This window comes from Ylistrum balloti, unplaced genomic scaffold (genome assembly GCF_031769215.1).
Source record: "Ylistrum balloti isolate Yb309-2 unplaced genomic scaffold, AGI_CSIRO_Ybal_v1 Utg370100, whole genome shotgun sequence".
Classification (NCBI taxonomy): Eukaryota; Metazoa; Mollusca; class Bivalvia; order Pectinida; family Pectinidae; genus Ylistrum; species Ylistrum balloti.
In genome coordinates this window covers 517,341-583,730 of record NW_026782127.1, presented here as the reverse complement: position 1 = coordinate 583,730, position 66,390 = coordinate 517,341, and the positions used below count along the sequence as shown (strand labels likewise).

The 66,390-nt window shown below is 35.7% G+C and overlaps 4 protein-coding genes across 4 annotated transcripts; 2 read left to right on the top strand and 2 right to left on the bottom strand.

Annotated features, from left to right (window-relative positions):
* Positions 1-1,023: 1,023 nt before the first annotated feature.
* LOC132550015 (large ribosomal subunit protein P1-like) lies at positions 1,024-5,623 on the bottom strand. The gene is made up of 5 exons (XM_060214012.1): positions 5,443-5,623; positions 4,987-5,047; positions 3,059-3,190; positions 1,477-1,536; positions 1,024-1,100 (listed from the first exon to the last, which is right to left on the bottom strand). Exons 1-5 carry the CDS (start codon positions 5,512-5,514, stop codon positions 1,087-1,089), a joined length of 339 nt encoding a protein of 112 aa, XP_060069995.1. The 5' UTR covers positions 5,515-5,623; the 3' UTR covers positions 1,024-1,086.
* A 224-nt stretch (positions 5,624-5,847) lies between these two features.
* LOC132550008 (thioredoxin domain-containing protein 5-like) lies at positions 5,848-19,785 on the top strand. Its single transcript, XM_060214002.1, has 9 exons — positions 5,848-6,036; positions 7,562-7,655; positions 7,957-8,121; positions 9,126-9,350; positions 9,845-9,928; positions 11,129-11,272; positions 12,381-12,463; positions 12,703-12,829; positions 15,496-19,785. The coding sequence occupies exons 1-9, from the start codon at positions 5,888-5,890 to the stop codon at positions 15,628-15,630; spliced, it is 1,206 nt and encodes a 401-aa protein (XP_060069985.1). The 5' UTR covers positions 5,848-5,887; the 3' UTR covers positions 15,631-19,785.
* Positions 19,786-27,614: 7,829 nt separating this feature from the next.
* Positions 27,615-55,882, bottom strand: LOC132550007 (WD repeat-containing protein 35-like). Its single transcript, XM_060214001.1, has 32 exons — positions 55,793-55,882; positions 55,318-55,435; positions 54,049-54,123; positions 53,490-53,582; positions 52,910-53,011; positions 52,375-52,454; positions 51,376-51,456; positions 50,863-51,028; positions 49,647-49,792; positions 49,256-49,381; positions 48,871-48,963; positions 48,490-48,582; positions 46,963-47,159; positions 46,227-46,299; positions 44,767-44,776; positions 42,855-43,011; positions 42,793-42,808; positions 41,648-41,716; positions 40,423-40,551; positions 38,045-38,133; positions 37,365-37,482; positions 36,478-36,563; positions 36,212-36,355; positions 35,671-35,803; positions 35,027-35,089; positions 33,798-34,010; positions 32,142-32,285; positions 30,922-31,054; positions 30,085-30,171; positions 29,765-29,894; positions 29,243-29,311; positions 27,615-28,986 (listed from the first exon to the last, which is right to left on the bottom strand). The coding sequence occupies exons 1-32, from the start codon at positions 55,814-55,816 to the stop codon at positions 28,821-28,823; spliced, it is 3,423 nt and encodes a 1,140-aa protein (XP_060069984.1). The 5' UTR covers positions 55,817-55,882; the 3' UTR covers positions 27,615-28,820.
* Positions 55,883-56,115: 233 nt separating this feature from the next.
* LOC132550014 (large ribosomal subunit protein eL30) lies at positions 56,116-58,706 on the top strand. Its single transcript, XM_060214011.1, has 4 exons — positions 56,116-56,161; positions 57,074-57,219; positions 57,892-58,022; positions 58,603-58,706. Exons 1-4 carry the CDS (start codon positions 56,141-56,143, stop codon positions 58,647-58,649), a joined length of 345 nt encoding a protein of 114 aa, XP_060069994.1. The 5' UTR covers positions 56,116-56,140; the 3' UTR covers positions 58,650-58,706.
* The last annotated feature ends 7,684 nt before the right edge of the window (positions 58,707-66,390 follow it).

The following is a 66,390-nucleotide window of genomic DNA, read 5'->3' as shown; positions in this document are numbered from 1 at the left end:
GTCTGTACCAAGTTTGAACATGACCCACCCAATGGTTCTTGAGAGAAGTCCATAATGTCTTAGCCAAACAGAGGCCAGGGTGGCCATCTTGGATTTTGAATTGCCCCAAATGGTTAAAACACTTGCCAGGACCATGTGTAGAGCATTCGTACAAAGTTTCCCCTTTTTCCCCTCCTGGGGCCCCTATTGGGGCCACACCCTTTTTCTTCGCAAACATGAAGCGACTTCCCGCCAAGTTTGGTCAAAATCCATCCACTGGTTCTTGAGTAGTCGTCATTTAATGAAGGTTTTTACATATGGCCCCTTTTACACCCCTTATGGGCCCCAAAGGGGACATTATCAATTTCTTCAACATACTTTCATATGTCCTTCACTAAGGGATGCTGTCTACCAAATTTGGTTGAAATCAGTCAAAGTTGAATTTTTGACCCTTTTGAGCACCTTTTTTGATCTGATTTTTTTTTCATTCGCAAACATTGTAGACTTTGCCATAAGGACCCTAAATATCAAATATGAATTTAATCTGACTGTTGGTTCATGAGAAGAAGATTTTTAAATATTTGCCTAATTTTACCCCCCTCCTGCGGCCCCTATTGGGGCCACACCCTTTTTCTTCGCAATCTTGAAGCAACTTCCCATAGGGATGCTTTGTGCCAAGTTTGGTAAAAATCCATTTAGTGGTTCTTGAGAAGAAGTCGAATATGTGAAAAGCTAACGACCACAGACAAACCATGATGGCAATAGGTCACCATGAGCCTTTGACTCAGGGGACCTAAAAACCACATGTAATTGGTCTACAGATCATTAACTATAATGTATGTACAGTCAAGAGAACTCTGAAGTTGTCATTCAGAAACCAAATTTCTATTTTTACAACTAGTGACCTTTGGTTTTCATACCAGTTGGAAAACATTTTCAACCTAGCAGGTTTACTTTCATCAGTCTGTTGGAGTTAGAGCAGACAAAGTGAATTTGTAGGTCATGGAAAGCTGGTGATATAATGAAAACCATCAAAGTCAAAGGTAGATGGCTCTTGCATTTTAATGTAACAGTAAAAGTACAAAATAAAACCGAAGTTCCATCTTCTTAGTCAAACAGACCTGAAAAAAACAAATGGACAAAATAAGTTTTAATTGTATTGCTGACAATGTTTCTTCCTTCAAGATGTATACCTACTTCTAATTTCCATGTAAAGTTTCCAATTTCACTTTGCATCCATTTCCCAAAATTTGAATCATTTTGGGAAGAAATTTGGGGAATTCAGAATCAAATTTCTACCAGTAAATTGTGAATTCTGAAAATAATTTCAATTGAGAATGGGGACGATAATCAGCACTCCAAAAAAAGCCTTTAAAAAGGTCTGGATTACAGTAATATGAGTGGGCCCGTGTAAACCAGACAGGGGCTTATTACGGGAAAAGGAGATTTTACAGGAACCTGTTGTTGGTTCAGGAGTTAGTTGAATAACCAACTTACCGAAGCCCATATCGTCATCTGACTCTTCTGATTCTTCCTTCTTTTCCTCTTTCTTTTCCTCTGTAAAAGCAAGATCACATTTTTAATCTTCCTCTCACAACCAATCATTAACCCAGACAGAGTTTAATTTTTGAATAAACTTACAAATTGTTACATGTTATGTTGATCTCACATTTACATTTCATGTGTCTCAAGAACAGTTATCCTGAGGAATGCCAATACCCTTGCAGATGCATAGACCAATAAATATTTATATAGAAACACACATGTGCACGCACTAAATTTGGTCAAAAATCCATGATAAGTCAATATAGTTGAAAATTAACTTCAGCATTCCCAAATACCTCTATATACAAAGTTAGGTAAAAACAGCAAAATATCTAAATTTCCACTGAATTTCAGAGGCTACCATTAGTCTTAGCATGGTTGCCATGACCATGAAACACACTGATGTTTGGCATCCCTTTATACCCCTACATACAGATTTGGTCATAATGATATATGAAAAATTTTAACATATCAGAGGCCAGGATTGTGTTGCCATAGCAACTGTTTCTGAAACACCTTAAATGTTTTAATTAATTCTACCATTAAACCAAAGTCAAGTAAGAAAATTAAAACCTGTTGGCAGCCATAATTTAGGGGGAAACAAATTGCATGCACATCTACACACGATTCTTTGTATTGATAGAAGTTTCTTCAGAATCTGTTCACCAGTTAAGAAAAGTTCTCTGGACAAAATTTGCAAATGATATCCAGATAGGGCGATTCCAGTAGATGCCAACTTCATTGTTGGGGTATAATAAACTTGTATTACAAGTTAATTTGCTTTGGTTATACATGGGGAACAAGAAAAACTTAACTGGTGAGAACAGTGGTTTCATAACATTGTTCAATAGGAGAATTAATACATTAAAGTAACACAACAACCTACGCAATTTGTGCAGGTTCTTTCTGAGGGTGAAAATGGTATAAAATGCTTCTACTTGCCACTTTGGACATTTATTTTCTAATAAAGGAACTGCACATATTATGTGGATTTTTACAGTACACATAACCATTGCTCAAGGTCTATTTGCTTTGTTATATTGGCCCATGAATAATTGTAGCGATTTTGGGACAGGTTTTCCATGCAGCAACTTGGAGTTTCCTCACTGAATAGCAAATGAAATATACTATCTAGAGGCAGGGCTCTCACACCCCATTTTGGGACTGGGGCCCGGGGCCCTTAGAATTGGGAAAAATAGCAGCGTTTTTCTTAGAATTGGGAAAACTTGGGGTCTAAATTGGGAAAAAAAAGGATACTATTTTGCACAGCCCCAAATTTGGCAGATTGAGAGCCCCAAGAGCTGTAATGTGCATTGGACATGAATACAACCAACCTAGCAAGAAATGGTCCATGATCACAAGCTTCCTGAGGAACACTAACCAATCTTGGTCAAGATTAAATTATACAACCTTTGACAAGGACCATGTCAACGGCTACACTATCATACTCCCATAAAAGAAGAGTAGAATCTGTTCAATTACTTTAAACCCGTACACATCAGATTTGGGTTTAAGCTTCCCTTCACTGACTCACCCTTCTTCTCCTCGGCAGCTGGGGCAGCACCACCACCACCAGCCCCAGCAGCAGGAGCTGATCCTGCGGAGTTTGAAATGTTGGTGATGAGATCACGCACATTCACACCATCCAGGGCCTTGGCAAAGAGGCCTACAACAAAAACACTATAAATGATATGTCCTGATAAGCAATCTTTTTTAATTTTCCTTATTGACAAGCAAAAATCTTTCAAATGTCTGTCCTGGTATCAAGCTATGAATAATGTTACCAAAAAATCCAAAAACCAAATTGTTTAGAGCAATCCTTTTTGAGAACAGACAGAGAACTCTGTCCTCAGCCTCCCACACTAGTATGAAGGGTTCGGACTATCCGAGACTTTATTTTTGTCTACGTGATTATCTACCACTGCTGTCAACTTTTTTTGTAAGTTTACAGTCACAAGTCTTGATCATGCAAGATTTTGCATGGTGGAAGCCATTGTAAATATGCTGAAGAGTAAAAATTTTTGGAAAAATGAGTGGAAATACATGGTTTACGACACTTCCTTGCATTAACACATGCATGTTAGTAGAAAAATGACTGATCTTTTAAACTGTTATATGATTTCTATCTATCATGTTCTTGCAAACTATATAAAACAATGCCTGAAAGTTGAATCTTACTGGGGTTGCTAGAATTAGGTGTTTTCATATAGGAAAGAAACTATTGACTGCAATCAAGACAATAATAAACTTATGGATATTCAGAACCGTTTGGACCAGCTCCCACACAAAATATTTTGACAGATTTCTCATGCTAAACAATGCATGTTAATAAGATGAAGTTGATGGCTTTTTAAAATTTTTAACAAGATTTCTCCTGACTACATTTGCAGTCTAAACCAGAAACTTTGTATACTTTCATAGCAGAGGGTAAGGCGCACATCCCAAGGATAAACACCACCAGGTATGGGAAGAATTCCTTAAGGTACAAGGCGTCCCACATATGGAACAGTCTCCCGAATGATCTGCGTAAGGTAGAGAACTACAAAGAATTCAGGAGACTGCTCCGTATGTGGGATGGGCCAGACTGTAAGTGTTCTGTGTGTGCTCATATGCGAGTTTCCTCCCTTTGTTCAGTGATGTTGCTACCTGTGTGCTTTTATTGTCTATTTTCATTTTAGTCTTTTTACTCTAAGTGCTTTTGCTTCTTTTGTTTGTCTTCTTGCTTTGGTTTATAATCTGCTGTCTTATTTACTTACTATTTATAATCTTGACATTGACAAAATGTTCTCTTTTAATTGGCACTATATTAGTAGCATAGTCTGTCAATTTTTATTTTTTCGCTATATTAACATATATGTATATTACACTTTCATTAAAGTGCTTTACTTCTTTTGCATCTAGAAATACCAGTGTATATCAGATATGCAGGTGTTCAATCTTAGCCTATTTAGTCTCATCTGATTACTTAATTTCTGTGATATATAAAATGTGATAACTAGTTTTAGTTTATAATCTGTGTATAAATTGCTATTGACCGTGATACATATCCTCTGCTGCTTGTTGCTAATATTATGTTGCATGTTATTTTGGTTCGTATCATGTTATGTCTAAGAACAAGCTCACCAGAGCTTATATTTATTGTTTGAAATATTCAACGTGAAATAAAGTTTCTTGTATCTTGCCTATGTGAAATTCTGTAATGGTGTTGATAATATGATGACATTACCTTTTTGGGAACCTTCCTATATCAATATTGTCATTACACTTATGTGACATTTGTTCATAAAACCAATCTGAATCACTTTGTCCCAAATTGTTCTGCTTTGTCGGTGCAGACCATAACTGTCACAGTTCAAAATTGCCAGTCAGTTATTCAATATAAAAGCAACAGCCTTTATAACAACTTAAAAATCACCGACATTATATATAAGCAATATACTATACTACAATTTCTGTACTCACCTGGCCAATAAGGTTCAACTGACACCTTGGCAGTCTTCAGAATGGTTGAAAGTTTGTCATCCTGTAACAAAACAATGTTCATATAGATATTTCGTTTTTTTTAAATGTTATGGCACAAACCATCACTAAAGATCTGGGACCTCATTAATCTAACAACTTTACAACATGTTACATATGAACGAAGGACTTCAATCTCAGATAATCGAAAGATTTTAACGTTATGATGTAGTTGCACAACGCATACCATAGAACACTAATATGTATACATTCATTCAATCTTAATATATCGTGATGCTCTTAAATTATTAAGAGAAACTCTTACAGAATACACATGAAACACTATCATCGCGTCGTGATGACTACATATAGACAACTGTCACTGCATTTTGATGACAGCTCTATTACGATGTCGGACAACCTCCCGACCACGTTTGTTTGGGATAATGAGAAGCTTACTGTGATGGCTACTTGATCGTCAGCGAGGATAAGGGCGGCATATACACATGCAAGTTCATCTTTGGAAGCCATCTTAAGGTTCTGGTAAGTTTATTTTCTTTCGATGTCCGAAATTCACAGCACACGTCGCCGGATTGGCCTTAGCTCTCTTGAGAACAGTGTACTACTTCAGACGATGATGGCGGAAGAGGAAGTTGGAAAGGCTGTACTTAGTTTCGTATAAAATTGACCAATTGATATAAAACAAAATATGTACCACGGTTTATTAAAAATTGGAGGTAAAAATGAACTACAATATCTTCATATTAATTCTATGACATATATTTTGTTTTTTTGTGGTAGTTTTGAAACAAAGAATGAGGTGTAAGTTACGATAATTCTGTTTCCGGATCCGGTGATTAGGTGATCGTCAGCACTGCCAACAGCTGCAGATAGAAATAGAAAGATGAAGTTCATGGGAGTATTTGTGTTCCTGCTTATTTGGGGCGTTGTCACGTGTGACGATCATGCTCCTAACGCAGTCAGCTATTCCGCGAAGACATTTGCAACTGAAGTAGACAAAATGCGACATTTTGTAATGTTTTATGCGCCGTGGTAAGTTTTACTACTGTACTAGTAGTCTGTACTATCAAAGTTTGAAAGTAAGTTATTGTTAACCAAAAAAGAGCATCATCCCGATTGCAAAGGTAACTTGAACACAGTTGTGGAGGAGTTGTACGTAAAACAAATAACGACTGTCGTAAAATTTAGGGAATACATAAGATAATCAACTATTTTTATATTAATTATTTCTAAACACTAAATACCAGGTTGAAAAAGAAAGAAAAATTCAGTTGTTCAGAATTGATTGAAAAAATAATTCCTTATCTTATAAAGAAGAGATTAGGATTTTCCTACATGTAAGTAGTCACTTAACATTATGATTTAACATAGATGCCACAGGCACACAGTTTACTCTGATTTAACACAGTTACCACAACATGATGTTAGGGCATGATTATATATGCATAAATCCATGTTGGTTATTTGCTAGGCATACTTCTAGCAAGACGCTGATGGGAACTCAACTTTAACACATTGCTCTCATTGGCTATAGTGAAGCCTTATATATATATATGTATGGTATATATTTGCCGCAATATACTGCTTGGCTAGAGAAAACTCCTTTTTAGTTCAATTTGTTGAGTGTCAGACTAGAAGGCCAGGGGTCCTGGGTTCAATCCTACATATACATACTTGACAAAAATATGTCCCAAAATGGTAGTCTATCAAAATGTTAATACCAATAACAGCATAATAAATGTGAATATTAATATTAAACTATCATTTTAGAGACAGAAATTTTCTGATTTCAGTCAAGAAATTTGAGAAAACGAAATCAGTTTTACAAGTCTGCTGATTTTCCTGAACTTGGGAGTATTTCTTAAAATGGATTTGGTTATCTGTGTTCTGGTACAGGTGATATTATAAAAGTTTTCATGATTTATTTTGGCAAAGTTTGCACCCTATAGCAGAACAAAGTTGGCACCCTAGAACAAAGTGTGTACTCAGGCCTTTTTGCCTGTCTTTAAGATAGAACCATTTTTATCTTATTTTTTTTTTGATAAACCTGACCATGAGAATTATGGGAATATGCTTAAATACTAGATTAATTAGATTTGTATTTGGCCATATGATTGGCTTTGAGAATAACACAGAAAAAGTATTGGTATTTGTTTAATAGTGAACACCACAATATGTGCCTTAGGATAATGTTATAGCTGGGGACCTATTAGCCAAACACCAAACAGATACATGGGAGCCAAGACAGCTTCAGAGTCTTGACATGAAAGTTCCAAGTATTCACTACCATAGTTGTTCTACAGTCCAAGACTCTGACTTTTGAGTTCACATTTTGTAAATAGAAATTGTGTTTGTTATATGATTGTCTGGAGGATTATTTTGTTTTGGAGTTAGAAGTACCACATGGTAAGTCATACAAGGAAAAATCTTTTCAGATAATGTGGAGGTGTTCTTTAATAGTATAAATATGGTATTTACCATATCTCATGTGTTTACTGATGAGTGTGTGCCTATATTTACTGCTCATACTGCCACATCTCCAATCTGCTTATTTTAGGTGTGGCCATTGTAAAAGACTTTCTCCAGTCTGGGATGAATTGGCTCAGTTTTTTAACAAAGACTTTGCAATGTCCAAACTTGTCATTGGAAAGGTGAGCAGTCTATTAAGATGTAGAATATATCAGGGCTAACGTACAACATGGTAGTTGATCATAAGTATATCTGTGATAGAATTCCAGTTCTTACAGAAATCAAATTATGAAGATTATTAGATTTTGTTCTAAATATCATTGATGATAGTTACAACAATATCAATATTTCACATTGAAACCTGTATACTATTTAAAGAAATAACAAAACCAAACAGTCAGATATCAGCATAAATGTAAGGAATATCTCCTTCATGTTTCCTTGTGTAATCAAGGGGAGATAACTTTGTTGATTTATTTCCAGGTGGACTGTACTGTGGAGACAGCTCTGTGTGCAGATCAGGACGTAACTGGGTATCCAACTCTAAAATATTTTAAGAAAGGAGCTTCCAGCTTAGAGTCAGTGCGATTCCGTGGTAACAGAGGTCTGCGAGAATTCCAGGATTTTATAGAAGAACAGTTCATACTGGTATATTCATATGATAGATATAACTAATTCATATAACATGTAATCTTCATTTATAACTGTAAAGATGAATTTACAAATATTTCAGATATGTCAGGATTTTAAGTTTTTTTTTATAAAGATTAAATGGAGCCTATGATTTGCTGTACTTTTAGAAATCAGGAAATTCGTGCACATGCTGTGGTCCTAAAGGGAGTTAAAATGTTCGCTGTTATGAAATTTTCATAGAGGTATTCTGATAAAATGTATACATGTATTCAGAAGTTATTTTGGTTGTTTTGATTGTTTTGTGGTATTCATTTTAATGTACTGTAAAATTAGCTGAACTATTTTTTTTTTCTATTGAAGGCATTTTGATAAGCTTTTAGAATCTCGTGCTAATGGTCTACACTTTATTCCTATAGGGACAAAGCTGACAACAATTTCTTGTAAAACCACTGACTAGGTGACATAATAGTGTAAGGGGTAGTATGTGATATACCTGGGCCCTGAAACACTTGTGTTCTTCTATTTATTACATGATTGCCTTGTTATTCAGTGCCATATTTTTGTGTATTACAGTTCTGTAATATAACTTATTATGACATCAGGCTTAGATTACAAAATAACAAAATTTTGACGTAACAACAGTACTATTGATATAAAATGGTTTAAAGCTTGACGTTGAAATGTCTGTTCTCTACAATAACTGCCTGAATACATACAAGTTACTTAATTTGTTGCAAGCAAATTTCAATGCATAATCACTTTTTGGTAAATTAGTGCACTGATCAATTTACATACCTAAAATAATAACTATATAAGCAGCATATTGAAACTACAATTAGTGCAATCATATTTTAGGGCAATACTTTTAGTGTGAAAAGCACTAACAGAAAATTTCCTCTAAATTACTAACTTCTCATTTAAAACATTTTGGATTCTTATTCCATTATCAAATCACGTTAAATGGAAATTCACATCTGTACATTAAATATATTGTATTTTCCATGATTTTCTATTATCAGGAGGAAGACAGTACGCAGATGGAAAAGCAGAAACCGATTGAACCTGAAAAGGCCCTAGGTCCTCTCGTGGAACTTACAGACGAAACTTTTGAGAAGGAAATTGCTACTGGAAACACTTTTGTGAAGTTTTATGCACCTTGGTGTGGTCACTGCAAATCACTTGCTCCAACATGGGAATTGCTGGCTCAGGAGTTTGAACATGAGAGTTCTGTAACAATAGCAAAGGTCTGGTTTACTAGCCCCCCCCCCCCCACCATTGGGAACTGGGAGGTTTAGAAAGGGCTATAGGTAGGGGCTATAGACTTGCATAATTGGGCTATGGGTTCACTTTAGTGAAGCTGTATATCATGTATCCAAATTTTACTGATATTTCCCAGCTTGATTATTTTCTTAATTTAATTTGTTTTTTGGAAAAGAGATTTATAACAGCAGGCTACATATATGTTCATTGTGGTATTTATCATAATAAGGCTTGGGTGAAGGTAGGGTGGGGGCAACATCTAACATTTAGTTCAGGAATATTTGTTTACTGTGGCACTATGTTATAGAATTTAGACTGAAATTTCAGCTTACTGAGGGTTGTTACCAAGCATGGGCTTAATGTCAGTTAGAGTAAGATTTATTTGCTAAATTATTGGCTTTTGTATCTAGCACACATGTTGAAATTTTAGTATTTTCATTGGAAAAATAGTCCAAGTATTTGACCTTTGACATTTCAGGTTGACTGCACACTTCACAAAACAACATGTAACAAGCAGAATATCCACGGATATCCAACACTTGTGTTTTTCAGGAATGGAGAGGTAACCATTTATCCTTATCTGTGGTAGTGATGTTCACTACCTGTATCCCTATATAATGCTATATACTTCTTTAGAAGAGAAGATATACTGAGGAATCAAAGGCTCATGGATCAGTTAGGAGTTTACCACATAATTGATTATAAATTGCTAAATCTTTTTACAAATTAAGTAAATTATGTATGATATTTAGTTAAACTTACAGCAATGGTGCTTATCTTTAAATTATTTTTCATTTCAAATTGAACTCTCAAAAATCTTTCAAATGTTTTCAAATAATGGTCAAACCATAATCCATTCAGCAAAACTAGATTAGTGAATATATTTGAACAATTATGTTATTTTTAGAAACTGCTAATGCATATATTTTAGGGGTCATGTTATTTAAACATTTTTCATGCTGAAAGTATGAAGTATTGCCCTAAAATACGATTGCACTGACTGCAGTTTCTATGTATTGTTAATACATTGTGAATGTAAAAATTCACCAATAAGGGATAAACTACTAAAATTTTATTTTGCCAAATTAAGTATTGAATTACAGAAACACTAATCCACTAAAACAAAGAGAGGCTAAAAAACATTGAATACAAAGGTGTACTTAAGTTGTCAAAGATCTTTCTTGCCAGCTTGTTTTTAATAAATCTGTATGAGCTGTTATCAGTAGGTAATGTCAGGATCACCAGCATCACTTGTTATTACAATGAAGACAAATGATATTGATATGGTACATGTTCCCCTGCAGACATTGGTTGCAATAGGGAGAAATTAGAACTTTAAAGGTATTTTTTCGATGGTACAGTATTTATCAAAAGATGAAGTCGATTTAACAGCTTGAAACTTTTATTACTTTGGCAATTTTATTCTCTCTTTAAAATAGAACTCTCCATGGTAACAACTTTTTTAGTCAAACCTGTCTATTAAAGTCACTCAAGGGAGCAGGGAATTTTGGGTTTTTTATATAGAGGTACAACTTTTATGAATTGAAATACATTCGGACCCTAAACCAGTGGCCTTTACAGTGTTAAATCCACCTGCAAATCCAGTGACAAATGACACATAATTTTCTAAATTGTTTCATTAAAACTGGACAATTTAACATGCTATATATATGTAACATCTCATTATTTGCTTGTTTTTTTTTTCGGTAGAAAATGTCTGAATAATTTATGTTATACATATTATTCTTTTTTCGATCAACAGAGAGATCAGGAGTATTCAAAAAGAGATTTAGACAGTTTGAAAAAATTTGTAATCAGCATGGTTGGGAAAGAAATTAAAAGCGGTGATGAAACAGAAGGGAAAATACCAGAGGATATTCCTAAAGACCAGGAGGATGAAATTGTGGTAGGTCATACCTTACTTGTTTAAATAGTTTGACTGTTGGACCAGGGTTGTTTGTTATTAAATAAGGACAGACCTATTTAGATAGTTTGACTGGTTGGACCAGGGTTGTTTATTGTTAAATAAGGACAGACCTATTTAGATAGTTTGACTGGTTGGACCAGGGTTGTTTATTGTTAAATAAGGACAGACCTATTTAGATAGTTTGACTGGTTGGACCAGGGTTGTTTATTGTTAAATAAGGACAGACCTATTTAAATAGTTTGACTGTTGGACCAGGTTCGTTATTAAATAAGGACAGACCTATTTAAATAGTTTGACTGTTGGACCAGGGTTGTTTATTGTTAAATAAGGACAGACCTATTTAAATAGTTTGACTGTTGGACCAGGTTCGTTATTAAATAAGGACAGACCTATTTAAATAGTTTGACTGTTGGACCAGGGTTGTTTATTGTTAAATAAGGACAGACCTATTTAAATAGTTTGACTGTTGGACCAGGTTCGTTATTAAATAAGGACAGACCTATTTAAATAGTTTGACTGTTGGACCAGGGTTGTTTATTGTTAAATAAGGACAGACCTATTTAAATAGTTTGACTGTTGGACCAGGTTCGTTATTAAATAAGGACAGACCTATTTAAATAGTTTGACTGTTGGACCAGGGTTGTTTATTGTTAAATAAGGACAGACCTATTTAAATAGTTTGACTGTTGGACCAGGTTCGTTATTAAATAAGGACAGACCTATTTAAATAGTTTGACTGTTGGACCAGGTTCGTTATTAAATAAGGACAGACCTATTTAAATAGTTTGACTGTTGGACCAGGTTTGTTTATTATTACTACTATTATTATCTACTGATTCTTATTTACTCTCTAAATAACTCTGAAAAAGATTTCCAAATCTTTAGAAAGAATATGTGTAAGTTTATCATAACTTGTACCTGATATATCACATTGAAATATTCTCATACTGGTTCATCAACATGATTTAAACATTTTTTTTTTCATCTTTCATAATTTGCTTACAGTTTTTATGCTCTGTTTGTTGTTGTAAACATTGTTTGGTTTTTATGTTGTTGTAAACATTGTTTGGTTTTTATTTTGTTGCAGCCAACTGTTTTCCCTCTTGATCAGGAAACATTCCCAGAAGTTGTTGCTGATGGAGTCACTTTTGTGAAATTCTACGCACCATGGTAAGTAAAATAAGAGTGACACACTCTCCCTCTCAACATACATGCACTTCATCTAGCATGGAGTGAAGGATTCAAAAGAAAAGTCTAGAAAATCAGAAAATAAGTTTATAAATAAACCTTATCGCATCACAGAAAATACAGGATGTTTTGAAAATTGATGTCATTGGAAAGTTTGCTTTATTAATTACACGAGTGCCAATACTATACATATTTTGTATCTGTATGAAATTGTTTCACAGGTGTGGACATTGTAAAAGACTAGCCCCTGTCTGGGATGACCTCTCAACCAAATTTATTGGCAGCAGTTTTATTAGACTGGGAAAGGTGGATTGTACAGTAGAAAAACTGCTATGTAAACTTCATAAGGTAAATTTTTATCCAGTTTTATGTAACTTCAGAGTTCTCTGGTTCATTGATTTTTCTGTTGATATTTCTGACTAGAAAAATAATATAAACACAAGTGATGTTTGAAAAATATGATCACAGCTTACCTACCCAATTTCATATGATCACCGCTTACCTACTCAATCTCATATGATCACATCTTGTCTCCCAATTTCATATGATCACAGCTTACCTACCCAATCTCATATGATCACAGCTTACCTACCCAATCTCATATGATCACAGCTTACCTACCCAATCTCATATGATCACAGCTTACCTACCCAATCTCATATGATCACAGCTTACCTACCCAATCTCATATGATCACAGCTTACCTACCCAATCTCATATGATCACAGCTTACCTACCCAATCTCATATGATCACAGCTTACCTACCCAATCTCATATGATCACAGCTTACCTACCCAATCTCATATGATCACAGCTTACCTACCCAATCTCATATGATCACAGCTTACCTACCCAATCTCATATGATCACAGCTTACCTACCCAATTTCATATGATCACCGCTTACCTACTCAATCTCATATGATCACATCTTGTCTCCCAATCTCATATGATCACAGCTTATCTCCCCTATTTCCTATGATCACAGCTTACCTCCCGTATATCATATGATCACAGCTTATCTCCCCTATCTCATATGATCACAGCTTATCTCCCCTATCTCATGATCACAGCTTATCTCCCCTATCTCATATGATCACAGCTTATCTCCCCTATCTCATATGATCACAGTTTATCTCCCCTATCTCATATGATCACAGCTTATCTCCAGCTTTCTCAACAGCTTTCTCTCACTGTTTTGTCACATAAAATGATTGTCCTTCCCTATTTATCCCTTATATGTCCTTTTATTTTGCATTCCTTAGTCTCTTCTCCCTGGAACATTTCATTTGACATGAACTTTTGAAACAAATATAATTCTTCAGTTTTATTTGAAATGAGATGCTTGATCACATTTTTGTCTTTTTCCAAATTATTGCAAATAATCTGTTTTTATGCTAAGAGCATTTTCAATGCTCTTCAGCATGTTGCTGTCGCCCCTGGCCCTGAGTATCAGTACTTCGTTTTCATTGGTTCATAAATCGAAAGTTTACTCCTACTCCATCTGCCGGACATTACCGTAATCATTGGATTATCGCCCCTACAAGTTGCTGATGCTAGTCATTAAATGAAACAACCTTATTGACATTTTCTTCATTACTTGTACATCAAGAAAACGTTTTGTGTTGTGTATTAATGATAATCAGACATCGAAATTTGTAAATACAATGACAAAGACTCACGTTTTATGGTGGTAAAAGATATTCACATCTTGCAAATTTCAAGGTTCAAGGTCACTGTAAGGATGTTAAAAAATGATAATACAAGAGGAATAAAATATCTTGTGACAAGTTTTAGAGAACAAAGAATATATAAACATGTCAACAGAATTGTAGAACCAGCAAAACAAGTGTGAAATTGAAACAAAGACAATATCTACTTGAAGATTCCCTGAAAAAGTACAAGGAGAATAAGACCAGGTGTTCCAGAAGAATAGGCATCTTCTATTTTAAGTTATGGTGACAAATCATGTTTGTTTTAGAAAATTGGCACTCTTATGCAGTCATTTACAAACAATCTGGAAAATGAAGCTGCCCAATATTTGTATGTAGCATGTTATTTGCATGATGGTCTAGCTAATGATCTTAAACCAATAAGATACGCAGTCCTTAAAGTGATAATATGGTGTCCAAGATCAACATTCCCTACAATGTATCCAAAGAAATGGACAACATCCCTATCATCTTGGAGCCTACTTGGGACATTTATTACATAAGTTATATTACTATGCTTGTTATTTCTGATACCTGCTAGTCATTTTTTATGGGCTGCAATGATGTACTGCTTGCATATAGTTTTTTTCAGTATATAGCAAGCTAATAACAAAGAATTTATTGTTTTAATGGTCTTAGCATACCAGTACTTTCAGTACTTTGATTTTTACTATGTTGTTCTTGGAGCTATTTTGGTTTAATCGTCTCCATGGTGATGGTATGAATTTGTTAATGTGTGATATCATTTACTACATATTGCACCAGGTAGTCTACACATACTTATCCCAGAATATAGAAACCTTAGAGACAGCCAAGTAAAACCATTCTGTCAACTTCATTTATAGAAGGAATTGAGAAGTTGTATTAGAAAAATCAACAAAAACAATGATTTGGTTTAGGTTGTAGATGAGGGTTCCAAAGTCAAGGTCAGGTTCACTGTTACTAATTATAGAAAATCATTAAACGATTCAAAAATATTACACTTACAGCTTCATTCCTTAACAAAATGGTTTCATGGTTTCACAATCAAGATCTTAAAAACTTATACAGAAGTTTGCCAAGCAATGATACATTTCTCATGATGGAGAAAATTTTGTATATTATTGCCACAGAGGACATATTTAATGTTTTCAAATATAAGACGACATGCAATGCACAGTTTATAACAGAAAGGAATTTATTGTCACAGTAGGTTATATTACTGGTATATCACTTCATACACAAAATTATGACAAGTGTATTCACATAGTAACACGTTGTTCATGTGCTTATAAATGACATGTGGTTACTTTCTCCTGTTAGGTTCGTGGTTACCCAACATTACTACTGTTTAGAGACGGCGAGATGGTGGCAGAGTACAGTGGAGCCCGCGATGTCGGATCTTTGGAAGCTTTTGTCAACAATAATATTGAAGCTAAGAATCGGGATGAACTTTGAAATTTTGATTTCAGGTGTTCAAAACGTTGAAGGAACTTGAATGCTTGGGTGCATATGAGAAGGATGTTGATGCAGACATGTAGTTAAGTGTGTATCGTTGAATGTGAATTTATCCTTTATCCATAACTGTTGATGTATATGATGGTTATATGTAGTGCAAAGTTTACAGTCTGTACAGGGAAACACTCACCAGGGGTTATTTTCGTCTTTCCATCAAAATATTTCAAATGTTTCAAATATTTGTCTTTGTCCAGTGTTAAATTTGCTCTAACAGCATAATAGCTTATATTTCAGCTTTGATTTAAAACTCTATTCGCCATGTTATTTTTACTTATCGACAAAAGGGGGATATTTGTCGAAATTATATTGTAGGTGAGGTTTCCCTGTATATAGTTAAACCTGGTGTATGTGAGACCTGACGTTCAACAGTATTATTTTTGTGTGTAATATAAGATTGTATTGTGGGAGATATATGGCGGTGTTGATAAGTGCTAGATTTGTTATAACTCTGGGAGGGAATTACCCCCCTGGTAGATTGTAATTAAACAAGCTGTATGCAGCTGTAGATTTTTATAGTGATAGGTTCATATTAATTGGTTACTAGGTATATGTGTGAGGACTTGCGGGACTATATATTTTTCTGTAGGATAAATGTCAATAGGTTGAAAATTACTATTTTGAACGGGTGAAGATTTTTTGTAGGATGTAAACAAATACTTTTGTGTGTACATGTAATTATAAGTTCAAATTAGAAGATATGACTTTCTGTAGGAAGGTTAAGCAAGGTTAAGATAACCAGTTTAGTTTGTTTTGTTTATTGTTGCTTGATGTCCTATTAACATCTGGGCTGGTTTATGGACGTGCCACTTTTGAGAGGTGGAGGAAAGCCATAATTTCAGAGAAAAAACACTGACATGTATACAGCCAATACCTAGCAAGTGCCCCATGTAGGCCTTACACCCACAAACCCAGAGGTGGAGGACTAGTGATAAAGACAGCCAGACATCTTAAGCGCTCAGGCAAACCCAGAGGTGGAGGGCTAGTGATAAAGACAGCCACACATCTTAACCTCTCAGGCAAACCCAGGGGTTGAGGGCTAGTGATAAAGACAGCCAGATATCTTAACCACTCAGGCAAACCCAGAGGTGGAGGGCTAGTGATAAAGACAGCCAGATATCTTAACCACTCAGGCACTGCAGCCCCATTAGGATAATCAGTGCCAGTATCAGACTTTGGTTAAGGATATGTGCTAATGTGTAGTGGGGTGAAGGAAATTAGCATATGTCAAAAATGGACTTTAAGTAAAAAATTGCTATTTTTTATTTATTTACATTTGCTCTCCAATACATAGCTTATGCAATATATGTTGTGGACTTACATCACCATTGATCATGTGACCACCAGTTGATCATGTGACCGTAAGTTGATCGTGTGATCAAATATTGTGAAATTATAGGTCTTCGTTTTACAACATGGACATAGCTTTTCCCAGAACTTTACATAATGACATTAGGAGACTAATAAGCTAAGCATAATAACAATATTAAAACAGTATCTAGATAAAATGAAAAATTTAGTAAACATTGTTATTGTCTTAATATGACATTACTATCTGACATAGTATACTACAAATTGTAAACATTGGTGTACCTGTCAAAGTTGAAAGTGCATCTGAAATATGACTTATATGAGTGTTTTATAAAAATATTTCTGAAAATTGTGCTTACGAGTGAATGAACAATGTGCCCATTATAGTTTTTTTTCCATCCTTATATGGGTATTTTTGTACATGCATGTCCTTATAAGGAATGTTGATAAAGCCATAATTTTTGTGCTATATATCTATGTATAGATATATGGACTCCAAAAGAACCGTTCTTTTTATTGTTCTACATGTATTTACAGATTTACCCTTATGAGGACATGTATATATATATATATATATATACATGACCATATCAGAACTATAACAAAACCATCTTTGTATTGACTGATTTATGGATATGCCCTTATAAGGACTTGTCCATATTTGAATGCAATTTAATTTTGTTTCCCATTAATGTCTTTGCTATAATATTTTCTTTTCTTCATTTCTTTTTCTTTATTTTTGTTTTTGCTTGTTCTTTTTCAAAAATTGCTGCATTTTCATCATAACTATTAGTTATGGTTACTTTTTTGTGTTTATCATTAAAATTACTTTTCTCCTATTTAATTATTTTTGTGTGGATGTGATCAGGTAATAATGCTGTTTAATGTTCAACTTGAGAAATATCAGATATGTCATACATAATGTACTGATAACAACAACAAACAGATCACAATTGCTGACAGGGAAATCAGTTCCGTCTACATACCATAGGACAAGGAGCCAAACTGCTACATCTAGCACTGTAGAAGTCAAATCTGCTATTCTTATTTTCCAGAGTTTTGTGAAAGATATATAATCATAATGAGATAAGGTATTTTTCCCATCAAACAATTAGTCTGATGGTAGAGCTGGAATATTTTACTACTGTACAAAGTAAATACACTGTATCAAGATCTATAGGATGAAGTTACAAAATGGCAAAAATTGTTCAGTTTAGTGTTGACTACTCCATTTGTCCAGAGACAGTGTGTTAACTCTTGAGAGACAGTGTATTAACAGGTCTGTCTAGATAACTCTAGAGAGACTGTGTATTAACAGGTCTGTCTAGATAACTCTAGAGAGACTGTGTATTAACAGGTCTGTCTAGATAACTCTAGAAAGACAGTCTGTTAGCTGGTCTGTCTAGATAACTCTAGAGAGACTGTGTGTTAGCTGGTCTGTCTAGATAACTCTAGAGAGACAGTGTGTTAGCAGGTCTGTCTAGATAACTCTAGAAAGACTGTGTGTTAGCAGGTCTGTCTAGATAACTCTAGAGAGACAGTGTGTTAGCAGGTCTGTCTAGATAACTCTAGAAAGACTGTGTGTTAGCTGGTCTGTCTAGATAACTCAAGAGAGACTGTGTATTAACAGGTCTGTCTAGATAACTCTAGAGAGACTGTGTATTAACAGGTCTGTCTAGATAACTCTAGAAAGACAGTCTGTTAGCTGGTCTGTCTAGATAACTCTAGAGAGACTGTGTGTTAGCTGGTCTGTCTAGATAACTCTAGAGAGACAGTGTATTAACAGGTCTGTCTAGATAACTCTAGAAAGACAGTCTGTTAGCTGGTCTGTCTAGATAACTCTAGAGAGACTGTGTGTTAGCTGGTCTGTCTAGATAACTCTAGAGAGACAGTGTGTTAGCAAGTCTGTCTAGATAACTCTAGAAAGACTGTGTGTTAGCAGGTCTGTCTAGATAACTCTAGAGAGACAGTGTGTTAGCAAGTCTGTCTAGATAACTCTAGAAAGACTGTGTGTTAGCAGGTCTGTCTAGATAACTCTAGAGAGACTGTGTGTTAGCTGGTCTGTCTAGATAACTCTAGAGAGACAGTGTGTTAGCAGGTCTGTCTAGATAACTCTAGAGAGACTGTGTGGTAGCTGGTCTGTCTAGATAACTCTAGAGAGACAGTGTGTTAGCAGGTCTGTCTAGATAACTCTAGAGAGACTGTGTGTTATCTGGTCTGTCTAATTAACTCTGGTGAGATAGTGTGTTAGGTGTTCTACATAAATAACTCTAGAGGAACTGTGTGTCTGGAGCTGATCTTCTTTGAAGTTTGCCTTGAAAAACAATGGAGAAATGTATTCCTATACAAAGAGAGATCAAATTCAGCATTCTCTAAGTGTGTTTGAGGGGTACAAAAATATCTGCATGAACATTCCCATTACAATGTGTTCACCTGATGTACTTATCCATAAATCTTTTTACAACATACATTACTTAATGTGATATGAAATTATTTGATATTGATTTGTGTCATATTGGATTTGAGGGTCTTTGACGAAAATATTGTTTATAAAATCTCAAAATTTATATAAGTTTGATCATCAAATCAAAAGTAATCAGAGATAAATTTGTGATCCTTGTCTTTATTTAAGTTTGCTCAGTTATCAGTAGTCATGTTTATCAATTACCTGGTGATATCTTGCTACTAATGTAACACCTATTTTTATTATGGGAGTTAGATATTTTGATAAGAAAGAATCAGTATAAAATGAGGATTAATTTCTAAATAAACAATATAAATACACTTGCCAATTTTTTGCAACTGTACTACAGACTTTTTGTTTGAGACCCTACTGATACCAGCCACAACTTCTGTATCTGTACTACCGGCTTTTTGTTTGAGATCTGTACTACAGACTTTTTGTTTGAGACCCTACTGATACCAGCCACAACTTCTGTATCTGTACTACAGACTTTTTGTTTGAGTCCCTACTGATACCAGTCACAACTTCTGTATCTGTACTACAGACTTTTTGTTTGTGTCCCTACTGATACCAGCCACAACTTCTGTATCTGTACTACAGACTTTTTGTTTGAGTCCAGGACCCTACTGATACCAGCCACAACTTCTGTATCTGTACTACAGACTTTTTGTTTGAGACCCTACTGATACCAGCCACAACTTCTGTATCTGTACTACAGACTTTTTGTTTGAGATACCAGCCACAACTTCTGTATCTACTACAGATACCAGCCACACACTTCTGTATCTGTACTACAGACTTTTTGTTTGAGACCCTACTGATACCAGCCACAACTTCTGTATCTGTACTACAGACTTTTTGTTTGAGTCCCTACTGATACCAGCCACAACTTCTGTATCTGTACTACAGACTTTTTGTTTGAGTCCCTACTGATACCAGTCACAACTTCTGTATCTGTACTACAGACTTTTTGTTTGAGACCCTACTGATACCAGCCACAACTTCTGTATCTGTACTACAGACTTTTTGTTTGAGTCCAGGACCCTACTGATACCAGCCACAACTTCTGTATCTGTACTACAGACTTTTTGTTTGAGACCCTACTGATACCAGCCACAACTTCTGTATCTGTACTACAGACTTTTTGTTTGAGTCCAGGACCCTACTGATACCAGCCACAACTTCTGTATCTGTACTACAGAACTTCTGTACAACTTCTCTGTACTACAGACTTTTTGTTTGAGATACCAGCCACAACTTCTGTATCTGTACTACAGACTTTTTGTTTGAGATACCAGCCACAACTTCTGTATCTGTACTACAGACTTTTTGTTTGACTTTACCAGCCACAACTTCTGTATCTGTTTGAGACCCTACTGATACCAGCCACAACTTCTGTATCTGTACTACAGACTTTTTGTTTGAGTCCAGGACCCTACTGATACCAGCCACAACTTCTGTATCTGTACTACAGACTTTTTGTTTGAGACCCTACTGATACCAGCCACAACTTCTGTATCTGTACTACAGACTTTTTGTTTGAGTCCAGGACCCTACTGATACCAGCCACAACTTCTGTATCTGTACTACAGACTTTTTGTTTGAGACCCTACTGATACCAGCCACAACTTCTGTATCTGTACTACAGACTTTTTGTTTGAGACCCTACTGATACCAGCCACAACTTCTGTATCTGTACTACAGACTTTTTGTTTGTGTCCCTACTGAGTCACAACTTCTGTATCCAGACTTTTTGTTTGACAACTTCTGTATCTGTATACCTTTTTGTTTGAGCCACAACTTCTGTATCTGTACTACAGACTTTTTGTTTGAGACCCTACTGATACCAGCCACAACTTCTGTATCTGTACTACAGACTTTTTGTTTGAGACCCTACTGATACCAGTCACAACTTCTGTATCTGTACTACAGACTTTTTGTTTGAGACCCTACTGATACCAGCCACAACTTCTGTATCTGTACTACAGACTTTTTGTTTGAGTCCCTACTGATACCAGCCACAACTTCTGTATCTATACTACAGACTTTTTGTTTGAGACCCTACTGATACCAGCCACAACTTCTGTATCTGTACTACAGACTTTTTGTTTGAGACCCTACTGATACCAGCCACAACTTCTGTATCTGTACTACAGACTTTTTGTTTGAGACCCTACTGATACCAGCCACAACTTCTGTATCTGTACTACAGACTTTTTGTTTGAGACCCTACTGATACCAGCCACAACTTCTGTATCTGTACTACAGACTTTTTGTTTGAGTCCAGGACCCTACTGATACCAGCCACAACTTCTGTATCTGTACTACAGACTTTTTGTTTGAGACCCTACTGATACCAGTCACAACTTCTGTATCTGTACTACAGACTTTTTGTTTGAGACCCTACTGATACCAGCCACAACTTCTGTATCTGTACTACAGACTTTTTGTTTGAGTCCAGGACCCTACTGATACCAGCCACAACTTCTGTATCTGTACTACAGACTTTTTGTTTGAGACCCTACTGATACCAGTCACAACTTCTGTATCTGTACTACAGACTTTTTGTTTGAGACCCTACTGATACCAGCCACAACTTCTGTATCTGTACTACAGACTTTTTGTTTGAGTCCCTACTGATACCTACTGATACCAGACACAACTTCTGTATCTGTACTACAGAGTTTTGTTTGTGTCCCTACTGATACCAGTCACAACTTCTGTATCTGTACTACAGACTTTTTGTTTGAGTCCAGGACCCTACTGATACCAGCCACAACTTCTGTATCTGTACTACAGACTTTTTGTTTGAGTCCAGGACCCTACTGATACCAGCCACAACTTCTGTATCTGTACTACAGACTTTTTGTTTGAGACCCTACTGATACCAGCCACAACTTCTGTATCTGTACTACAGACTTTTTGTTTGAGACCCTACTGATACCAGCCACAACTTCTGTATCTGTACTACAGACTTTTTGTTTGAGTCCAGGACCCTACTGATACCAGCCACAACTTCTGTATCTGTACTACAGACTTTTTGTTTGAGACCCTACTGATACCAGCCACAACTTCTGTATCTGTACTACAGACTTTTTGTTTGAGACCCTACTGATACCAGCCACAACTTCTGTATCTGTACTACAGACTTTTTGTTCGAGTCCCTACTGATACCAGCCACAACTTCTGTATCTGTACTACAGACTTTTTGTTTGAGTCCAGGACCCTACTGATACCAGCCACAACTTCTGTATCTGTACTACAGACGTTTTGTTTGAGTCCCTACTGATACCAGTCACAACTTCTGTATCTGTACTACAGACTTTTTGTTTGAGTCCAGGACCCTACTGATACCAGCCACAACTTCTGTATCTGTATCTGATACTACAACTTTTTGTTTGAGACTTTTTGTTTGAGACCCTACTGATACCAGCCACAACTTCTGTATCTGTACTACAGACTTTTTGTTTGAGACCCTACTGATACCAGCCACAACTTCTGTATCTGTACTACAGACTTTTTGTTTGAGACCCTACTGATACCAGCCACAACTTCTGTATCTGTACTACAGACTTTTTGTTTGAGACCAGGACCCTACTGATACCAGCCACAACTTCTGTATCTGTACTACAGACTTTTTGTTTGTGTCCCTACTGATACCAGTCACAACTTCTGTATCTGTACTACAGACTTTTTGTTTGAGACCCTACTGATACCAGCCACAACTTCTGTATCTGTACTACAGACTTTTTGTTTGAGTCCAGGACCCTACTGATACCAGCCACAACTTCTGTATCTGTACTACAGACTTTTTGTTTGAGACCCTACTGATACCAGTCACAACTTCTGTATCTGTACTACAGACTTTTTGTTTGAGACCCTACTGATACCAGTCACAACTTCTGTATCTATACTACAGACTTTTTGTTTGAGACCCTACTGATACCAGTCACAACTTCTGTATCTGTACTACAGACTTTTTGTTTGAGACCCTACTGATACCAGCCACAACTTCTGTATCTGTACTACAGACTTTTTGTTTGAGACCCTACTGATACCAGCCACAACTTCTGTATCTGTACTACAGACTTTTTGTTTGAGTCCAGGACCCTACTGATACCAGCCACAACTTCTGTATCTGTACTACAGACTTTTTGTTTGAGACCCTACTGATACCAGTCACAACTTCTGTATCTGTACTACAGACTTTTTGTTTGAGTCCAGGACCCTACTGATACCAGCCACAACTTCTGTATCTGTACTACAGACTTTTTGTTTGAGACCCTACTGATACCAGCCACAACTTCTGTATCTGTACTACAGACTTTTTGTTTGAGTTACTGATACCAGCCACAACTTCTGTATCTGTACTACAGACTTTTTGTTTGAGACCCTACTGATACCAGCCACAACTTATGTATCTATACTACAGACTTTTTGTTTGAGACCCTACTGATACCAGCTACAACTTCTGTATCTGTACTACAGACTTTTTGTTTGAGTCCAGGACCCTACTGATACCAGCCACAACTTATGTATCTATACTACAGACTTTTTGTTTGTGTCCCTACTGATACCAGCCACAACTTCTGTATCTGTACTACAGACTTTTTGTTTGAGTCCAGGACCCTACTGATACCAGCCACAACTTCTGTATCTGTACTACAGACTTTTTGTTTGAGTCCAGGACCCTACTGATACCAGCCACAACTTCTGTATCTGTACTACAGACTTTTTGTTTGAGTCCCTACTGATACCAGCCACAACTTCTGTATCTGTACTACAGACTTTTTGTTTGAGTCCAGGACCCTACTGATACCAGCCACAACTTCTGTATCTATACTACAGACTTTTTGTTTGAGTCCCTACTGATACCAGCCACAACTTCTGTATCTGTACTACAGACTTTTTGTTTGAGTCCAGGACCCTACTGATACCAGCCACAACTTCTGTATCTGTACTACAGACTTTTTGTTTGAGACCCTACATACCAGCCACAACTTCTGTATCTGTACTACAGACTTTTTGTTTGAGTCCAGATACCAGACAACTACTGATACCAGACTTTTTGTTTGAGTCACAACTTCTGTATCTGTACTACAGACTTTTTGTTTGAGTCCCTACTGATACCAGACAACTTTTTCTGCTACAGACTTTTTGTTTGAGTCCCTACTGATACAAGTCACAACTTCTGTATCTGTACTACCGGCTTTTTGTTTGAGACCAGGACCCTACTGATACCAGCCACAACTTCTGTATCTGTACTACAGACTTTTTGTTTGAGTCCAGGACCCTACTGATACCAGCCACAACTTCTGTATCTGTACTACAGACTTTTTGTTTGAGACCCTACTGATACCAGCCACAACTTCTGTATCTGTACTACAGACTTTTTGTTTGAGTCCCTACCAGCCACAACTTCTGTATCTGATACCAGCCACAACTTCTGTATCTATACTACTGATACCAGTCACAACTTCTGTATCTGTACTACAGACTTTTTGTTTGAGTCCAGGACCCTACTGATACCAGTCACAACTTCTGTATCTATACTACAGACTTTTTGTTTGTGTCCCTACTGATACCAGCCACAACTTCTGTATCTGTACTACAGACTTTTTGTTTGAGACCCTACTGATACCAGCCACAACTTCTGTATCTATACTACAGACTTTTTGTTTGAGACCCTACTGATACCAGTCACAACTTCTGTATCTGTACTACAGACTTTTTGTTTGAGTCCCTACTGATACCAGCCACAACTTCTGTATCTGTACTACAGACTTTTTGTTTGAGACCCTACTGATACCAGCCACAACTTCTGTATCTGTACTACAGACTTTTTGTTTGAGACCCTACTGATACCAGCCACAACTTCTGTATCTGTACTACCGGCTTTTTGTTTGAGTCCCTACTGATACCAGCCACAACTTCTGTATCTATACTACAGACTTTTTGTTTGCCTCCATTGTACCATGGTGCTATGATCATTTCAGAATTTGCCGGTCATGTTCGTGTCATTTAAATACATTTTTTCAGATTTTTTTTGTGCTCAAAAACTGTAATGGTGTCAGTTATTTATTTTCATCAAAATAAATATTTTTCTTGAAATTCTCCATGGCATTTTCTGGCGTCTTTTTGTCTGTTACAACAATAGGGACTTGATAGGTCAGTCGATAGAGTAGGCCACTGTGACATTCGCCTCGAGGTCAAATGTCAAATAAGGACATAATGTTTTCAAACCTATTTCTCTTAAACCAGTTCAGATATATGTTAATACACTGTACTTGTACATTACTACCAGTCATTTTCATTACACTGTAGTTAATGTCACCTGTGATCTAGCTTTTACTGAAGGTTCTGGCTTCTTGAAATAAAAATCTACACAATATTTCTTCTGACAAATTTTATCACATTATGGGAAGAATTGACTAAAATCCATTAACAAGTCACCCATTACATGTCAGCTTGGTCAAGTCAAGGGTCAAGGTCAAATTTTAATCGTTACTATTACCCGGATGGGTATATATGAGGACTGATTGATAAGTTGTGAGCCTCATATTTAAGGGTTTTGAAGTTTGGTGGACATTTTGCATTATTTTTCAACATAATCTCCTTCAGTATCTATAAACTTTTGTCCATGATGATTAAGGGCCTCATTGCCACTTTTAAAGAATTTTCTTGACCGTTCAGAAAATCCTCCACTGCATGTATGACTTCATCATATGACTAAAAATGGGTACTGGGCTTTTTCAATTTTGGAAATAGATGAAAGTCTGATCGAGCGAGATCAGGTGAATGAGGATGCTCTGTCAATTCACAGCCACAATCATTAATGGCAACCATGGGATTGCTGGAGTTTATTATTTTCTCTTAACTGCCTAAGAAGTGATACATAATATTTGCCATTGATGGTTTTTGCAGATAATCTACCATCAGAATAAAAAAAACTAAGGCCATAACCTTTCACAGTGATGGAACAGTCTTTGGAGGGGCTGAACCAGGGTGCTTCCATTGTTTTGACTGTTGTTTGGCCTCTGGGGTGAAATGGTGAAGCCATATTTCATTTATAGTCACAAACCTCTACAGAAAGTTCGTAGGATTCAGGTTCAGATGAGCACTTGACAAAATCGACCTGGTGTGCTTCTGATCAACTGTCAGAAGTCTTGGTACCCAACAGGCTGAAAACTTTCTCATTGCAAGACCTTCTGTAAGAATGGAATGTACTCAGAAAAAGGACACCCCTTCTTCATTTCTTTAATACAAGGCTCGTAACTTATCAATCAGCCTTGGTATTTCTTCATAATTTTATGAATCAAAGTTGATCAAAAACACTTGACAAAAAAATAATGAAAAATTAAATTAACCTACCCCAGTATCAACATCACTATTAAAGGCCTTTTTCTTACTGATAAATATTTTGTTCTAGCATCATGAAGAAGAAAGGTGACAGAACAAGATAAAGGGTCAGATGTAAAATTCATGTTATCTCTTGACTGGTATGTAAATATTTTAGAAATAAATGTTTCTGTATGGGAGATGGTATTGTTTACAAGAACAGTTATCTTTCTAATTTTATTACACTAATCTGCAGTCAGAAAAAAAACAATTCTATAGACATTCATAAAAAAGTTTTATTTCAGATGAAAATTTATTTCACAACTGATAGAAGTCATTTTCTTACATAAAAAATGTAAATACATCTGTGTCAGACTTACCATCACAATTCTTACACAAAGTGACAATTATTCTGTTTTGTATAACACAAACCCTTTGATTTTACCTTAAATCACTGTGACATATTTATGTGAAAATTAACACAGGTGAAGAAAGAGGGATTACATCTAGAAGCATCCCCTTTCCCTCCCCTCACAACCGAAATCTTTATATAGCAGAGATAGGAATGTAAATGTATTTCGTAAGGGAAATTGACAGATTATAATAATTAATTGGACGGAACACCTGGAAGGTATGTATATTATGGGTTGAGACCAAGAAAGCTCCACCACTGCATAAAAATTAGGTTCAGTGTATTTGATTTCAACTTACTCTCTTCAATCCTCAAAGCACAGTTATCACATTACATAACTTGTAATGACTTGAAAGTTTCATAACTCAAAACAAAATAATTCAAAATAATATTATACCTAAACATAACTACAAAATGTCACAATACCTAGCTGGTAATGAACACTTGTCAATTTTATAACGGAAAAAAAGTATGATTATCAGAAAAAATATTACAATAAATGTCAGATGATTTCATAATATAACTTAAAGTATTTTGAAACATAGTTATTAATAAATAAAAACCAAGATATCACAACATGACGTTAGTGTATGATGAGCTACAATTGTACGTGCGAATTCAGATCACCACAATTTGGTGAAGTTTATTGCTGTTTTACGTCCTATTAACAGTCAGAATCATTTGAGGATGTGTAAGATTTAAATGGTGGCGGAAAGTTCGAGCTCCCGCAGAAAGAACACCACCATGCAGCCAGTATCTGGGAACTGCCCCATGTAAACCTCGAACCCACGACAAAGAGATGGAGGGTGAGTGAAAAAGATGGTCAGACATCTTAACCACATGGTCACCGTGACATACCGCAAAATGCTGGTAAATAATACATGTACAAGAATTTGACAAAATCTTACTACTGAGTCAGCTTGTACATCAATAAAACAAAGACTGCTGGTCCCCATTTCCCACGCCCTACAAATGTTTATGGAAAGTTTCACCAAGGGTCAAAACTCTTGATATCATCAACAAGACCAATTTCAGTAAGCAATCATTTACATTCCTTACAGATATAAAACCTAGCAAAGGTAGATCACTAGAGAATACCCACAAGAGGCCTGTTACTGACAAATGAATAAAAACATAGACTGATGGACAGTAAAAGCTTGTCGGTATAGTACACTTCAGTGAAGCAGTATAAGCTAGAGAGTGGTATAACACTCATCACTCTAAAACCTTATGTTGCTCTACATTAAAACATTAAAAGGATAGAAATCTTTGCACTGATTGAATACTACTGAAGCAGAAGGAAAATGATACTGATTGGGAAACCCACTTTCTGTGAATTTTAGTGATTACTTGCAGAACGTTCCCCATCAACACTATTACATAGTATTATTGTCTCATCTTAATTAGTGGTGATTTACTTTCACTAAGGAAATGACACAAGCGTTGGTTTACAGTTGCTAGTCAGACGACAGTCTCATAGCAACAACATAATCAGACATACAGTTATGAATACCAGGTAAACAAATGAATGTTCCTAAATGAAAAATAAAGTTTTCTTTGATAGATTTGATCACGCCTTCATTAGAAATCACTTAAGTTGGGGAGGTGTTAGACAGGAGTATGACACAGAGGACATGTCTGTCTGTTCGTGATCTCTGACTCATAAGCACGATGTTTACAAGCACTGCACATCCAGAATTGGTACTCCATCAATGGCCGCCCTGTCACAATACAGGTAGGGAACTTTGTGTCACAGTTGGGACAAACTGTTGACCTGGAAAACAAGTCAATTAAAAGTGTTAACATTGCCTGCTACTGACTTAACTCAACAATATCAGACATAACATAACAAAATGATTAAAGAATATTCATGTAAACAAATCTTTTCTCATTTCAAATATTTTCTTGTCAAATCTCTATCAGCTGAGTGCTGAGAACAGACTTAAGTTCTACATAACTGTTGACTAAGCTTTTATTTGATAAAGAAATATTAAAAAAAAAAAAAAAACATTTGAGAGACCAAGACTTACCAGTCAGGAATGCTTGTAGCACAGCTAGTACACTCAACCTTGTTTGTCCGGCTGTCTTTTGGGCTTTTCCTTTAAAGATAAATATTTATTGTTTGTTGTTTGTTTGTTATGGAATGGATTTAAAAAACAATAATACATAATCAGAAATATAAAGTTCATGTAAAAATGACAAAATAAATTATGTTCAGTATTTTTCTGCATAAATGACTAACTACAGAAATATGATCCTGAACATATAAATTAGTCAAAATAAGTCATAAGACAAGTATAATGGTGATAGCGACAATCTCGAATCCAAAATACTATTCAACATAATAATGTTGACCTTTGATTTATGTCAGAATTAAACACATCACAGACATAACATTATCTGAACATGTAGCTATTATTTCTCAAACTTCTATTTTCAAATGCAGATTTTTTTGTGGTGCCATTTTACTCTGCACTGTGATATTACAAGGCTAAGTACAATATATTGAAGCTGTATCGTTTAGTGACAAACTCAGAATTTAGATGTCTTACTTTGTGAATATTTCCAGGGCAAGTTCCTCATAAGCTTGTCGTTGGTCCTGAGACAATGTATCTAGGGTTTCAAGCTTGATAAAAGCTTTGGAACATGTTCCAAATGCCTTGTTGGCACTAGAAGTCAGAGCTATGGACAGAAAAATAAGCAAGAATAAAAAAAAACAAACATACACATATATATTGATGTATATAACAAAGAAAAAAAAATTTTTCTGATATAACGGTAATTTTTAAATTTCTTTTGAGCTTCAAAGCAGTAACTTTTACACTTCAGTAATGGTGAGTTTCTACAGTAGAGATTAGAGCATAACTCTCACCCAGTAATGAGTAGATGTCAACAGCATCAATGATGTCATCATATTCTCGAAGGAAGAGCGTTGTCCTCATGGCAGCGTCCACATATCCTGTAACAATTCAAACAATTATTGCTAATAAAAGTCACTGAAACAGTATCAGACAGGCCAAAATATCCCTAATAGGTCACTTCATATTACAATAATCTGTCTGAATCAAAGCACTGCTCTTAGGGAAACTCTTTAACAATAAAGCTAACCCAAATTCCGGGTAACGACAATTCTCACCTACCAGTGACTAAAGGTAGCCCCCTCCCCACACACCCTCCAGTAACTGTCTCTAAGTCAGGATATAGAGCTGATAGGCCCCAGCCCCCATTCCCACACACCCTCCAGTAACTGTCTCTGAGCCAGGATATAGAACTGATAGGGTCCAGCCCTCCCCCCCCCCCCCACACACTCTCCAGTAACTGTCTCTGAGTCAGGATATAGAACTGATAGGCTCCAGCCCTCCCTCCTACTCGCCCTCCAGTAACTGTTTCTGAGTCAGGATATAGAACTCATAGGCTCCAGCCCCCTCCCTCCTACTCACCCTCCAGTAACTGTATCTGAGTCAGAATATAGAACTGATAGGCTCCAGCCCCCCTCCCTCCTACACACCCTCCAGTAACTATCACTGAGCCAGGATCTAGAACTCATAGGCTCCAGCCCTCCCCCCTCCACACACACCCTCCAGTAACTGTCTCTGAGCCAGGATATAGAACTCATAGGCTCCAGCCCCTCTCCTACTCACCCTCCAGTACCTGTCTCTGAGCCAGGATATTATACTGATAGGCCCCAGCCCCCCTCCCTCCTACTCACCCTCCAGTAACTGTCTCTGAGCCAGGATATAGAAATGGTATGCCTCAGCTCCCCTCCAGGCATTGTCTATCAGTTTACTGTCTGTAATTGCCGTGGTATCCTCCTCCAAGAATCCAGCCAATGCAGATGCAGCCTGTAACAGAAGAGATACAAAAGATCACTTGATACAGAGGTTAAGGAAATTAACCATGTCTTATAATTATAACCCTACATTTACCTATGACAGGTACATAGTAATCACTGTGTATCTGTGTGTGATAACTTTGTAAACAGGAATATATATCATCTCACTAACCCCTGTGTAGATAAGTTCATATAAACATCACTGCATCATAAACCACCAAGCTCTACAACTGATTAGAATTTGGTGATCATTGGTCAAGGTTAAAGGTCAAAGGTCATCCTTGATCTCTTTCATCAGGTAAAGGAGGATGTACCCATGTGAGTGGTGACTCCGTTTGTTTTTGTATGTGAGGAAAATTCACAAAGCAGGAAAATATTTCTATAACAGAAGAATGCTACTACACTGTTTAGTTATTGGGTTTTGTAAATTGTTTTTTGTATTTTTTGATGGTTCAAATATCTTAAGTTTTAATAAAAGCTCGAAGAAAAAAGTGTATTCTACACTTAAGTCTATCCATATCATTCTCAAGTTATCTTTTTGTGCTTCTTTGTTTTCCTATTCTTGAAAATGGTTGAAAATAGAACACCACAAAAAATGAAAAACATTCACAGTATGAATTTGTCTGTGTTATTTAACTGTCACTACTATAACTAGAAAATGCCTGTAAGACATAAATGCCTCTGCTGTCAAGATGTTGACTTCAGACCCCTGAAACACAATAATGTCCAAAGTGTACTTATACTTGATCCTGGAACACAGTTCGACCAAATTCCATGAAAGAATAAAGTTTCTAAGTGTTTAAATTGAATCAATTAATAATATTCTATATATTGCACGGGTGACCTTGGCCATGACCTTAAGCCTCTAAAACACAACAATGTCTGATGTTTACTCATAAATGATATTTGCATAAAGTTTGACCAAAATCCATGAAAGAACAAAGTAACTAAGTGTTCAAATTGAACTGGTTAATATTTTCTATACATAAAGCACCTGTTGCCAGGTGCTGACATTGAATCGGGAGAGGAAATGACAGGAGAGACATGGGCAATTTTATGGCCGGGGACTAAAAATCTAATCACAGATAATATGTTACCATGGCACCCTTCTTGTCCTTGACCTTTGCCCTTGAGGTCATCTTCATCTGTTCATGGTACTGCTCTATAAGGAGGCCTCCCAAAACAAACATTTTCTTGATATGGAGTGGTTTTTCTCTCTTCTTCGCTTGCTCCTGTGCCATCTGTAATGGAAGAAAACAGGAGAGCTCAACTTTAAATATTGGCATTGTACTATATGTATATATATTAAACAAAATTTTTTTTATTTATTTTTAAATTAATTATTTTTACACTTTTGTCCAACAGCAAGACGGTAGAATTCTAAACAGACAGTCATCTGTATAATAGAGCTATAACCAAGAACAAAATTCATGTGTAATGATTTTAGTCCAATGTTATAACATAATATCCACAGGTTTATTGTCTGAAGTTACTACACTGACTGTGAAAAAATGTTTCTCGCAGTGAAAGAAACAGCTGGTCAGTTAGGTGGCCCATTTGTTATCTCATGTTATAAAAAGTTTCTTGCTGTGAAAGAAGCCACTTTTTCACTGGACATCATAGAGCTGTCTATGATGTAATATCTATGATAGGTATCTCACACATTATCCCTCTAACATTTGAACAATTTTGAGATGTAAACAATCAAATTTTCTTGTCGTGAAAGAGGGAAATTCATTGTGACACTATTGTGCCGTCTGTGTGTGTCTATCATAAGTATTCCTCTAACATGTTACACAATTTTGATGTGATGAAAGCTTGCTTTGAAACAGGCCAATTTATTATGCAACATTATTGTTCTGTCTTTGACAAAGTGCCAAGTATCATACAGATTAACCCATTAATATTTGAACAATTTGGAGGCGCACACATTCAAATTTCCTTGTCGTGAAAGAATCCAATTTATTATCTGACATTATTCTTTAGTATCTACCTGCATAACCCTCTAATACTGGAATAATTTTGAGGCATATGTGATGAAATTTCAACAACTAATATGTGACTTTTACTGAAGATTTTAGGACACTGTAGGAGTCTGTTGATGATGTTGTTTGGTAGATTCAGATGTCAAAGGAAGCTTGTGTGGAAATTTTCTGAATATCAAGGCCTTTCATGTTCAACTAACAAAAAATAGAAATATGGCATGGAAGAGAATATTCTGAGTCCAGTGACATTATAAAGGTTTTACATTTCTAGGTACTTTCTCTAGGTGTTGTCAAAGGGATTACAACACACAAAAAGCAGCATGATTCCCATTTCCACAATGGAACTTTTGGGCTATTCCATAAATAAACAAGGGGAGGAGGGGTGGTAAGGGGATACTGCCCCATGTCCTATAATTATTTTTCTGCTAGGCTTATTCTTCCCTTGTAAGCTATCACTGTAGACCCTTCCATCCACATTTGCCATTACTTATATCTTCCTTACCCCTCTATACATAAATTTCTGGAAAAGATTTCACTCAAATCTCACAAAAAATAGTAGAGGAAATGTTGATTAAATTTTCTCTCAGAAATCAAGTTGCTTAAAAAAAAACCTGACTTCAAACAGGACAGACTTTGGCAGCCTCTAGGAAAACTGAACTTAAACAGGAGTTTGGCGGCCTCTAGTAAAACTGACCCTAAAAGAGAGTTTTACCACCTCGAGTAAAACTGACCCTAAACTGGAGTTTGACCGTGTCTAGTAAAACTGACCTTAAACAAGAGTTTCGCTGCCTCTAGGTAGTGTCCAGCCTTTCTGTAAAGTTCTATAGCATTGACAGTCTTGTTTTTCTCCAGAAGATGCTGGGCATATTTGGCCAGTAGAGAGTCAATTTCACGTACGTTGTTGCTTTTTGCCAGTTCTATGGCCATGTTCCACTGGTTCAGATGGACACAACAGTCAATGGCCTTCTTTATATGGTTACACTAAAAATAACACAAAAACATCGGAGATTAAAAAACCATTATCACATGATTAGCTTGTTATACAGCGAATATAACTATGTAATATTCTGTGTAATATAGTTTATTGTGAGATGTGGAGTCTTGGTAATGACATGATGTCACACCTACAGATGTGATGTAACCATGGCAACCATGAATATACAGCAGAAATGATTTACTTCAACAACGGGCCACTATGATTTATGCGACTCATCACAAATTTTTCATTAAGCTTGTAAAAGGTCGCTAAAATAGTAAATTCTTTGTTTCATAAATCTTATATCAAGCAGAAACACATGTAGGATCCTATATATATCTTGTCCTTATATTTGTATAAATCTTACAATCAGTCCAATAGCCAAACACTTCACCTTTGACCCCAAGTCAGGGGTGGGCTTATTACAGTTGATGAAATATTTTACTGTTTCATCCCAAACAAAAAAATAAAATTAAAAAAAAGGCCAAAATTCTCGGAAACAGTACTAATGAATAATTAGTAATGAAATATATGACTGAGAAATGATTTTTGTCACCTCTTTGTAATGTTACCTCAGGGTTATATGTTTGGGTGAGCTTATTACAATTACAAATGAAGTACTACTTATATACATATTCAAGCACTAATCCTATTTTTGCCAGAATATGATAGATTTTATTTGCTGTTTATAATCATTTTGGATGAACTTAGCACTTAAACACTGAAGGCTACCAATATTCTTTAACAGGTACATACATTAACCAGAAATTCCTGGCATTTTCTGACAGCCTGTCTGCCTTTCAGGACAGAACATATCAACAACTAGCTTCATCTTTTTATTTTTTAGTTGTTTACTAATTTTGAAGAGACTCTTTGTACTACTAGATCTCCCCCTAAAGCCTAGATCAACCACAACACAAAAATTAGCAGGATGTTTGTTCTTTTTGGAAATTTCTCCTATTGGAGATTTTTCTAGTCTGATTAAGTCCTGTGATTGGTTTACACATCAAGATAAACTTACCTTAGAATAGGCACCTACAGCCTGTTCACACATCCCCACGGTAACAAACATGGCTGCTATATCCTGAACACAAACAGAAAAGATATTATAACACAGCTGTCTTATTCATCAACGAAACAGGAAACGTTCATGTCAGATAATATTGTAATATATCTTAACTTAATTAATCAAAACCACTTTCAAACAGAAAGGCTAATGACTTTTAACTCTATAAGATGTGTCAGATGGGCCATAATTGTCACCTTACTTGTATAAAAACATCCATATTATTTTCATGAAATGCAAAGAAAAAAGTAAATGATTTTGCCAAAGAAATCCTATTTTGAGAAAGGCTATAATGACAATATTCTTCAGCTGGAACTTGTACCAACTGAACAATTTTATACAGCAGTTTCAGATAATAAAACCTCTTGTGAACCTGTCCAGTAAACCAATTTCACTTTTGTCCTCACCCGCAAAACTGGTTTCACTCTGATGTATACATGAAGTAAACAAGATATTTTTGAAATTTTGACCTTGAATAAGATTATAGATGAATCAGATTTATGCTATTTTGTACATATGTTTATTTTGTAATAGAGTAAAGTTTAACTTTAAAAGTTGATAATGTTTCAATACTTCAGATGTAAGTGTTTAATTTATACCGGTAACAGTTTGTGGTTTTCTGGTAAAGCCTGAACCATCTTTTCCAGTCCTGTGTAATCCTCCAGCATGTAATAGCACTCTGCTAGACGTTCCTGGTTACGTCCCTGTACGTAGTATGTCACTGCCTGCTGCCTGTAAGGGTGACAACAAACAAAATTTTCAACTCCACAACAAACATGGCATATTTTCTCTTTAAAAGTTTTCATTTTTCTAGCATATTGATTATGTTTACACAGCATACAAAGGGAGAAAAGACAGAAGTCTGCAAATTAACTAAATTGTGCAGAATTTACAAAAGGGTTTTTAAAAAAAAAGTTTTTGAAGTCTGTGTTTAAAAGCAACAACATTTTTTTAATGAGAAATTACCTGAAGCCTAAACATGATGTTCAAATACATATATTTCAAGCGGTTTTTTTCCATTAAAGACTCAAACACATGTCCTTCATGGCATAGTTCATGAAATTAGAGCTCTGTACGTTTACAATTTTATAGTATCTCAGGATTTATATACATACTTCAACTTTATTCTTGTTTCCTTACCATTTTTGACGATCAGCATAGTAGTCACCAATGGCATTCCACGCCTCCTCTAGTTGTACATCGTCTCCGCCTGATCCTGTCTTTAATAGCTGGACGACACGGAACCAGTCTCCTAACTTCTTCCTCAGACTGACCGCAAGATCTCTGGGCAAAACACAGGTACAACATAAGATTTCAGTCAGCAAAAGTACAAAGGATCAAAAAGAGACTGGAGATATTCTTATATCAGTAAAGAAAACAAAGTGATCACAATTCATTCATCTTACCGTCTGTCCATATCAAGGTATTTCCTTTCTGCCTCCTCAAACCTACGAAAATATGCTGCCACTTCAGCCTGCTTCATGTTCTCATTCTACGAAAAAATAAATCAATAAAACATTTTGATGAAAAGATGATGAGTTAATGAATGTAAACACGGTAGTATTAGAAGATAAGGCTTCTGTTTGTGCAGAGCGAAGTGTTGCAAGAGGGGCAGCAGATCAAATTTGGTCTCTTCAACGACCTCTTGATGAAGACGTGGAACAGAACCGCCAATTCTTTAGGGGGACAGCGAAATAAATCAGACATTATATTTTGGGATCTTGAATGTCCCTTTAACAGATATCAGAGAAACCACCCTCAACATGTAAGTGAGTGCCCTACAATTACTATTACAACACATAGTGAGATACAACAGGGATCTTCTTCCTGCACAGGTCTAATGAGATTAGATAGTAAGGATAAATATCACAAGTATTAAACTAGATCAAATTTCCTGCCTGCAATGATTGTGAAGCAGAAGGCAAGGGCTACACCGGTTACAATAACATACAGTGGATACAACAAGCCATAAACATTAAAGGCTGGTGTTAGTAACAAAATCAATAATTTGTTTTGTATGATATGAATAGAATATTTCACATGGGCAAGATTTCTGAGGCTGAGATCAGTGCAAAAGGGAGAACCACAAAAATCTTTTCCAAAGAAAGGAGATTTAATTGTTGATATCAAACAGGAATGAAAGATAATTATTTCCTGTAACATTACCATGAAAAAATGTGATGAGGATCTTGATTCACAACAACATCAAAGTAAGGTTAAAATCTAAGCCTTTCTCTTACCTAAAACAAAAAAAAGAACACTTGTGTTGATTAGAAGAATGTAACCTCTTTACCTGAAGATTTCCTAATCGCTTCACAAATTCGATCCCTTGATAATCACGACAACGGACGAATGCTGTCTCTGCCACTTTGAGGTTGAGCTGTTCAAGTGCTGACTCAGCGAGTAATCTCCTACAAATAGATACAAATATAATATAAAGTTATTTTATGAAAGATCATTTTGCAGTTTTAATTTAGAGCCAATGACATAATTTTGTAGGTCCTAAACTATAGTTTTTGGAAGAAAACATCTTGAATGAATCTGAGACCGTTCTGAAATTGTCAGGTATTAATCTGTCAAACAGGATGGACAACACATTTGATACTAAATAAAAACACCAAATTTCAATAAACATAATTTCAAATTTGGGAACTGGATTACTGTTGAATGGTTCAATATTTTGTCAGTTTTATCAAAACTATATTAAAGCCAAAGAGAATGTATTCTTTATCAAATTCAGAAACTTGGTTTCTGTTTCCTCTAACATTTTCATTTTTCATGTTTTTTTTTTCTCATATTCAGAAATTCAAAAACCAATCATGAAAATGACAAATTGAACCCTTACTAGAAACCTTTACAGTAATTTGTTTTCTTACCAGAATATTAACAAATGAAAACGTTCTTACATGTTTCTTTTGGTTAAACATGTAGTATTACAGAGAGTTGCACAATCATCACAATTTATGATCTTACCATAATCTTGGGTGTGGATTATCCTCAATAAACTGCTGAGCGTCAGCGATCCCAACTTTCTCCAGCAGATCCCTGGTGTCCCTCAGAGACTGCGGAATAAAGACATTGTGTTAACATTGATATCAATACATCTGATCTCACCTGAGATTACAATGCTTTAACCAACTGAGCTATCACAGCCCCTTTGTCGTGTACTTAACAGTTTAACGTACATTTCAATATCTCAAATCTAGTGACACATCTTTATGATTACTTCTGTTTCTCCATCACCTTCTAAATTTGTCCTTTGATACCTCTCTCACAGTAAGACTGGGGAACCAACACATATACTCTGATCTATAGTAGTAAGGCAGGCTTATTAAAGGATGATGAACCAATTGCTGTATTGAAATAATTACTAAAACTACAAATGATGTGGATGGGTTCGTCAACAGACATGGGCTGATTACAAATGCTGTACTGTTATGCTATAAACAATTATCTTATTTTCTATACTGTAAATTTGTGCTAATAGTGCACACTTTTTTCGGCAAAAACTGTTGCATCAAAAAGGGAATGTGTATTATACACAGGAACATGCCATTCTCGGGTTCTCTGTCCACCATATTGAATTACCTCCCTTCATGTAGTTATATTTAGAGTCGTCGGTTATATTTGATAGATTGGTGACAAAAACAACAAAGAATAAAGTAAATTTTGAATGTTAAAATGCAATTGATTATTTCCTATATATATATTAAAAAAACCCTTATGACTGATAAATCCTTAGAGCACTAAGTAGGAAGCAGTTCATTGCACTGAAGTTATTTTTCACTAAAAAGTCACCGATCATTTTCGTTATTATGCACGAAGGAAAAACAGCAATAGCACGCATTCAGCTTAAGCCAGATGTTGTCAATCTCCTCATACTCAACATGTTGCCTGTTAATAACCATTAATTATCCAATTAGCCAAGTCTTTTATGCTTGTTAAGTCAGGCACCTGAGTGAATTTGTTTACATAAGGTAATCATATATGTTAGGGTCACGCTCGTTGCAGTTTCCTAATTATCGATGGATCAAAACATCAACTGCTGCACTGTGGTAACCTGTAATCAATATTTATATCATATATACTTTTCAATTTTTTTTTGTTTAAATCTCATCCAAAAAATGTACCTGCACACTATACATGAGTGTGTACTATACACGAGTGTGCATTATACAGGAGTGTGCACTATACATGAGTGTGTGCTATACACGAGTGTGCACTATACACGAGTGTGCACCGAGTGTGCACTATACATGAGTGTGCACCGAGTGTGCACTATACAGGAGTGTGCACTATACACGAGTGTGTGCTATACAGGAGTGTGCACTATACACGAGTGTGTGCTATACACGAGTGTGCACTATACACGAGTGTGCATTATACAGGAGTGTGCACTATGCACGAGTGTGTGCTATACACGAGTGTGCACTATACACGAGTGTGCACTATACACGAGTGTGTGCTATACATGAGTGTGTGCTATACACAAGTGTGCATTATACAGGAGTGTGCACTATACATGAGTGTGTGCTATACACGAGTTTGCATTATACAGGAGTGTGCACTATACATGAGTGTGTGCTATACACGAGTGTGTGCTTTACATGAGTGTGCACTTTACACGAGTGTGTATTTTACAGGAGTGTGCACTATACACGAGTGTGTGCTATACATGAGTGTGCACTTTACACGAGTGTGCACTTTACACGAGTGTGCACTATACACGAGTGTGCACTATACACGAGTGTGCACTATACACGAGTGTGTGCTATACATGAGTGTGCACTATACACGAGTGTGCACTATACACGAGTGTGCACTATACACGAGTGTGCACTATACACGAGTGTGTGCTATACACGAGTGTGCACTATACACCAGTGTGCACTATACACGAGTGTGTGCTATACACTCGTGTATAGCACACGAGTGTGTGCTATACACGAGTGTGCGCTATACATGAGTGTGTGCTATACACGAGTGTGCACTATACACGAGTGTGCACTATACACCGAGTGTGCACTATACACGAGTGTGCACTATACACCAGTGTGTGCTATACATGAGTGTGTGCTATACAGGAGTGTGTGCTATACACGAGTGTGCTGATACATCAACAATAATCAACTAACAGAAATGGCTACAATTTTCATATTTTTAGGCTGTGACCTGTCTGAAACATTCTCTTCGTAATGTCCATAGAAGATTAGAGTGTTACGTTTCAATGACTACACTACCACCTTCATCAGATCAGTGTGGAGCATAGTAGCACTGACGTATGTAGTGCACAAGATGGTAAGGAATCGGCTGTGACCTTCCTAACTCAATGATTTTTCTGAGATCTTCACCTTAATCTCCATCTCAGCCATATTGTCTTTAGTAGGGTTCTCAGGGTCTTTCATGATCTCGTCCAGAAGTACTGACTTGATAGTTAGGTCGTTGAACTGACAGATGTAACCACTGCTCAGGATTGGTTCCTGTCAAAGTCAAAGTTCATAGTATAAAGCTTACTGTAAACAAGGTTAAGGGTTTTGCTGCATTACATTCAAATTAAGGTCAGGCTGATAATATATTCAATGTTCCACTTTCACAAAGTAGATCATTCTTATCTCTCATCTCATCAAATATAACTTTTCTCCACTTTTTTTGCTTTTTAAAGAATAAATCTAGTTTATAACTAGATCATCTTAATTTAATCATAATTTGATCTGGTTTATACTGTAAAATAACTCATTTGTGTTAAGTTTTTATTATTTTCTTTGAAAACAAAAGATAACCTGTAAAAATTCCCATAAATTTCTGTTCAGGAAGTACTGTTTCTCCACTAAATCAAATGCCAATGAAAAACAGTGTTCTGTTTATTTCATTTTTTTAAAGTTATTTTTGTTTTTTGTTCTTTTGTTTAATTTTGAAAAAAAAAAAAAACAAAATTTAAGTTCATTAAAAACATCTAAATTTATAGTAAGTCTGAAGAAAAATTTGCTCTTTGACGTGAAAGGTCTCATAGTGTGTAAATTCTTTAATATCACAGTGATGTAAAGACTTGCAAATAAGTTGGTACACACGGAAATGTAAGTGATGTTCAAATATGGCTAAGACTGTAATTTTAGAGTAGTGTAGAAGTGAGTCAAGACGTCATTGACGTCAGACTAGTAATTTTTTTATTAATTCTTTTTTCTTTTATTTTCTATTTTTCCAAGATTTTACATGGTAGATATGATATACACACCCTCACACACACCCTCACACATCAACACACACACACCCTCAGTCACACCCTCACACACACCCTCACACACACACTTACGATCAACACACTGGTACACATATGTATTTGGTCATTGCATGTCTAACAATCAAGATTATTTGTACTCATACACTCATCATCATCATCATCATCATCATCATCATCATCATCATCATCATCATCATCATCATCATCATCATCATCATCATCATCATCATCATCCACTCAAAATTGATGCTTTCATAATTATTATGTACACTCAGATTGGTCCATAAATATGTACACCTTTACACAGTCTGGTAATGTTATCGTTTGTGGAAATTTACCTCCGGGTCAAGATTCCTAAAGATGTACATCCGAGTCTTCTCCATCATTGCAAACAACTCCGGATTGTCCTAACGAAAAATGCAAATATTTTTACAACATTTCATAGTCATAATGAAACCTGTTTCTTTCTTATGGTATAACAGTGGGAAGTGTGAAAACATTTCTGAAGTCTTCAAACTCTACGCCAACCACTACGCCAACCCCTACGCCAACCCCTACGCCAACCACTACGCCAACCCCTATGCCAACCACTACGCCAACCACTACGCCAACCACTACGCCAACCACTACACCAACCCAAAAACATGTCCAGGACACTACTACATCTAACTCTACGCCAACCACTACGCCAACCCCTACGCCAACCCCTACGTCAACCACTACGCCAACCCCTATGCCAACCACTACGCCAACCACTACGCCAACCACTACGCCAACCACTACACCAACCCAAAAACATGTCCTGGACACTCCTTCTTCTACCTCTACAACAACCACTACACCAACCCAAAAAACATGTCCTGGACACTCCTACTTCTACCTCTACAACAACCACTACACCAACCCAAAAACATGTCCTGGACACTCCTACTTCTACCTCTACAACAACCACTACACCAACCCAAAAACATGTCCTGGACACTCCTACTTCTACCTCTACAACAACCACTACACCAACCCAAAAAACATGTCCTGGACACTCCTACTTCTACCTCTACAACAACCACTACACCAACCCAAAAACATGTCCTGGACACTCCTACTTCTACCTCTACAACAACCACTACACCAACCCAAAAACATGTCCTGGACACTCCTACTTCTACCTCTACAACAACCACTACACCAACCCAAAAACATGTCCTGGACACTCCTACTTCTACCTCTACAACAACCACTACACCAACCCAAAAACATGTCCTGGACACTCCTACTTCTACCTCTACAACAACCACTACACCAACCCAAAAACATGTCCTGGACACTCCTACTTCTACCTCTACAACAACCATTACACCAACCCAAAAACATGTCCTGGACACTCCTACTTCTAACTTTTTACAGTAATCATTACACTGACCCAAGAACAATTCTTGCCTCTAACTGTTTTTGGAAACACATGACACTAAACACACTGCTTTACCTCCGCCCATTTCATGTCCATAAAAGACTCAAAGATTCTGGTGCTCCTTTGGTGATACTTACCTAGAAGTACAGTTGAGAGCAAATTGGTATGGACGATAATTAAGGGCATATTTGTGGGTCAACGACAACATTGGCATCGAGTATCTATTTACAGTTCCTGACCAACTTACCACAATCAGAGTTTTGTCTGACCAACTCACCACAATCAGAGTTTTGTCTGACCAACTTACCACAATCAGAGTTTTGTCTGACCAACTTACCACAGTCAGAGTTTTGTCTGACCAACTCACCACAGTCAGAGTTTTGTCTGACCAACTCACCACAATCAGAGTTTTGTCTGACCAACTTACCACAATCAGAGTTTTGTCTGACCAACTCACTACAATCAGAGTTTTGTCTGACCAACTTACCACAATCAGAGTTTTGTCTGACCAACTTACCACAATCAGAGTTTTGTCTGACCAACTCACCACAATCAGAGTTTTGTCTGACCAACTTACCACAGTCAGAGTTTTGTCTGACCAACTTACCACAATCAGAGTTTTGTCTGACCAACTTACCACAATCAGAGTTTTGTCTGACCAACTCACCACAGTCAGAGTTTTGTCTGACCAACTTACCACAGTCAGAGTTTTGTCTGACCAACTTACCACAGTCAGAGTTTTGTCTGACCAACTTACCACAATCAGAGTTTTGTCTGACCAACTTACCACAATCAGAGTTTTGTCTGACCAACTTACCACAGTCAGAGTTTTGTCTGACCAACTTACCACAGTCAGAGTTTTGTCTGACCAACTTACCACAATCAGAGTTTTGTCTGACCAACTTACCACAATCAGAGTTTTGTCTGACCAACTTACCACAATCAGAGTTTTGTCTGACCAACTCACCACAGTCAGAGTTTTGTCTGACCAACTTACCACAGAAAGAGTTTTGTCTTATAATTTGATTCACAGGAATACAAAATACAGTCGCATTCAAAAATAGGGGATAATTAAACAGTAACAAAACATCAACCTTACAAACTAAGAAAACTAAATGAAATGTCAACATCAAACATTAAATAACACAAACAACTATCAGCTCCAATCTGTTGAACTTTAACCCTAACTCACTGGTGGCCTTTTGCGGTCATGAGTTTGTCTTGGAGGTTTTGTGTGCACAAAATTTTTCTGAAAGTTGACATATGAATGAATCCAAGGTGATACTACGCAGGTGTAGATAAACACTGGAACTATCAATGTGATGCTTTATACAGCTTTCAGGCAGTCAATGAACTACATAGTTTACTGCTAACTGATGATGTTTTAAGAGAAATAAGCATTTTACATTAATCAACAAAACCTCACAATATACAGGTATATTTTTATCATTGTGCTTTCTTACAACATTCAGCTATATTTACTATCTTTGTACTTGTAATAGCTTGTAAATAAGTGATTTGAACAGAAAATGTTGTCATGCAAAATAGATATTGAACTGTAAGGGCACTATCAAGTTTTGATAATGATCTTGTGAGCAGTGAAGAAATGACTGAAATAACGATGGAAACCATTATTACAACTAGGGTGCATTTATATAATAAAAGTGAAAGGCATCTATCATCACATTCTTCTATGTTGTATGGAGTATTACCCTGCAATGGCCTTTGCTTATTTCCTAAGACCCTGTACTTTTGATAAAGACTGTTCCTGATGGAATGATCGTGATGTCTCGTGCTATTTAGATACAGTAAACCAAAAAGAATTCATGCTTTCATGGAAAACAGATAATATAAACTAGAACTGTCATCCATGGGTAACCTCATACCCCCTCCCACAGGGAGGGACATAACTTTCTGAAAAGGGGAGGAACTCAACCTATTATAGATAATGTACATCTCCATGATACATTATTTACGATGTATATGGGTTATAGCCAGCAAATATCTTTGAAATCAATAGAATAGACAGACAAACTGATTCCAGTATACCCTCCCCCCCCTAAATCTTCATTGCTGGGGGGTATAATTAATAAAAAAAATTGATAATAACAATTATGAACACGAGGCCCATGGGCCTTACCAGTCATCTGACTACAAAAACTTTCAGCAGGGAGAAGGTTTTCTACTCTGAATGAACTGTTACTAAGAAGCTGTTTTCCATGATGCAGATGGTAGTTTTGGTGAGGAGTAGGTAACTGTAACAAGTGCTACATATTTTTTGATAGTTAAGTTGGAGCTTAATCCCACTGGTGAAACTTGAGAAATTTGAAATAGGTGTTGTACAGGAAAACCATGATTGCACAATCAACAACACTTTGTTGGCTACCTCTCCTTAACATTCCCACCAATTTTTAGCTCAATGGCACCAGTCGAACTGGAAAAGACATTTAAAATATGTTTTTCAAGATAGCAGCCATCTTGAATTTCAGACAAACTGGAAAAATATTAATACTTATTCAGAACCCCCTCAGGACCATTTCATGTAAGTTGCAACTCAATCCCACTGCTGGAACTTGAAAAGAAGTTTGAAATGTCAAAAGTTTATGCATGGTGCACAGCGGACGATGACGGACAAAGAACGATGGCTATAGGTCATCTGACCCAAAGGGTCATGGCAAATAGTATAAATTCAAACAGTCTGGAATTAAAGCTATGAAGTACCCTTCATTATAACGTCTGTTTTTTATGATTTTATATCCTTCTTGTCATAATAAAATTGATAGGTATTCAGATGTTACCTTACATATAATATCACAAGTGCTGCCTGTCAAAATGGCAAATAAGATTGTTGATGTCACCAAATGGAAAACATATTAAGAATGTTGAACTAAACTACAGTCACAAGCAGATATGGGCCAAGAGGTGATGCTAAAAATCAGAATTCTGGGTGAGTACTAACATAATACATGTGATGAGAGTTACATAGTACCTGTTTCCCACCACGCTGATAGCAGCAAAATAAAACATTACATCATGTTAGAAATTTTAAAAAGGGGATTCAAATCAATACACTGGACTCCGTGGAACCTTACAACTAAACTAGTAACCACAAGTCAACAATGCTTTAAGTTTACACAAAAATTGTTGTCACAGATATTATGTTAAAAAGTGTTTTCATGCCAACAGAAATTCTTTCGTTCATGTAAGGAATTCATTCTTAATACAAACTTTGTGATGGAATTTGAGAAATACATACAGCTCTAAGGTGTTTTTTTTAATATTATTCTATGGCACCAGTGAAGCACTGTGTGTAAATTAACTAAAGCTATTTACAACTGTCAACAAAACGACTAGAGTACATGTATTAGTTAAATTCTTTATGATTCAGTAGTTTGTATTTAAGGTTTTCATGTTTATGCTTATCCTACAACCTTTATCAACAAGACTGATATATATTTTCACGTAATAGTACTTTAGATATCTAGTGTCACACATTATTAATGCCTTACATTGTAAGCCTTGCTAAAGTCCACCTCGTCTTGTGCAGCGGATCCTGTTGGCTGGTCATCTATATGGTAAAGTCTATAAAACAATGAATTTTATGATACTGTTATTAATACTAATTATTTAATGATGTGGCTATATTCTTAATGCTGTATATATCTATAAGTAAAATCTAAGAATTTTACTTATTTTACAACTGAAGTAAACTTTCTATCCGCCCCCATCTTGATTTCTTCCCCAGAGATTCTACACATGATTCAAACCTCCCTTGGTTATAATATCTATGGCAGAATAATCACAATCACTTGATTCTATCCCCTCTTAGGGTAGGTGTAGGAGTAGGGATGAGAATTCTTCACTCAACACTCAACAAAAGACCAAAAGAAATTATGGCAGCATCAAGGCACACTTTAAACAAAAACAAATTTTTCATAGAGAAAACTAAAATCTAATCCAAATTTTGACATCTACATTATTATGCAATTGGGGCAAATCTAGCAGGTACAATTACTTTAAAATGTAAAGCTGAAAACACATTTTCACGATATTTGCTGACAGAAATACCAATGGTATAGAGATGTGGTTGATATTTTGTACTGACCCAGCAAAATCAAGTAAAGCTACAAGAATAGAGTAAACGATAAACATTTACAAAAACCTGAAATCATTTAGTGTTTGAATCTCATAAATGTACTGTAAATGATTACACTTTCTCTGACATTACAAAATGTTTGTTCTGACCTTTCTGTCCCTGTTCGTCTCCTTCCAGCGACCTCTAGTGTTGAAAGTTTTTTGGGATTCTTGAACTGCCATGTATAGATAGCTTCTTTTGATGCAGCTACGATATGTGTCTTTGTCATGTTCAGGTATACAGGATCTATCTCAACATACTTAGAGTCCAGAGGGGTTCCGATGGAGTTACACAGCACCAACACATACTGTAATAGTAAAGTTTGAGTCAGTCTAGAGGGGTTCCAATCGACAGCACCAACACATATTGTAAGAGTTAAGTTACAGACAGTCTAGAGGGGTTCCAATTGACAACACCAACACATACTGTAAAAGTAAAGTTACAGTCGGCCTAGAGGAGTTCCAATAGATTTAAACAACACTAATACATACTGTAATAACACACAGCACCAACACATATTGTGATAGTAAAGTTTGATTCAGTCTTGAGGGGTTCCAATAGACTTAAACAACACTAATACATACTGTAATAACACACAGCACGAACACATATTGTAATAGTAAATTTACAGACAGCCTAGAGGGGTTCCAATTGACAGCACCAACACATATTGTAATAGTAAAGTTACAGACAACCTAAAGGGGTTCCAATTGACAGCACCAACACATATTGTAATAGTAAAGTTACAGACAGCCTAGAGGGGTTCCGATCGACAGCACCAACACATATTGTAATAGTGAAGTTACAGACAGCCTAGACGGGTTCCAATTGACAGCACCAACACATATTGTAATAGTAAAGTTACAGACAGTCTAGAGGAGTTCTGATCGACAGCACCAACACATATTGTAATAGTAAAGTTTGAGTCAGTCTAGAGGGGTTCCAATAGACTTAAACAACACTAATACATACTGTAATAACACACAGCACCAACACATATTGTAATAGTAAAGTTACAGACAGCCTAGAGGGGTTCCAATTGACAACACATATTGTAGTAGTTAGTTACAGCCTAGAGGGGTTCCAACATTTAACAGTAACACTCCCTTTTAGTAATATAAAACAGATATCACAGTGAGGAAAATGCAACAACAGACATGGTTTTGAACCCAGGTCCTCTAAACTTTGTATGTGTACTCAACCAACTGAGCTATAAGGCCCCTGGCCTAAAGTCTAGACCAATTTATGGGTAGGAACCACTATATTCCTCTCTTTATTTGAAGTTTTTCCCTTGAAGACAGTTCTTTTTACATTCCAGATTTTGGCATTGCCTTTGACAAGCTAACAAACATACAGATAATACATGAATTTCTCAGACTAGCTTTAGCAACTGTCGTCATTGTAATGGGAGAAATGGAAGGGAATGATCAGGCTAAAACTGAAAGCCGAGACTTGTGAAATCTAGAATTATAATTACTCATTGGATAAGAGAATCAGATGGAAACAAATTTACTGATCTTAATGAACCATTTAAACAATGTATGTAAATATTTCATGAATACAATCTGTATTCACATACAATTGCCAGAATTAAAATCAATGAAGTCTTAATTGTATTTTTCTAAAAACTGACTTACCTGACCCACAACTTCATCAGCCTTTGTTGCCAGGCAACAGTAGTCTCCACATGCAGTGATGGCTATCAGATTCCTCACATATTTCACATATTTCTGTAACACATAGCAAGGGTTTGTAAATCATTATTTCCAAACGTATATGTGTATATTACAGTAAAAAGTTTTGAGGTCTGCCAAGTCCAAGCTTTCGTGTAAAGATCTAGATCTTTGATAGCCAAGATGTTCCATCAATAAACCCCATCACACCATCTGGTGACAAATCAATCTACAATGATGACTACTAATTTCCTGATTCTCATCTCTTCTATACTTGTTACTCTCTGTTTACTTAAAACTTGACAAAACAATAATAAGATACAAAGCATTTCCATGACAACACACCTCTCCATTTTTTGTATCCCAGAAGATGACACAGTGTTCAATTCGCTCTGGTTTACTGAAGGAATATACCACAGTGTTGGAACAGTATCCCCACTAAAACAAAAACAGGTGTTAGAAAGCAGTAGTTCGCAGATTCAATGATTAATGCACAATATTAAAATCAATGTTATAAAAAGTTTTATTTTGTCTTAAGACGAAGGTTCCTGTAAATGTTCAATGCAAATATTGAATACTTTGAGCACTGAAAGTAGATGTTTGCATTTTCAATGAAATCTGCTCAGTTAAAAATTTTCTTCTACAGAGACAAAATTTGCCAACAATGCACAATTTAACAGATGAATTGGTTTTAAGACATAAGTACAACAAAATAAACAGCATTGTTTACCTTGTAATCAGGTCGAATGTTGGCAAAATAAATGAAACTATCCACAGCCAGAGCAATCCTTAAACTGCCTCCCTCCCAGGAACATGAATACATCGTTTTTCCTGGTACCTTCAGGGTGCGCAGGTGCTGTAGAGGACAAGTTCAAATTATGTTTAATCGTAATAATATGAACATCAGTAAAGCTATCAGAGTAAACAGTGTTTCATTTTGATTTATTAAGAATTAAATTTTCTGGACTGACGAGTATAAATAAAGTAACAGAAATCTGTTCCCTAACATTTTCATCCATATTAAGAGTTTTGAACCAGGTTGTCGCAAATCAATGTTATTCACAAGGTCTTAAATTTTAAGGTTTTTGAATGCACAAAAATGTCTAAAATTTGATACCTACCTCACCAAATGGAGAATAGAATTGTACAACGTTTATATCCTTATCCTGGCCAACGGTCCTCTGTGATCCGGCCACGGCCATCACCGCACCTGTATGGTTCCAGGCGATCTGCGCCACTGTCATTCCTGTGTCTATCAGGACCGGGTCTGTAATTATAAAGTTCCTGACTTACAAGGACTGTCACTGACGTGACCAAGGTGTGATAAAACAGAAATCATTGATACAGAATTTCTCAGAACACAGCAGGTGTGTCACATCTCCATTTGCATAAACTTTAAATGTATTTCCTGTCTAAAAAATACAGATCACTCTCCAGATCTAATGAATAATCTGTCTGCAAAAAATGTAATTGAAATACCTTATGTAATCTAATTTTTTTTTCTATGGTTAAATTTTTTGTGGTTTTCATAGAAAGCTTGATGATAAAGGTATATAATACCTAATTTAAAAATTTCAGTATTTTTTTTTATGACTACATAAGGAACAGGAATATAAGTGAAATTGATGAATTCTCCTGAAAATAACTTTATCAGACAAAAAAGATAATCAAAGGACCATAATTTTGTAATTAAGAAGTTGAGGGCCCTGAATTTGGTATGCTGCAAATTCTCTTTGTATGATCAATACATATATCAAGTTCCAATAACTCCTGAATTATGTCAAAAAGAGTTATGGTTCTTGTACAATGCACTTCTCCTTGTTGTGAATTATCTACTAAGACGTTTTATCTTGACAACTCTTATAGTATTTGTGATATGCATCGGACAAAATTATAATGGACAGATAGATGGACGGAATGACAAACAGGAAAATAAATGGGTGGATGAATGTACAGACAGACAACACTGTATGCTCTCCCTACGCGGATCATGAAAATAAACATGATACACCATTGGGAATTGGGCCTTATATGACCCAAAATAAATAAACAGGAAAAGCCCTGTACTAAAGAGCTGATCAGACCTTAACCACATAATGGATAGCATACTGAATTGTTTACTTGTCTGTTGTTACTTTACATCCTATTAACGACCAGGGTCATTTAAGGACATGCCAGGATTGTTGGTGGAGAAGGGGAGAGTTCCCTGAGAAAAACCATCAACCTGCAGTCAGTGTTTGGGAACTGCCTCACATAGGACTCAAACTTACAATCCAGAAGGCTGTTGTTTCTTATAAAATTGGTTGTAACATATCTAATAACAGGTATTTTACTTACTTTCATCAGTCTCTGATCGCATGATCTGACAGCGTCCAGTGTCGAAGCAGATAGCCAGGGAGGGACAGTTTGGCTCAATATAACCATGGTTTCCATTGTACCACTGGAGACCTGCAATATGTATTGCTCCACTCACTCCAGAGAGACAGTAAATTTGGAGCTTTGACTGAAAACAATGGCAAAATTTTGCATATGGTCCAAATACTGACATGACATGAAATTCAAGGACAAACAATACTCATGCTTTCAACCTAGTGTCTCTGATATTCATCAAATCATGACTGTTTCTGGTATTCAATGAATCATTAGTGTTTCTGGTATTCAATGAATCATTAGTGTTTCTGGTATTCAATGAATCATTAGTGTTTCTGGTATTCAATGAATCATTAGTGTTTCTGGTATTCAATGAATATCAGATGGAATTGGGAAAATAAACCAGAAGTAAAGAGAAAAAAAGAAAAGATTTTCCTACAGATTTTCTTACTTCATATTTATAAAGGCATGTATACTCACAATAAAGTTACCAGTATTGTCATAAACATGAACCTCCCCATTGGCCATTCCAAACAGGATGAACTTCCCATCAGGTGACCACTGCAACCAAAACAATATCTTCATGATGTATTGTAATGACACTTAGAAATGCAGTCATATTTCAATATTTGTTAAGTTTACGTTGAAACATTTCATGGAATAAAGATTTTATTCAGCTTCATGGAAGAAAAGATCCATACCGATGTCTGACATCAATGATGTCAACAATAAACCAAACTCATTGATGATTCAAAATCAACTTTCCAGCACTTAATTTATGAAAATTACTGCTTACAGACTTTCTTTAATATGATTATTGCTTGCATATTAATTAAAGACTTAAATAAGTACATGCACCACATCACAAAATATCAAAATGCTGCACTTCTTCAACTATGTTGACATCTTAAGTTGGAAAAAAAACCTGACTATTTTGGTAGATGAATAGATTGAATGCATTAACTTCTAAATTATTTCTTCAAATTATTTTGTAAAAATCAAGGATAATTTCAAACAACTCTGGGACTATTTCAGGAGATTTTTCAACCTTTCTGTTATTCAATGAGTTATAAGAACCTGTCTGGTAGGTAAAATTTCACAAGTTTTCCAGACCTTGTATGATCTCTGATATACAACAGGTGCCAAAGATTCTTAACACATTACTTTGTCTTGATCATAGTATAATTAACTAATAATAAAATTCAGATGATTAAAATGTCACTGATTATTGCAAATATTTATATTATTTCATCAAATCAAAGGATAATATTTAAAATCAGTGTTAAAAAAAACTTTCCATGCTGATTCTTTCCTGTAACGGACCCATCAAGTGAACTTTTATTTTGATGTGAGCCATGGTGAATTTCAGGACCATGAAATACCGGTATATGTACTAATTGTTAAAATTTCCACTGACAAGAAACTGACATGGCAGGAATTATTGCCAGATAATTATTCAATATAAAGAATTATACACACCTCAACATGATTAAGTTCCTGACCCCTCAGCTCCTTGCCCCAAATTCGGTTACCATCAACCGATCCAACAATCACAGCTCCTATTGTAGAAATTTTACAAATTGTTTAAGGCAACACAAAAGGTCTGTTTTTGAAATCATTCTCATGTTTATCAGGGACTTTCTCTATTCTAATGGTTAAAGTCACTGAAAGTCACTGATGAAACACATAGAATGTTATTCTGTATGCCATTATCTGATGTGATATACTTATTGTTAAAGAACCTCCTGTATAATTAAGAAGATTGGAATGTTACAATGATTTCTGGAACTCTAATTTAAGTGCTAGACATATGTTTTCCCTGTGGACTCAATTTTCAGAACAGACTATCTCTAGGTAATCAAATGGTATTCCTCAAAATTTTTCAAATTCTGTTATAGACTCTGCTGACAACATCCTAAAAAAATGGCTGAGGTTAGAATATTTTTTTTGCATTTTCACAAGTTCATATTGAAAATGTTAACTAGTAGAGAAATATACTGATTTACCAACTTACCATCTTGGTAGACGATACAGATTTTCTGTCCATCTGCATTCCATCCCATACTTCTCACCACAGATTTATTTCTGTTGTTAATCATCTCTTCATACCAGGAGCCTGATTCAAAATAAACAAATAAACAAACTCAAATAAACCTGTTAAAGAAAGACATACAAAGGGTCGTAAGTACATTTGCTATAATAGTGACATTGAAGCAGTAGAAAAAATTTCTTTCGGAATAAAGAAACAGTGTCAAAAATGTAATTTTGCTTTCCTTCATTATTTGGCTTCCAAAGAAAATTAATTTCAATGTTGATATATCAATACATAAAGCACAATATCCTTCCATCTATAAACTTAACTGATTTTATAACAAATGTGAAACAAGCTATCAACTTATTCAGGATGAAAGGTGACTATGTTACCACTGTGTGACTCTGCCATCTCAAATCCACTACAATACAATACAATAGCTAGGTGACATTGACTAAAGGTTCTTCATAAAGATCTTGCCAACATGATAAAGAAAAGATTACTGTATCTGGTAAGTGATCTCTTCTCTGGCTGAGGTTGAAACCTTCTAGATATCACCTACCTTTGTACAACATCCAGACAATGATGAGGCCATATTGGTCACTCGTGGTTAATTTTTGGTAGTGCTCATTCCATGTTACCACCTGTACTGCACCTGTTATAACATCATGATTGACAGAGATGATGTACATGTTAATAGTTTTGAATATCTTTATTTTTACTGAATTCTATGTACATTACAGGTAAGAGACCATGAGACTTGGAACTTTACAACACTCTGGTAAAAATAAAGAAAAATCATTATGAATCTGCATACCATGTTATGACAGATAATATACATCAGCAATGTATCTCTTTCTTCCAATATCTTGTTTATGAAAAATTTTTATTAGACTTCATTGCAAAGGTATATACTAATACTGTGGCATTCAAAACATTTTTTAAAAACCTGCTGGTAAATTTGGAGAAAAAAATTGAGCAACAAATAGCTCAAACTACATTTTGGTGACTTGATATTAAAAAAAATAAAAATCAACAGTCAATATCATGATAAATATATATTAGTTCCCTGCCTCAACAAATAGGTGATACATTGTTGTATAGATTCTAGCAGTACTAACCACTATGTCCCTCAAGTGTCTGGTTCATTGACAGGTTACTGGGGGCAGCAAGTCCTTTCACCTTCACATCTTTTCCTACAACCAAAATATATTCATTCATGGATTAAATTTCATTGGTTCTGTTCTGGTGTCAGAATTATTATAAAATGTCTGGTACAGCACATTTCCTCTGACACAAATTCAGAGGGTGGGCTCTATATCATACATCACAATCAAATAGTACATGTAATTGCAGATGTTTCTAATAAACAGAAATTGATTTGGTGGGCTTTTTACTAGAAATAAGCCTAGAAACATAATAACAAATAATTCAGTGCTGATTCAATACTGTTAAAAGACTAACACATACTATTGGCCTTATATTAAACACACAGAAATCAATCAAAATAAAAAACAACATTCATAATGTAAAATATACACAAATTACCTCAATACTAACCTTCATTTGTCTGAATATTCCTTAGCTTAATTAGTTGTTGGGAGTTTTAATTGTTCTGCGAGAAAGAGGTCATTAAATTTTGATTGGGCAGTTGACCAAGTAACATTCAAAGGATATTTGGTGGTAAAGAACTTGCGTGATGGTTTGCTTTTCAAAGATTTTTCGAAAGAAAGAGCAGGGTTAGAAAAATCCACTCATCCGCTCATCTAGACGAGTCAAAGCTACTTGCAGGCGAGTGATTTCTTTCAGCTACTTGTCCAGCAGGCGAATGAAATTTGTAGTTCTGACTATTGAATATTCAATAATAAATGACATTTATCAACTTAAACACTCTTAAAACTAATTTAAATCCACTGATAGTCGATCAAATACATCGATGTAGCAGCCTTGTTTACCCCAAGACTGGCTGATCCACACTATGCAAAAACCTATTACGTCACCACAAATGTTGTATACAAAGTTGCTTTGTGTACGTAGTTACTGTCAAAAAGTTGATGTTCTCGCTCGTGTTAACAGTGAAGTAAATATGAGTAAAACAATAAAAGCAAGTGTTGAGTTCAAACATTTGATATAGAAATAAAATGATAATAAATTTGTGTTCCTTAAATTATGTTTTGTTGCCCTTTTTTCTTCAGGTGAGTGAATATTGGATTCGGGCAAGTGAATTTCAAGTTACATTTGCCCGACAGACGAGTAGCTGAAAATATTTTTTTCTAGCCCTGAAGAGTGATGCAAAAGTTGAGAATATATGTAGGAATATATGTAGGATTCAAGTTTCAGCTGGAAGGAGTTTCCTATTTAGATGTATGACTGTTGATTGTAACCTCTACCTGTTTGTATTTCTAGTTTGAGGACTTTCAGGAGCCCCTCCTCTCCCCCACAAGCAATGTATCCCTGGTCCCTGTTCCATGATACACAACGAAGTTTGGTGTTGTTGGGGATGGCGATCTGTTAACAAAGAAATAGACATCCGTGATCAAAATCTGTTTATAGACAGATTGTGTACAGTATAATCTGGTGTATATTTGTATCGTTTAATCTTATGTTTAAGATTCACAAGGAATCTAAGAAAAATATTATATTACATCTATCTGGTCAAATACGTTTCCAAGATAATTTAAATTGTATACTCTAAATGTAACGACTGCATCATGCAACCTAACCTGGACTTGAATCACTGATTCAGTGGTGTAAGCGCATGAAACGAGAGTAAACAAGTGCTTCATTGGCAACCAGGCGGACAAACTATGGCTTGGAATCATGGTTGCATTTGCGGTATCTATTAAGCAATAAAACAATCAGTACCTTTTTGCTTAAATAAACAAACATCGTGATGACTATTTCTTGCGTGGTTTTCACAGGAGTTGTTATATCGTATCACAACAGAGTCGGCGAACTTCACTTCGCCGCCATCGCTGGAATGTGAGATCTCGCGTGAACAAGCGTGAACTCGGTCCACTTCATCACGTGGACGTTCTTTTCTCACCAGACGTCCGAGCGGAGAAGGTGGGGTAAAGAGAATTCTCAATTGTCGCCTAAATACCGTGTATAAAATTAATAAAAATCATTTGGTATAAGAATTGTTGTTATTGAATTGATAAGTAATCGATATTCTAATTTAATTTCAGGATATTTCTCGCCCAAACCTTCAAAATGGCCCCAGCAAAAAAAAGCGTAAGTAGATTGGGAGCCATGTGGTGTGCACATGGGATTATGGTAATGGAAAGGACAGTTGATAGATAGTTATTGTGTATTTTCTAAAACATATTATAACACACATGCGAAAAAGACATATTTTAGTATGTATCTGTGCGTTCAATTTGCATTTCATATTGAGACGTTCAGACGGAAAGCTTTAACACAATTTTCCATACATTTTCAGGAGGGGCAAGTCGTTTCGGTACCAACTTGTTCCACAATAAGTACTTCGTGATATATATATAAATTAAGTTTTTTCACGAGTTTTGGCATTATTAAATATTGCTAATTCCATTACCGAAATTTACTGGAAAACTGTTTACTTAAAAAGACCCTCTAGCTGTGTAGACCATTTTTGCAAGTACCGGAACAATTTGTACCGAAATGACTCGATTTCTTTTCTGGATATTAACAAAACGGGGCATCAAATTCTTCTTCCTAATTAAAATGAATAAGAGGTACTTTGGTGTATGTTTCTGTAAAATAATAGATTTTAACAGAAACTATTTATTGCCGGCAGTAGTTTTGTTATTCTGTGTGGCATTTATATACAAAATTTTAGTTTCTAAGCTTTGGAGACGTTATTGTGGCCATAATTAATGTGCATGCTATCCTGTTCAATTTGGGCATTAGCCACATATTGAGTGTAGTAAAAGATGTCGACAAATTTGAGCGTAAACGTACTATGATGCATGTTTTAGAGTGGAAGTTAAGCAAAATCAATTTGCAAAACCATATGTTAAATCCATATTGTTTCAGATCTGGTTGTAATTGTGAGAATTATAATGATTGAATATGAAGAAGAAAATGGTAGCACAAAATCTTGACTGAGAAAATTGTAGTCAACTTCGCTGAGAAACTTAGTTTCTTTTGTATTTTTCCTTACAGAAGAAGAGTATTGAGAACATTAACTCTCGTCTGGCTCTTGTTATGAAGAGCGGGAAATACGTCCTTGGCTACAAACAAACGCTGAAAACACTCCGACAGGGCAAGGCTAAACTGGTCATCATTGCTAACAACACCCCACCCTTAAGGTAAACCGGATTGATATTTACTGTTGTGTTGGTCATCAGCGGCAGGTAATTTTTTTCAAATTACGATGAAAAATTAATATAAAATAGTGTGATATGTAAAGTATTGGTTTTTTGTTTGTTTTTTTTTTTTTTTTTTTCTCAAGGAAATGAACTCTTATCTGGTTAAAAAAATTAACAATGATTTATGACTTTTTGCTTGTTAATTTATCAGATGAAATATTTGTATATATATCTATTGTTGTTGAAAAATGTGGTTTCAATGATATGTGATTTCGGAGTCCGAATAAATCGGGCAAAGATGAAGTCATTCACCTGTTACACTTGGTTTGCTTTCTGCTCACAAAGTGGACAATGGGATGCTGAGGTTTGAACTTTGACCTCTTGATCACCTAAGATCATTCAGCACAGGTGATGTAAAGCACATGAATTGATGGTAGGCAAGGTAATGTGGTCTTGATGTTGGTACTTGAATATATTGTGCATAGTAGGTAACTTTCAGAAAATAGAAAATTGAGAACTGAAGAAGAGAACAAATCAGGTAAACCTAAACATTCAGGCATGCATTTAAATTCAAATTAAATTTTATAGTTATATCAGGAATTTGAAATTTCAGTATTAGTGAAAAGTTGGTAAGTTTCTTCCTAAAGTCAATTAAGGTATTTGTGTTGACAGGAAGAGCGAGATTGAGTATTATGCTATGTTGGCAAAGACTGGTGTACATCACTACTCTGGTAATAATATAGAGTTGGGTACCGCCTGTGGTAAATACTTCCGTGTATGTACTCTCAGCATCACTGATCCAGGTATGTTTTATTTCATTTCGTTGTGTTAAATTCTTGAGCATTGAATACATGTAACCACAAGATTCAGGCAGTGTCCTGGCTTCATAGTCGAGTGAACACGTTCATCCTGTGGGAGAGAGAGTTACCTCCCTTGATCTACTCAAACTGTTTATCAGTGCGACTGGTCATAGGAGATACATTTATGTACCTTAAATCAAAGCTTTGTCTGGTTTTAGATTCTTATCACATTTATAAAAATTCTACCCAAAAAAAAAAGTTTGTTCTGTGTTAGATTTTTTATTACAGTAAATGAATGTTAAAAATTAGTTTTAAAAAGTCTGATGAGTTTCATATATTGTAGAGCCCCAATCACACTCGAAACAGAATAAGTGCATTGAAAACACATTTGTTCAATTACTTGTTTCTGGAAAAGCTGGCACATACCAGACTACTTGTTTAATATAACTTGAAGTCCTTATTGGAAATTGGAGGGGAAATAGTCTTAAAGGTTGGAGAGTTGCCTCTCTTGATCTACCAAAATAATTCAAATGTAATCGTGTGTTGAAGCTTGTGTAGTTATTTTAATGCTATATGTTTACAGGTGATTCTGATATTATCCGCAACATGCCATCTGAACAGCAGCAGTAAAGGACTCTCGATTTGATTGTTATTGATCTTTTATGATTAAAACGTGGGTCAAATCAATTTGATCTTTTTCTTTCTTTCCTTTTTTGTTGTGCGTTTCAGAAAATTTTGCGACTTAAATCATTGAATGTGAAGTCTCTCATAAAAAGTTTAAAAAGTTTATAAACTGTACAGGACAACATAAGATGGTAAAACCTTGTTTAAATCTTGTTACTCCACCAGGAGAAAGACATGAATAGAAATTTTATTCAGGACTTTAAAACATTCCAATAAATATAATAATTTTCATGGAAACATCTTATCATAAAGGGTGCTATTAAGTCTTGGAAACATCAGTACACTACAGGACTTCACTACAACAGGACTTGACAACTCGCCGGTTGTTATAACACAACTTATTTTGACTGCCCGTTGTGTTGTAATATGACTTATTTTGACTGCCCGTTGTGTTGCAACACAACTTATTTTGACTGCCCATTGTGTTGTAACATGACTTATTTTGACTGCCCGTTGTTGTAACATGACTTATTTTGACTGCCCGTTGTGTTGTAACATGACTTATTTTGACTGCCAGTTATTATAACGCGACTTATTTTGGCTGCCTGTTGTGTTGCAACATGACTTATTTTGACTGCCCGTTGTGTTGTAACACGACATGCTTTAAAACCTTTACTGTTGTGTTACAATAGGACACATCATCCTCTGCTGCAAATGTGTGCCTTATACTTTATGTAGCTATGCTTTAAAACTGGTGATTAATGCTAAAAAGTTTTGATCTACTGGCATACCTTAAGCTTTTTGTAAGAAACATGATGGGCTTCATGGATTTTGAAATGATTAATGTCACTTTTTATTTTTGTGATAAAACAAATCTACTGTAAGGAAAAGATGCTATCACTTTATAATTTTTGCTGCCTGTATATAACTGAAATGATACTGTATAGTCCAGATTTATGTAATACAGCTCCGCACGTTTACTTTCCTAATACATGATTGGAAGTTGCATTGTTTACACTTTCATTCACCTGTTTTGTACATTTCATTTTTTTTTGCCAATTTTATTTTAAAAATGCACACAAGATTGGCACCTTAAAACAAATTCTTTATTTTAAAATTAAAACATTCAATTATATGTAAAATAACAAATTGACCTGTTTCAAGGACTTTGATTGAAAGCAGCCGTGACCTGGCCCTCCATCACATTTGACCTCCACATCTGGGTCAAAGGTAGGAGGCAGTGCCAGGTTGGTGGGTTTTCTACTGATAATCTGACACCTCCATTAATAACTATGGCTGTTAATTGGGAGTAAAGCAACATGGAATAATCAGGATGTAAAGCAATATTGACTCCACTTAGTCGAGATTTGAAATCTGTTGAAGCAGGAATAGATGATCAGTACATCACGTGTCTACATTTCAGATATTTTATGTGGTCTTATTGTTTCTTTTAACCTAAAAATCCGACTTCAAATTTTTGTCAAGTCAAAGGCTGCATTGTAACCTTGCAAAAGTCATTGACTGCCAAGCTGATTTTGGCCAAAAAAAAGGTGCTTGCAATAAACTTGAATATTTCTTTACTAAATTCAATATTGGCAACAAACTCAAATTGGCGGTACAAATGAATACAAGGCAGAGGCTGTGTAATAATACTACCGAGCCATATTTGGTCCGGAGGAGACAAACCGTGGATCAGCACGGTTACACTAGAGAGCAAAAAATGGTCCGGAGGAGCCTGAACAGGGGCAGCACCGTTACACTACAGAACAATAGATGGTCCAGAGGAGACTTAACGGTGGGGGTGGGGGCAGCAATGTTACACCACAGAACAATAGATGATCCGGAGGAGACTTGAGGGTGGGGGCAGCAATGTTACTCCACAGAACAATATATGGTACGGAGGAGACTTAACGGTGGGGATGGGGGCAGCAATGTTACACCACAGAACAATAGATGGTCCGGAGGAGACTTAACGGTGGGGGTGGGGGCAGCAATGTTACACCACAGAACAACAGATGGCCCAGAGGAGACTTAACGGTGGGGGTGGGGGCGGCAATGTCAATCTACAGAACAATAGATGGTCCGGAGGAAACTTAACGGTGGGGGTGGGGGCAGCAATGTTACACCACAGAACAATAGATGGTCCGGAGGAGACTTAACGGTGGGAGGTGGGCAGCAATGTTACACCACAGAACAATAGATGGTCCGGAGGAGACTTAACGGTGGGAGGGGGGCAGCAATGTTACACCACAGAACAATAGATGGTCCGGAGGAAACTTAACGGTGGGGATGGGGGCAGCAATGTTACACCACAGAACAATAGATGGTCCGGAGGAGACTTAACGGTGGGAGGGGGGCAGCAATGTTACACCACAGAACAATAGATGGCCCAGAGGAGATTTAATGGGGTGGGGGGCGATATAGGTAGAATAATTTTAATCGACTAAATTAATGGCTGGTGTAGAAGTGAAAGAATTAGATTCAATTTTATGAAACTTGTAGTATACGATATAACTATCAGAACAATGGATAGAACCTGCCACATCTGGAATGACAGCTTCATATCAAACTGATTCCGTTAAAGCATTTTTCAGGAAATTAGATTTAGAGGAGGTGAAATGCGAGTTCTCCGTCATCTCCTACACAAGACCAATCAACAATGATGTAGGAAAAAATCGGACCAGATAAGCCATGTCTTCATAGCGTCCACGATGAGATCTAACATCTTCCGTCCTGGTCGTAGGACTTGTCAAGACATAGAGCAAAAGACAACGAAAAGAGGACGGAGAAAGAAGACGATATTTAATAATGGACGGGGTTAAAATTGACTCACTGAGAGAGAAACTAACGGATAGTAGAACAGGAAAGTAGAAAATGTAGAGGGATGATGATGTATCTACATAGTTTCATATGTATATATATATATAAATAGAGAGAGAGAGAGCTCTTTTCCTTACGGTTGTAACTTGGGACACCTATATGTAAATACTACGTGTTGTTAGGACGTCCCAGCAATTACGGTCCACGACTCCATGTTGTTTGAGCTGATAACTTAATATCTATGAACATCAATGATACGTTCTGTTTTTGTGTTTAGTGGGGAATTATATTTTCTGTTTAGTTAATACTTAATAAACACCTGTAGTCGGTGTTCATCTCCCCCCTCCCCTCCTTCCCTCCCCAATATTGCAATCCTAATCAAACTATATCAAGTATCATTCCTCTATATTCCAACTTTATGGAAATTTCTTAACAACAAATATGAGGTAAATACTTTCTATGTGAACAATAGAATTATTATTTATTATTGTTAATATATGACTGCAAATTTTAGTTGATGTATATTTCAAAATACGGGTCATTATTTGCTATTTATAGAGGAAATATTTACCTGGTGACACGATTTCTCTTTATTTATGTCGATTCATCGTTTTACTGGTGATGTCACTTTATAGCGTGGTCAGTGAACTTTAAAAAGTTTCTTTTATATTCTCATAGAGTAAAAAAAAATAAGAACAAGAATATGAGTATAAATTTTTAAAAGTATACATTACCAGGTAGGATCGTGGCTAATATATTCTATTTATAGACTGAAATGTACCTGGAATAAACATGGAGATTCCCCTTGTTGCTAAAGGCTATAAGCAAGTACTTAAGTCATATACATACCGGTAAGTCGCATGATGTAAAAGCACATGGGCGAAGGATGGCTGTCACGTAAATTTACTAAGGTAAGGCAGTTTGGAGTTTACTGTAATTATCATCATCTTTACAGCTATATAGTTGTTTGATATTTATATACATGTACGTATTAAGAAAATACAAATATTGATTTCTTACCTATAAAAATACAATAGAGAGCGAGATGACCCTTTCCCTTATCGAACCCCACTGATCTTCCCTCCGTTCCAAAGTGATATTGATTCTGTGATCAAAATCGCATCTCATGTCCTTCTTTGTGTCCGGTTCTAACAACACTTAAAACAGATTTGTGCCTTTTGTGTGTGTGTGTGTGTGTGTTGTTGTTGTTGTTGTTGTTTTTTTTTTTCTCCTTTTCTTTCTTTTTTTTCTGTAGTTTTGTTTATTTTATTTTCTGACTTGAATGATTTTTACAATGTAAACTTGTTTTAATTTAAAAACATGTAGATAATGATTAGCTATATTAAACTCTTTGAGAATAAACACGTACACGCTATCCCATTCTTGTCAAAGGCTTGAGTTGATCAAAGAGTTTAGTAAGCAAACTCATTAAGAACATTGAAATTGATATTTGTGTAACATCAAAATTTATGTGAAGTCGGAAAATTTTGCGACGTTTCTAAAGAAGAAAACAGAAAAAATTAAATTTTTACCTTCTTACATTACATAAGAGATCATTTCCCCCTTTTAGCTAAATATTAAAAAAGGACGATTTTTCTGAACACAATCCTATTACGAGTAAACGATCAATATCTTTCATTATAAATAAAACGTCTTTATCTGCCCAATTGTTTTAGTTAAAATGATTAAAAAATAATCTTTTGATCACTGCGCCGTCCGTAACATCACAACATATTTCGATCTGATTTCCAACATTTTACTCTTTACAACATACCATATAATGGTCGGTGATGATAGTAACATGTGCTTTTACAGACAAATGGAGTTTAAATAATTGTTCGACATTAAATTATATATATATATACAGACAATTCGAAAACATAGATAATTGAATTCAAAATCCTAGGTATCTGTTAGTGCATTGATGCACTATTTATGAATTTCTGTACTGGCCTTTTTTATTATTAATTCTAAATAGTCGGAAAGAGAACTTTTCCGGATCTGCTTTGTTCGCCCAACCTTAAATTCCGATATTTGTCGAACATCCTGTATTTTGTGTATTGTTGGGAAATAGATTGAAACCCTTTCTCCGAATGATGGTTTAGCTATCCGCGTTAAGGAACTAGGCATTGTGGACGGGGTGACAGTTATACACCATAATATATATATATATATATAATGTTCAATAAGAATACTGCTCAGAACAATGTAGACTTACGTACTAGGTGTATGAGGTAGGTCGGAAAGGGGTCGGGGTGTTTGATTGATAGATTTAAATGGGAAAATTACCAAAAATTTGAGTTTTCCGTTGGATAGTTTCCATGTTTCCGGTTCGCGGATGCTTTCTCTTCACTTGTGGGCAATCAGTGCGTGGAAAATGGGAAGTTATATAGCGATGTTTTACATCAGATATCAGAATATGGTCACACGATTATTTCATTCCAAAATTTTATTATATACAAAGGAACTTTCCTTAGTCTGAAACAGAAAACTATTTGAGGGGATGAAAAGTTGGAAAGGCATTGGAAGACAAGAAAACAAAACCAACTGGTATTTATAACACTTAAAAAACACCAAGGTTGACTGTCCCAATATGCATTGGTGATATACAGGCTAGGGTCTTCCCATCACCAGGTCAAAGTCCTTACATACACATCGCTTGGCAGGTGATGCCCTAATTATTATATAAGTGCATAGATAAGCTTAATTTGCTTTAACGAATAAATAATGATTATTAACCTTAAGTCACAATCATATTCTCACTCCTTTTTAACTCTGAATCTGTGATAGTCGACAATAAGTCCATATTTGTAAATAAGCCCTTCCATATTTGGTGTTATTGCTGTTAAGCTTACATTGTTGTTCTGTGTCCAAACTCGTCAATGTACAGGACTCCTGGGTTAATTTCACCGGATAAAAATCATGCAATGTGATCCGTAGGTCTACAGTCTAAAACACATGTTTAATTCGTTAATATCATACGGTTAAAACGAAGCCATTTAGATATATTTTAGATTGTCCAATATTTCCTATTGACACTTGCGCCTGTTTTTAAATTTGAATATAAGTAGATACCAACTGCAATAGGCAAGTATTAATGACTTATATCAAGTCCTTTAGTAACTGGAACACCGATGAAATTGAAGTAATAATGGTAATTTGTTAGTAAACCCTTTTTATACATGAATATGTATTTAAATTTTGAATACTACTGTAGGAAACAAAAACAACAAGAAAATACTAACATGTGAACATAATCATAATCCAAACCCAGGTTCATTGAAACCAAGGCAAAATATGAACAAAGGTAAATCGATACGGAGACTCCCGAAACAATACAAGGAGAATAAGACCAGGTGTTCCGGAAGATTAAGCGTCTTCTGCTTCATCGACAACACCTGCCATGTAAATCTTGATCAAATGATTCTCAAATGAGAAGAAAGTATATGGTAACGGAACCAGCAAACTAACGAGCATCAAACACGCCCAGCTTCATAGCGCAAATAGAAATATTTCTCAACGAGATCATCATAAATATGGTAACAATATAATATGTACATTTAAGATTATTTTAAACAATCTTATTCTGAACCAGAAAGAATGACTTCTGTTACACAGTATCCTTCTTAAAGACATCGGTGGTTGGCTATTTATCTTTCTGTTTCTGTCGATGCTTTTTTCATTTTTGTTATCATTTCTTTTCCATACCACAAATTGAAAGCATGTGACGTCATTTCTTTATAATTCTAGGTATGACATTATGCGAGATCGTAAGTAAGACAGGTCCTTAACAACATGCATCTAGGTATCTATTCTTTATTCATTTTTGTTTATTGATTTATTGTTCTATTTCTATTCTCTATTTAGTCAATGAAATGAACTGACCTTTCACCCCTTATGACGTTTACAATGTGACCGGAAAAAAACTAAGTTGTGTACATGGCACATCAGACCGAGTACGTGTATAAGTGCATAAACCTGTGTATAAGTTACATGGCTTTTCAAAAAATGACAAGCTAATAAATAATACAGGTCTTCATATCAAGTCAGCGATACGGTGTCTGCTTGCAAAAATTTGTCATTTATATCGACCATAAATGCCAGGTAATAATTCAGTGCTTAAAGATTTACACTTATAGTACCCTCAATTCCCTTTTTTGATAAAAAGATGTAAACAAAATAATGTACTAAGTAAAATAATAGTCAATATAAATTCATAATTGTATATCTATACATAAATTTGTAAAAGTATGAATATAATATAAATTCATTATTGTAATATAAATTCATATAATTGTATATCTATACATTAATTTATATTAGTATGAATATGATATAATTGTATATCTATACATTAATTTATATTAGTATGAATATGATATAATTGTATATCTATACATTAATTTATATTAGTATGAATATAATATAAATTCATTATTGTATATCTATACATTAATTTATATTAGTATGAATATAATATAAATTCATAATTGTATATCTATACATAAATTTGTAAAAGTATGAATATGATATAAATTCATAATTGTATGTTTATACATTAATTTATATTAGTATGCGACGTGGTGTACATAAATTATATTGAAGCACATGCTCCGCCCCCTCCCCCGCCCCCCAAAAAACAACTATATTCATTACCAAATTAAATTCTAAACGAGGTAATTAGAGATGTTGTCTGACTGTTATGAAGTAATTCAAAATGTATTTAATCAATGGAAAATCAAACTGTGTGAGACGGATTTCTTTTGGTACCATACCTCCCATATTTAACTCCAATTTATATATTTATTTATCTATTTGATGAGCATCAGACGATTTGATTTCTCTTGTCCTTATTTACACACATTGGCTATCGCATTCTCAGATAAATCATCCGTAAAATCGGAGAAATAAGAAACGAATGCTTCAT

Coding starts and splice junctions, on each gene's coding strand:
- LOC132550015 (XM_060214012.1), bottom strand. CDS start 5,514: ATGGCTTCCAAAGATGAACTTGCATGTGTATATGCCGCCCTTATCCTC. Junction 5,048..5,442: donor ACGATCAAGTAGCCATCACA/GTAAGCTTCTCA, acceptor GTTTTGTTACAG/GATGACAAACTTTCAACCAT. Junction 1,537..3,058: donor AGCTGCCGAGGAGAAGAAGG/GTGAGTCAGTGA, acceptor TTGCTTTTACAG/AGGAAAAGAAAGAGGAAAAG.
- LOC132550008 (XM_060214002.1), top strand. CDS start 5,888: ATGAAGTTCATGGGAGTATTTGTGTTCCTGCTTATTTGGGGCGTTGTC. Junction 11,273..12,380: donor ACCAGGAGGATGAAATTGTG/GTAGGTCATACC, acceptor ATTTTGTTGCAG/CCAACTGTTTTCCCTCTTGA. Junction 12,464..12,702: donor GTGAAATTCTACGCACCATG/GTAAGTAAAATA, acceptor ATTGTTTCACAG/GTGTGGACATTGTAAAAGAC.
- LOC132550007 (XM_060214001.1), bottom strand. CDS start 55,816: ATGTTTGTTTATTTAAGCAAAAAG. Junction 53,012..53,489: donor TGTCTGGATGTTGTACAAAG/GTAGGTGATATC, acceptor ATTTTGAATCAG/GCTCCTGGTATGAAGAGATG. Junction 32,286..33,797: donor CAGCGAAACTCTTGTTTAAG/GTCAGTTTTACT, acceptor CTTCCATTACAG/ATGGCACAGGAGCAAGCGAA.
- LOC132550014 (XM_060214011.1), top strand. CDS start 56,141: ATGGCCCCAGCAAAAAAAAGC. Junction 56,162..57,073: donor TGGCCCCAGCAAAAAAAAGC/GTAAGTAGATTG, acceptor TTTTCCTTACAG/AAGAAGAGTATTGAGAACAT. Junction 58,023..58,602: donor TCTCAGCATCACTGATCCAG/GTATGTTTTATT, acceptor ATATGTTTACAG/GTGATTCTGATATTATCCGC.